At 45.3% G+C, this 72,089-nt stretch overlaps 1 protein-coding gene and 1 long non-coding RNA gene across 5 annotated transcripts in view; one reads left to right on the forward strand and one right to left on the reverse strand.

Moving 5' to 3' along the window:
• The first annotated feature begins 3,005 nt into the window (after window positions 1-3,005).
• LOC146198001 (uncharacterized) lies at window positions 3,006-11,839 on the forward strand. Its single transcript, XR_014704934.1, has 3 exons — window positions 3,006-3,158; window positions 3,896-4,003; window positions 11,635-11,839. It is a non-coding gene; the product is annotated as an uncharacterized LOC146198001 (long non-coding RNA).
• Window positions 11,840-47,357: 35,518 nt separating this feature from the next.
• LOC146198002 (uncharacterized) overlaps window positions 47,358-72,089 on the reverse strand; it is a 37,279-nt gene continuing 12,547 nt past the window's right edge. For 2 of the 4 annotated variants that reach the window (XM_084593312.1, XM_084593311.1), the window contains exons 5-14: window positions 71,459-71,593; window positions 70,287-70,413; window positions 70,109-70,180; window positions 68,232-68,370; window positions 61,904-62,059; window positions 58,287-58,652; window positions 56,284-56,479; window positions 55,488-55,579; window positions 50,560-50,727; window positions 47,358-48,046 (exon numbers count right to left, since the gene is read on the reverse strand). In XM_084593312.1, coding sequence (XP_084449438.1) covers window positions 47,681-48,046; window positions 50,560-50,727; window positions 55,488-55,579; window positions 56,284-56,479; window positions 58,287-58,652; window positions 61,904-62,059; window positions 68,232-68,370; window positions 70,109-70,180; window positions 70,287-70,413; window positions 71,459-71,593 — 1,817 coding nt within the window. In that variant the 3' untranslated portion in view covers window positions 47,358-47,680. The other 2 variants (XM_084593314.1, XM_084593313.1) reach the window with 2 other exon arrangements.

The raw sequence follows: 72,089 nt of genomic DNA on the forward strand, positions 1-72,089 counted from the left end.
CGAGTTCCATATTTATTTATTTATTTGCAAGTACTGTTAGCCCTTCCGGGCTGTTACAGGGTGGGTAATGTACATTTAGGCGGCCCAACAAAATTCCAACTCTTTATCAAAAGTTTTAAAGAACAAGTTTTTTCAAATACGCTTCGGTCAAGGTTGTTTCATTCAATGATTGTTTTAGGCAGAAACGAAAATTTAAATACATCAACTCTTGGCACATACGACATCACTTTGATACTGGTAATACTGCGGAATGCATAGCATCCCTTGACTGTAGTTGCAGCCTAGTGGTTTGAGCATTTGGGGACCAATCCTCAGTGGTGTTGGGTACTCTTTGGTAAAACAGTGGGTGCTTGCTTTGCTGGTGCTGGGGTTATCTTGGGCCAAACACTTGGAGAATGGGTTTTTGACCCTATCTTGTGTTCCCTTGCTTTGTATAACTAATTTCTCTTCTTTGGTCTCCAAGGCCGTGCCACCTTTCAGATATGGCGATGAGCTGTACAAGTACAATACTGTAATTACTTGAATGTGTGACAGCCTTTCATTTTTTAGGCTGTGTATTGTAGAGTGTGGAGTGCTGTAAATAAATTTTGTATTGTTTTGTATATTGTAATTTTCATTTTTCTTATAAGCAAGGCTTGATGTCAGGTGCATGTAAAAAAAATGCCAAAAAGTACCGAAAGCAAATAATACACCAATTGTTAGTCAATGGCGAGCTGTTTAAAGCTACAGGGAATGTGTTGCGTGAGTAGCAGGCCTCTTAAAGTGTGCATGTTTTGCCAAAATAAAGGACAGAAGCTATACTGCAACCTGTTGGAAAAACCATGCATACAAGACACACTAGCTGCAAATCATACGCTCATTTAAACAAGCCATCACGTTTAGTTTTCCAATGATATGCAATCAGAATATCGAAAAAGTAAATTCCATGCTTTATTCCCATATTTATGCCCGTATTCAGGTGAGGTTCATTTGAGCATGTTTTTGAGTCAGAGTGTAGAGAGTGGATGTTAGTTGCACGTTGGACATTATGCATTGCTGGAAGAGCACACAGGGGATGGCAAAGCCAATACAAATCATACAGTATTATCACCTGGCAATAATGACCCTTTGCCAAAAAATCCAGAACACCACCCGATTGCGTTGCTGTCTCTCCTAAAAATAATGTACTGCAGGCCACATCAGCCTTGCAATTCATGTTTCTTTTTGTCTAATATTGTCCCTGTGCATACTTCTGTTTTCCTTTTTTGTTGCTGTTACTTTTTACTTACGGTGTCCTTAAAGTCACGCTTGTTTTCCCCTTTGGCTCCCATGCTTCACTCAGAGACAGGTTCGGGCTTTGTGTAGCATGTGCACTGGTTAATGTGTGCATGAATGCTACATTCAATGACAATTGCTTCAAGAAAATGGTTTCCATACTGCATCTAGCTCATTGTAATTAGGCATCATATATCATATTCACTCTTCATGTCTGTTCCTTCACTTCCTGAGCGTCAAATAAAAAAAGTGAAGGCATTTCTCTAGCTGACCTCTTCACCCTTCTCTCCTCTGAAGAATCTTGCTGCACTGAAAGAAAGTGCCAGATGCTATTGCAAGTGCAAAACTGGTAAACAGTAGCAAAGGAACAGGCTGTACCTGACAAATTTTGTTTCACTTGTGACATTGTGGTGTGATGTGTACCTGCATCAGACGAGCAGTGTTGCTACTTTTATAAAATGTTTTTATGCAACATGCTCAGAAACCAAGGACAATAATACCGACAGATTTTTTATTTCATTTTAACGAGATAATTAATACATCTGCCACAACACAGTGACACTCTGCATGCGGTGAAATGTGCATACAACGTGCTATGTACGTCTAATTCAGGGCACATTAAATGCCATCAGCGTGAAAGCTAACCCGTTGCTGCCAGTGGGCATCTGCATGGTTACACTTTTTATTGCATTTTCATTGCTGCCAGAAAATCTTATCTGCTTATTTTTGCGGCTGCGTGAAAACGTCCCCGCCGCGATGGCTCAATAAAAAGTGTAACCATGCAGACGCCGGCTCTGACCCGCAGTATGTGCGTAGCCCAGTCACGACGATCGCATTTCGATGGAATTAACACGCCAGCGTGTTAATTCCATCCTAAAGGTGGTCCGATGTCAGCGCAGGCTAAGATCGCCAGGTATATGGCCTAATCGAGCTCTCCACTATGCGTGTTTTCACTACGCCGCTTCACCGGGCCGATATCCGCACGCTACGCCACTGAAGCCGACACGTAGCCGTAACAGACTTAAAATGATGGAAACGGTGGGCTGCCGCAGGCAGTTTCCAACGGCAGTGATACCTTGAGAAGGTCAGCGTTGTTGTCGAACAGGTGTGTCTCTTCTCTAGTGGCAACTGCAGCCCGAAAATCTGCTGGACGCTTCCAATTCTCAGTATTCGTAAACAACTTCTTTATACCCACTAGCTGAGGTGAATGTGCAAAGCTCGATCCTGATACTCGCCGATTTCTTTGCGTGACTAAGTCCATAAATGAAACTTACGCACAGCTAACCACATGCACGCATCTCAAGTCAGGCATCGCTCACACTTGACGACCGGCTGTTTGTGGGGTTTGCGTCGAGTACCGCCGTTCGCTCAGCCTAGCTGCTGCTGGACGTCCGACAGCGTGTGTACTATGATTCACTGTGGTCGCAACGACCGTAACTAATAGTACAGTACAGCCGCAATGTATACGTAAGTATCTCACTATCTCCTCAGCCTTACCCTGCAGCGTAAACACGGTTCGCACCGACCCTTCAGCTTCTCGGCATCGCAGCGTTGGCATTTTTGTAATCGGCGCCAAGTAGCAGACGACGGCGTTAATTTTTTGTAACTTTTTTCCCTGTTTTTTAAATTTCGTCATCAATTTCTGTGTACACGCGATTTAGCACCGCCCCAATTTACACGTCACGGGTACGTCACAACATGGCCGAAAAGGCGAATGTCGAGGATCGGGCCCCGGGTTGCAGGAGCAAAATGCTTGCTGCAACCCATGACGTCTTATCCGGTTTAAGAAAAACGTCACATCCGGCTATTGTTTTGTGGGTTTTGTGTTGCTTTTAGTAGCAAAATGGCTGGTCGTCGTCGTCCATGGTGGGAGCCGTGAGAGCTGGGTGCTCTCGTGTTGTACGGTACGTAAGCAATTTTTTCTATTCTTTAGATACTTCAGTATGCATGTATTGAGTCATTGCCCGCTGTCTGGAGTTCTACATTTAGTTTTCAACTTCCGTGCGTCCGAATGTTCTGTTGACGACCATTGAGCCTGCTTGGCCGGCAGTGGGCCCGAACGGCCCAAAGGTGTATTATAGAAAGTTTCAATCGAAAGCTCAACGTAGTTCGACACCAAGGAACATACGGTTAAATACCGTTTATTAGGCCAACCGCACGAAAGTCTCAGTCATGTAAAACACGCCTGACTACCAGTCTTGCGTGCGCCTGAAAACGGCGGGAAACTTGGGTAAGCTTTCCTCAGCGGTCTGGATGAATAATTAATGATTGTAACGTCTTTGAGCTGATGGAGGGACTTAAGGAGATACTAGGACATGACAAAACAACGCGTAGAAGCAGAAAAGGTGAGGATCACACAGGCCTGTGTGGGAAGCTTTTGTTTCGGTGCACCACGACGTACTAACCATTTGTGCGACGTGACCCTTTGTGTGACCCTCATTGCTGTGACGCGGTGTAGAATAATGATTTAATACCTCATTTTATGACTGCGCACTGTCAAGTGTATGCAGGGCCACTTTCCAATTGCGGTGAGGTAAGCGATTTCGCCTTGTGTTTAAAATGCATCAACATGTACTTGTCTTAATTTCTTTTGTGTGTGTAAACATCGCTTATAAGCTGACGTCTAATATTTGGTACGCAGGGATCATCCTGATATGTGTTTTGGAGTCTAGCATGGGCTTGCTGGTTGCTGAGGCTGAACAAATGGGACTATGAAAGGCGGAGGCAGCCTATGCTCCAACGCCACAACGTGAGCCCTGTACTTAATTTCAAAACAATTGTTGTGCCACCGGGACTGGTCATTTGTTTTAACTTTTACATGGGGAACATGGCACAGGTCACCAGTTCGCATAGAGTGCATGAATGAATCAAGCAAGCAAGCATTCCTGCAGCTGCAGTGTCCAGCTTGTAGTTTGCAGCCTTTTTTTCTCAGTTGCAATCAATGCGTTGCAAACAGTGTGCAATGTAACAGTTGATTCAGACTAAGAAAACCAGACTAGCTCCAAAAACAAACAAATGTTTGCACGAGATGGAAGATCAAACCACGCTTTATTGTCTTCTCAATTTGCTGTGAAAAACTGGCAAAGCTGCCTTCTTTAACGAATGATATTCCTGCACAGATTGGTTGTGTCGCTTTTTTGTGCGTGTAACAAAGTTGCTGCAATAACTTTATAGCTTTGGAAACCACTGTGAAAGATAAAATGAGGTCTGCAAGATTGGCATCAATGGCTTGCAAGACAAGCAGCACAGAATATACACCCTGCCAATTCTTTAACAGTATCGCTTGAGCGTCGACTGTCCGAGCAGAAGCAAAGTGGAAATCAGGAGAGGGAACAAGCAGGGAGATGTAATCATGCTGCTTCAGCGAGTGTTGTCTGCTTGGCTGTTCTGCTCCATTGGCAGCAACCCCTTGAATCAAGTTTCATATCGGAGTTCTGGGAGCGCTCTGCTATGTGCTTGTGGCTTCAATCTGTGCAAACTTGTAACGTTCCAAATATTACACTTGTCCCTGGTTGTCTCAAGGGTTTCTTTTTTTTTTTTTTTTTTTTCTTTTCTTTTTTTTTTTTTTTTTTTTTTTTTATGCAATGAAAGTACCGATACAACAATTTTTCAAAAGTATCGATGGCAAGAGTTATGGGGCATGTTGGATTTTTTATCGGAAATGTGTGTACTTTGGAGATATTCGCATGATATGCAGATACTATTGCGGCTAAAAACAAACAATGACAGCTTCTCCGGGCACCGGCATGCCTGCCAGCCAATTGTGGCAGGGTTGCTTCACATTGATCAAAGCAGCGTAGCAAACGAGGTTCACTGCAGCAGCAAGAATTGTGAGCACGCCCTCGCACTCTATTACTTTGTCATCTCCTGCATCTTCCGGCGCAGCAGTGCAGGGCAGTCGACGGTCGCGTGGTACTGTTAAAACATTGTCCAGGTGTACACTGCCTACGGTGGTGTCCATTTCGTAGCAGAGGCAATGCCTGCCTAATGTATATCCTCTTCACTTGACGAGCAAAGAAGCATTCTAGTTTCCCTTGCTGAGAATGGGGAATGCAGCCCAATGTCGAACACTTTCTTTCCGCTCATCAGAGATTATCCTTTTATGCCAGGGGCCTTGGCGCACAGCCCGCGGAGCTGCGTGCTGCAGTCCGCCAGCTCAAAATTTTCAGCTGACGTTTTGAAAGCATTGCCACCAGCCCTAATTTCCAACTAAAATAAACTCAGATTTTGTACCAGTTAGTATGCATTCATTTTTGAAAAGGCGTTGACCACTTAATCTGCGTGAACTTTCATTTGACATCACTATGCCTTCAAAAGCAAGGAGCCAGACATCCTGCCTTCTCTTTTATTTCTAAGTGTTCTTTTTGTTTTTTTGTTTTTTTTTTATTTTCTTGTTGAAGATTATAAGTGTGATATTTATTAACAGGTGTACCATTTCAGTACCTCTCTCTGAGCGATCCTGAAGCTGCTTTTGTCCGGCATTGAAGTGGAAACAGCACACATTGCTTTTCTTTTGCAATAATAGGAGCGCTTGGTCTGACAAAACGAAATTTTGCTTATTTTTGTTCATTTTATTGTTATTTACTGTACTTTGTTTCCTGTTGTTTTATTACTTTCTGGCTCCTGGGTCATGAGAGAAAAAGCTTTCTCAATGCAGCCCACGTAGCAATATGAGTTTGAGACCCCCTGCTCTATGCCCATAATGGCGTGGGGATCAATGGATAATTCATAATTAGTTTGTCTGAAAGGTAATTGTTTAGCAAAAAGCGACTATATGCCACTGGTCGGCCCAGACCCACAACCTCCGCATCATGGTGTTAGAAGTGTGTGAACGGGTCGCTCCGCACCGAACAGTAAGTGGCAATACCGATGCTCTGATTTCCGTAGGCTGCCGAGAGACTGCGTTGACTGTTGGTGGCCGCGGGTTCGCTGGGTGCCGCAAGGATTGCCAGTCAGTTCTCAACTTGCATCGGTGCACATTTTGTTTTTCTCGCTGACGCCCCCGCTCCACGCCTTTCTTCGATCACGGTATATTCTAAGTTGTAATGTAATGTAATGTGGAAAAAAAAGTGCATTGTTCACCACTGCAATACAGGCTACGTATTCTGCAATGAAAAATGTCAGCTTTCTTCGGTGCGAAAAGATGTCAAACGACTTCAGCTATGGTGGCCGGCATACCAAGAAAGGACCGAGCTATACAGCCACTGTTTGTGAGGGGCGCTTGGAGCCCAGGTTTGTGTCCAAAACATGGACGACAGAGTTAAATGGGCATGTGCTGCAAAGCGTTGCGCGTTGGTAGCAAAGGAAGCGGTCCCCACGATATTCTCTGCCTGCCTTGCCTACCTTTCAGGCATCGAAAAGTAGAAAGCGACCCACTGAAAGGCAGCCCCAGGAACCGAAAAAAATAGAAGATCGTCAAACCTTCTGTAGAAGCGTCAAGTGAAGGTAGCACGCGCTTCACACGACACTGTGTGGGCATGGACAGGCCCAAAAGCTGGGTGTGGCCCAACCCACGGCCCGTCTGGGCCGACACATGAACATTTTTGCTGGACTCTGAGTGGGCTTAAAGGTACGGGTCTGAGCCGGATTCGGGCTTGTACACATAGGGCCGATGTCCTTTATAGTCACTTTGTCAGAGTAAAATACACATTCGCAGCGTAGCTGCAGCGAAATGGATAAAATAACCATGGTACGCTCCGAGAAAGAAGTTTAGTCTTCTTGGCTTATTTATTTACTTATTACGGCACCGCGGTGGCTTGGTCATTAAAGCTCTCGAGTACTGAGCTGGGATACCCTAGTCTGATCCTAATTGGGAAACAGCATTTTGGTCGAAGCTGAAAGCATTGCAGGCATATACTTAACGATGGCAGTTTCACTGAAGAATCCCAGGTGGCCGAAGTGATCCGGAAGCCTCTGCTACGGCGTCCTCACACTTTGAGCCGATTTGGGACCATTGCTCCAGAGACATAGCCCTTTTGTTGTTTTTTTGGCGTCATGTACACTTTTTTTTTTTTTTCTCCACGTGAAAAAATTCAAAACCAAATGTGGGTATGGTTTTCATTTTAATCTGTTGATTGGAACGTCTCATAACTGAAATAGCCGCAAAGGCTTGATAGAGTTTAGAAATCTCCTTGATGATGGAATAAGATAAATCTTGAATGAGCAATTTTTAAATCGAGTCAGAGTCGTAAACAATTAGGCGTGCGCCGGCCACATTGAACGATACGAATGAATATATGAAATTACTCCCCTCGGTTACTAAGGAGCAGCAGTCAAACACCGCTCTTGCATGTTTTAAAGCGTAAAATGCCATGTGCGGGTTACGCTGGTGTGGTGCAGCGTGAAGTTCGCCTAATAAATTAGTGCCAGGTGAGGCTGTTTCAGCTATCAGCGAGCACAGACAGTCTGGTCTGCAATAAGGCACTTCTACATATGGTCAGTTTTATACAGTCGTGCCTCGCTAATATGGACACTTTGGTTTCCGACCAAAACTGTCCATAAAGCGAGTCATCCATAATAACGAGTCATGAATAAAATGAAAAGAATTTTATTGAGAAAAAAAGAATTGTAATTAATGACTTCTTTTGTAGATAACGGTGTGCACTTGACACAAAATTTGACAGAACACCGGCAATTTTGAGTGCATTATCCTTATCATTGTTGTCTTCGAAAACTGGTAGTGGAGACTGAAGCGACTCGCGTACAATGACACACGTGATGGTGGGCTTTGTGTTGGTTTAACTTTCGAGCATGAATCGGCGTCCGATTTTCTACTCACCATCACTTTCAAAATGGGCTCGGCATTGAGCAAAGTAGCCGCTAAGTAGCTGCTTGAGATTCTTCTGAGGCGAGGAAACAGTCGAGCTGTCGATACTAGTCCCTCACGGCTTAGATTGACTGAGATGGCTTTTTCTGCTTGTGTTCACAGATTGCTTGCTTCGCGCCGACGTTCAGCTCTGTTCTTTTGCGTTTAATTCCCACCATGCCAAAATCCAGACTCCAGTTGAGGGTTACAGGCTCCTGATACTTTGCACTTTCTTGCTTAGTTAACCTTTCTGCCTTTCCGTTCTTCTGATTCTTTCTTTTTTGCCTTGTACTGTTTCCGTAAGGAAGCGAGAGAGTCAAATTGGCAAGCTGCTATGCGGAGGCTATAGAACATCCCATCTTCTTGGCGCCGTTTCTATGTGTTCGTGTAAGACAAACACTGCAAGCTGAAGTACAGTTTAGAACGACGATTAGCCGACTACGAAGAGCTCAGACCTTGTCAAGGCCGCATCGTTAACTTATAGCGAAGCCGACATGCGGACCCGCCTCAGGTGCAAAATGTGGCAGTTCGGCAGCAACAGGAACGAAAACCAGGAGCCTGAGAGGGAACCGCGCCCAGGACGGGACGCCCGGTCTCGGTTGCATGCTCGTACATCGCCTTTCTTTTGTCGCCCTACTTTGTGAGTGTGTCTTAACTCTCACCGAAAAGAGTTTACGGCGTCATGGAACACATACTGTGCTTTGGGAAAGAAAACTTCAGTTCCCACCACCACTGTATGCACTTTTCTTTCTTCCTGTCATTTCTTTCTTACGCTTTTACTGGCCTCTCTGTTCACGTCCAGCAGAATTTATTGCAACCACATGTTGCTGTTTTCCCGACTGCGGCGGCACTGCCGCTGCACCCAGAAATCTCCTGGTTCTCCCCTTTCAGGGTCTTTCTTACGCCAACCCTCGGTTTGCTGTGCAAGTTCCTCTCCGCTCTTGCGCCCCACGCTCGCTTTTATTCTTTCCAACCCCACAGGACTCTTTCAGGCATCCGGTTGTATCGGCTGTTGCGTAGGTTCGCGGGCGGCGTGCCCTTATTTAACTTGCGTTCGGACTCCTCTGCTTTTTTTTCAAGCACTGTCCATATTACCGAGACAAAAATACATGGGCCCAAGTGGGCCGTGTACATTCTTCCCCTGTCCATTGTCCAGACAGCGAGTTTCCATATTAATGAGGAATAACTACACTGAAAAAGTTTCGTCCCCAGAAAAACTGTTCATAATTCGGGTCGTCCATATTAAAGGGGGAACGACTGTATACCACTGGAGGCTAGGAACTGGAAACCTTATACAAACCACTGGGAAGGGCCAACATTCGAACGCTTGATGAGGTGCAATCTTTTTCAAGGTTGGTGTTCAACACTCGTGACGCCTCAGCCACAGATACAGTCTTGCTGCCGCAGCGGCGCCATCTTCTACATGCAGAATCAGCGAAGAGCATTGCAGCCAGAACACGTGCCGGCCCTGGCGGCGGTGCTGTTGTGAGCTATGATATAACGGCACCGCTCGCACACCACAGGACGGGCACGCCACCTGAGCTTCTTGTCTTTCTTCTACCGCCGTCACCTCCAGTTCAAGATACATTAATTCGAGAAGAATATTGGCTTCCTCTTTCTTTGATGGAGGTGGTACCTACGCTTGACGAATGGCAGTTTTGGCATGGCGTGAAGGCTACATACGCACGCTATTGGCTACTTTGCGTTTCCTCCTAACCTTTCTACGACGGCGCAAGAAGTCGCAGGGCGCTGATGCTCCGGACCAGGATGGGGGGGGTGATGATGAAGTACCAGCACCTCCAACCAAATGTTACGATACGGCAAGCCGATGAAAACAGGAGAACACAGGACAGAGAGATGGTCGATGACAGTGAGATGGCGTTTAATGAAAAATGTTGCCGGGCCTAGCGCGAGCGCTCCTGTCCGCGCCACTGCCCGCTTTTTCTTCTTTGATGTCGTCCGTAACAATATCATTTGACTTTAGAAACGTGCTCTAAAACAATTTGAATGCTTCAAAACTTCCGTTTTATAGCTTCAAAGTGCTCGAGCCTGCTTCCACCTCTCCAAGTTGGTTTGTGGTTCAGGTCATTATTGACAGTTCTGCATGACTGAATTGATGTCTTCAGTTTAGAGTTTTGGGGAGGGTTGCATCCATTGGGAAGAGGGAAAAATGCTGGCTGAAGATAAGGAACGCAGCATTATGAAAATTCCGATTGCTATTGGGCAACCATCTCGTGGATGATGGCACTTGAAAGCGTTTTGACTGGAGGTACCCGCACTGCTTGGGCTAGGCCAGTGCAGCACTTCATCTTACAGGAGCATATGCACCTAATCTTGGTCTCATTTTGCTTGTTAACGACATGCAAGACATTGCTCTGTACAGATCATCACCTGATTTTTATCTTCAACAGCTAAATAATCTATTATTGATTTTTTGTCTTATCTGTTTCAGGGTGTGTATACTCCATTAACACACTGAATGTTGGTAGTGCTGCTACTGCACTTAAAGTCAAGTGTTGGTCTCTGTTTGCAATATTTTTTAGCTGCTATGAGAAGTAAGATGCTCGTGGACAGCCTCCTTAACAACATGAACTGGTGTATTTGTGATGGAGACCGTATATCAAAGACAGCCAGAGGTTTTATGATGCTGGCATTGTAGCAACTGTTGTGGTGCTGCAGTTCGATGAGGGATTTGGCCATCTTGTGGTTGTTGCCTGTTTGCTGTGGCCACCCTCAAAGTAAATAGCTGTGGTCCTGTCACATAGTTTGAGAACTTCTTGTTACTTGTATGGAAACTACTGTTTGGCACAAAATGACTTGTGGCTGCCATCATGTGCGTTATAGACATTTGGGTGGAACAGTTCCTCATTCTTTTTCACGGCCCATAGGAAGGATTTCGCAAGTTTAGAAAATGAAAAGTCCACAGCTGAATTAGTCGCGATTCTGGAATCATGCTGTGTAGTCGACAAACGCTACAATCCGAGAGCAATGCATGTCATCTAATGAACAGTGCAAGCGAAACTTCTTGGATGCAGCAGCAAATGAAAATGTGCACACATGGTTTTCAAGATGTCTCAACGTTTATTTATATGCTTCACAACCTACTAAAGCCTGCACGCTTGCGTTATACCAAAGCACAATCAGCTGTCTGTTCTGATGTCTGTGGCCAGTATTGATAACTTCATATCAGTTCTTTACTACCCATGGTGTCCATTTCTGCTGTGCATGTGCACTGCAGTGATACATTGTCACATGCATGCAGAGAGCACTAGTACTGGCCTTACTTAGGGTAACCTTTTCGCTGTTTTGGCTTTTCTCGTTCTTGAGCTATGCTACAGGGTGCACACTTTTCTTTTTGTCTGGTTCCTTTGACGAGTCATGAATTCAGCATTCGTGCTTCTTTCCTTTTTGAGGGTGTAGTGACCATATGCAAATCCACTATTAGAATATATGAGCTGCTGCATAGTCTGCAGTCCTGTTATCTTTTTATTTAAATTTGGTACGTCTCTGAGTTTCTCTGGGTGTTTTGTTATTGTTCTGAGCTTGCATTCTTTTGTTTTTTCTCCCCATGACAGCCGATCCTGCACGTGACTGATACTAGCCGAGAGATCACAACAGCTGCCCACCTTTCAAAGCACGGCATTCCCTGGCCCAAGTTGACTGCTCCGTGTGCTACTGGCTCAACAGTGTACTCACAAGTCTGCACTTCACTTATGAGCGTAATGGCAACACACACACGTTGGCCATAGCTTCTGTGTCAAAATAAAGTATTCCTACTTATGTGCCTTTTCATTCATTATTAACGCACATGATTGGAGTAATAAACACTCCAGTGCCAAAACACCATGTTGACACACTCATTTATGTTTAGACTGCCAACCTTCTGCATTACTTCCCTTTTGTAACCTACCTAGAAAGGTAAGTATTTACTGTATGTGTCATAGAACCACATGTATTTGTTATTCCTTTTGAGACTGGAAATAATCCGCAAAACCAGTGAAGTAAGAAAAGTTCACAGATATGTTTCGTAGACAATTTTTAGAGGTAAGCCCAATGAAGATGTTTCGAACTGCAGGCAGGGACTGATGATAAAATGGCAAAGTGGGCGGTGTTTGTTGAATTGCATAAGATTGGTTTAATTCAGTATTTTGCAGATGAGCAGCAACTTTCTTAATTGCAATGCTTGCTTACACCCATACTGTCACCTCATGTAATGCTCAAACATTTGGCAGTGCTAATCACTTTACTAAAATATTGAACTCTTGGCCCTTCAAAGTGAATTGTGTTCAGTAGCGAGGTGACATGCTTGTAGCAATGAGATCAGATCTAACCTTGGATACCCGCTTAATACACTATTGCTGTGCCTCTTATGCTACTGGGATGGTGAAGCAGCATACTAAAAGGGCATAAAAAATAAGCGTGTGCAGTAATTCTTTACATGTAACAATAGTTCAAGCCCTCGCCTAATTTAATTTGACTGCATTAAAAGGCCATATTTACCAAAAAAGGCAATTTGAGCGACAAGGATGAGTGGCAGATAGTATGACTGGATGGACTGGTCTGTGTGATGTGAGGGCCATGGTATGGTCCAGCTGCCTACCCAAGCAGCTCCTTTGACATGAGAAAAACTCATTGCCTTTCAGAATCCCGTCAGATGTGTGAGTTGGGAGTTCATTTACATAATGTGGTAATTAGTAATTTTACAAATTGGTATGTGTGATAAAAGTGCAAACAAAGATTGGTGAGTCAACAAGTAGCCAACTAAATGTACAGGGATGAGGATACAGGAGTCGTAAATGCTGTGGCATGTTTTCCTTAACAGCGGTGCTGAAGTGCCCCCGAAATATTAGTTGCATTTGCTCAATTTATGTGTATTTCAGTTTCTGGTATAACCTTTCCCACACCTTTAGGCACAGTAATTGTAAGTAAAATTGGCAGTTAAAAAAATAGCATTGTCAAGATGACAGCGTTCCAAAAAATGGAGAAATAATAATTAAGGTACGTATAGCAGCAAAAGTTGCTACACTGTACCATCAGCATACACGTGTGATCCCAGCCATTTTTGGAACCATAAATGCAGTATTAACATCAGTAGTTTATCAATTCAGTTTCGGACTATCCTCATGTTTGACAAGATTTTAATGATGAAACCTTCAGCTTAATGCCTCCAGTAGCCTGAGTATTCTGAAGCATAGCATTGTTGCCTTACTTAATTGCTTGGCACACTTTCCAATTTTGCGGTGAGAAATTTTCTTAAAGCCTAAAAAAGTGAAAACTTTGGTAGTACTCTGTGAGGGGCAAAGCAAGGTTTTGAAAAAGGAAAATAGAGTAGATGTTTCTGAGTGGACACCCCATGTGCACTGTGAATGAAACTAATGAGCAAAAAAAAAAAAGAAACATGCTTTCAAGAAAAGTATTGCAATGCTTAATATTACATAGAATTCCTCCTGGCACACATAGATTTCATATTTCAAGCTGCCAGTTTCCATCATGCAAGGACGACATCTGCTAGTTTCTATACAGCACCTTCGTGCTTTTGCACTGGCAAGCCATGTTTTGCGAGAGGGTACCTTTCTAAGTGGACTCAGCTAGGCTTAACCTGATTTCCATGAAATATATATGGAAGGGTGCTTAAATCAGATGCTATCAGGCTTTAAGTATACCTGCAGGTAAGGGCCCTGCCAACTACTATATTTAATAAAGAAAATTTGATATATCTAGTCGTCACTTAGTGTTTGTCATATATACTTCCTCAAGCACAATTAATAGTGGTCTAATCGAGCTGCTTAGTTGATACTAAAAATGAAAACACAGCACTGACACCAAACATGGACGGGCTACTGCTCAATTAAAACGCCTGGAGAGAGTGCAACGTAAGTCAACTTAATCGCTTTCACTTCTTTCTTGTCGACTGCGACATAAAGTATCGGCAGCACTTGTGCAGTGGTCACCTTTACAAACCAAGCATGCTATGCGTCTGGTCATCGACTGGCAGCTGTCGGCCGGCGCATCGTCGCCGTCAATTCTCCTAGCGACGCCACGCCCTCCGCGGCACGGATTCAACCCTCTTTCCAGTTTGGTTGCTAATGGCCATCAATTTTCGCTGATTATTGCACTATAAGCAGGTAAGCCATCTCTACTAATTGAGCACATAAATAAAATATTTTATCGAATTTAGTTTACAGCGCAGCCCTATGGCAGTCGCGTAACCGGCGAAGCGAATAAAGAGCACATCAGAGGATGAAAGTTCGGCGATTCACTCTGATGCATGTCTTACGCACTGGATTTGTTAGAGACCAACATGGAATAATTTGAACAAATTGTTCGATATAAACGGCCATTTGGCTGCTGGATATACCATTGCTTGTAAATCCGGCCGCGCAAAATATATAGTAAAAAATAATTTACTTCTTTTTCTATATTTTATGTTCACAACAAACATATGCATAACCACGCACTGAGATCAAGTGCCACATGAAAATTCGCGCTTCCACTTCAGTTCGAATAATCAAATGTTCGAATGAGTCGCGTTACATATGCTGTGTATGCGAGGTGGGTACGTGGGGGACGAATTAAACTGCACTGCAAAAGATGGCTTGGTTTGGTTTATGAGGTCCCGAAGCAACTCGATCAGGCTATGAGATACGCCGTATATAGTGGAAGGCTCCGAGAATTTCGACCATCTAGCTGGGTTTTTACCGTACCGCGCAGTACACGCGGGCGCCTTGTTAGTATTCGCTCCCATTGAAAAGCAGTCACCCCAGTCAGGATTGAATCCCACACCCTTGGACACAGAAGTCGAGTACGCCAACTGCACCAGCACAGCGGGGGAGGGGGAGGGGGGGGGGGGGGGGCTGCAGAAGACACTGTTGTGTTGTTGGGTGCTTGGTTTTGCCCGCGGCTGCTACGTTTTTGTGACATGGCCATGCAGTTCCGTTCCACCTAGCTTCCACTGGGCCATCGCAATTCAATCTCGACTTCCTATAAAATCGCAACCATGCAATTCCTGGCACGAAGTCGCCTCCTGGTCGAATTAGCGTGGCTTACCCTGCTCGAGTCGCCAGACAGTTCGTTTATACACGCTGGCCAACAAAGACGTACGGGATCTGTTGGCTCTTAAATGATCACAACGGTGCACTGCAATGCCGATCGACGCCACGTACACGCTTACGGGCGGCATGCAATTCGTTGCAGCCTCCGCTGCTGCGGGTGCGGGCCGTGAAAAAAGAAACTATGCCGGGACTGCGGGCATTGCAGAATTAACATGTAGTTTCACGGGTTGGTTCGGCTGGAGGCTTTTAATTGTGCCCGTGTATGTGGTGCGATAACAATTAATTAAGCAGGCGCTGGTATATAACTGATAATACTTTTTAACTAGTCATGCGCACTAGCGCCTCATTTACTAACAGCTATAGGTTTGCTGAGGTCGCAATTATAATATCTATATCAGTTTTTTTAAATTTTGGAAACACCATTATCGTCCTCGCTTTTAGCACATGAATTTAGGCCGCGCATGGCAGAAAACGAAACCTCTCGGTCGAGGATAATTTCGTGCGCGCGGCATATATATGTACGGTGTACGTTGTACGATCGCTTCGCTAGCCATTCCTTCCGGGCGCTCCCGAACATTTTGAAAGGAGTGACACCCGCGGCGGTGCGTGGCGCGTATTCAGCATGCATGACTAGCGTGGCGATTTTCGCTCACCCGCTGTATAGTTTCGGTTTCGCCTGTGTACGGCCGAAACTACCCGAGCAGGTAGCGTAGATGGCAGCGTACTGCTCCAAAGTTGTCACTTGCTCCTTCGTAGCGCACAGGAGGGACGGCAAGCTTCGAGAGCAAGGTATACCCGCACATATGAAACGGGCTCATAAGAGAGCCAGGTCATAGCCTCCTCTATTTTTTCGAAAAAATAGAGGAGGTTATGGCCAGGTACACGCTCGATCATCACAGTGGTTTCAATTTAGCCCGCGCATAAAAATTTCTTGCGCTAAATACGCCAACAGAATTATGTTTTGGGAAAGTTTACACTGATATAGGTAGAGATACTGACATGGGCGTCGGCATGACCTCCTGCATGGTGCCAACAGATTCTTATTCACTGAAACTGCATTGTCAGAACACTTAGTGACATAATTTGTTCATTCTAGAAGGACAAACTCGTGGAAGTTTAAATTTTGGGGCTTGTGTTATTAAATTAAGGAAAAAAGTATGGGAGATGGAATAAACCCTACCCTTTACAACCCCCTTTACTGATACATTATCAGAAGGTTTGATTTGGTTGTTTAATCTGATGCAAAAATTCATAAGAATAGCAATAAATGGACAGCAGAAGACAATTAAGTAGTTCAGTTTGGTAGTTAAAATCTTATGGTTCACTGTATCAAATGCTTTTTGAAGATTAAGAAAAGGCAGCTAATTTTATTTGAGTTGAACATGCCCATGCTTCTCATTTAGTGAATCAGTATATACAAAGCATTCCTCATCACCTGATGGGCCAGCTCATCAAGACACTTACAGTAATTGCTTAACTGTGGCTGCTTCCTCTTTGCATGAAATAAAAAACTAACTTGAATTTGAGGCAAAAATTTCTAAGAAAGGAAAAGGCGCAAGTACTGAGTCATCAAAAGTGCCTTAAAATTGAGATACTCGCTTAAAATCAAGAGAATTAGCTGCAGTATATGCAGCCAGAGAAGAAACAGAAAAAGGCTTTTGAAATGTCAAAACAAGTGATTTTAATAGCACCCCCAAAATTCAGCAAGAGTACTGGGCAAAGCAGAATTCATTTTACCAAAATTTAATACTCAACTTGGCTGTTCTGCCAATGCCAAATTTTTCTAAAAAATTGCAACACTTAGAAGCACAAAAAAAGCCTAGCCCTGACGGCTTTTGCTTTCTTTTCTAGAATGCATTCATACCTTCAGTTAGAAATTTTAAGGTATAGAAGCACGATCAAAAGAGACCATTCAGAGCTTCATTGGAACTATCCAAAATATAAGTTATAAACTGCAAAATAAAACGACCCACGTTTAAGGTCTTATTGTGTTTTTTAAGTTTCGCTCTCAGCTATGCTGGTCCCTGTAGACCTTTCCTCAACTCTTAAAACTGTACTTCAAGACCTAGTAGAAGTAGTAGTAATAAACTTTATTTGGCTACAAAAATGAGTGCCAAAGAGGCTTGCAACTTGTAGAACCAGGGCCATCTGTCACTTCGACATGGAGGACTCCAGCCAGGTACACCAATTAAAAGGAGGAGAGTCAAGATAAATGGGGGACTGAATGGCAGTGGTGCAAAGGAAAAGCAATGTTCCAGGTTAATGCAAATGGGAGATATAGTTGGTACAAGATGCTTTAGGTGGAAACGGTACAGAAAAAAATGCACTGGGAGAAGGAGGAAGAAACTTAAATGACACGGAGTATTAGGCACCGAGAATGTCCTGAGTACGGGTCACCAAAGCCAACCAGTCTGTCAGCTGGTGCAAGACTAGCCAAACCCACCAAGTCGGGGAAGAAAAGTGCGGAAAATGAAATGTGCCGGGATGGAGAGAAAATTTGTACCCATTTTACGTTTGACATGAGATTCATGTGACAGAGGAAAGGAAGAGGTATCAAAAGAAGAATGAGATAATCTCGAAAATTCCTGGAAAGCAGCTTCATTCATCAAACTGACAGGTTGAAAGAAGCTGGCTATCCGGAACATGGTGTCATCTCAGTTGCTGAAGGAACCTATAAAAAAATGAAAACAAACAGCAAGGAAGCTATGCCTAACACAGCGTACAGAATACAACAACAAAATCTGGTTGCAATAACCTATCTGCACAGCATATCACATGATTTGAAACAAATAGGCAAAAAAGTAAATATCGAAGTAGTTTTTACAGCTTCGGAAAAGTTATCGAAGCTTTGTAGGATCACTCAAACTTGTGGTGTGCAGCGACGCGCATGTAGCATAAAACACCAGACTTTATTTGTACCCTGCAGCACAGGTGTGGTGTATGAGATCCCATTAAGCTGTGGGAAACGTTACATTGGACAAACGGGTAGATGCCTCAATGAACGGTTCTGAGAACACAATTATACCTATGAAAAACTTGCAAAAAGGAAACATCTGCGAAGGAAACGTTGCTTTGCACTGCAGCAGGTGCACAGGTTGTATGCCCTGGCTTCTACTGGGCTTAAAGCCTGGGGGTGTGTTAGAGACCCCCCACCCCCCCCGTAATATTTAAGAGGGGTCCGAGATCCCCACAAGCTTGAATTCAAGCATGAGGACTGTAAGAATACAAACCAGGTAACCATTGTTTTGTTCTTGTCAGTGGTGTAATTGGAAGATTTCTTCTCTATCGTTTTAGCAGTTTAACAGTTTCACATTGAGTATTAATAAAAACCAGAGATGGAGAAAAATAATGATTTCTCCCCTTTGTATAAAATTATTTGCAAAACAAGCAACCAGCCACTTTCTTTATTTCCCTTTCCACCAATGCTCGAACACTACAGACCCCCTCCGATTGAGCCAGACTTTAAGCACTGGGCTTCACAAAACAAGGATTATTGGTAGAAGCAACAAGCAGATTACAACAGAGATTCTGGAGGCAAGAGTCATCAAACAGAAAAAGGGCTTGTGCGTCTGTGCACCTTCGATAATGCTCAGTGAAAAAGAACTTGAGATCCTGTAAGTAGCGTAGGTTTACTCAAAATGCTTAGTATGTTATATCTTTTCTTGTATGGCAGTTTTCGGTTCTATATCTGGTGGTTTTTAAGGCTAATGACACGACTTAATCCTGCTCATTCATACTTTACATTTTGACAACAGAAGCCCATGTACAGCTCAACCTGGCTTTTTCATTTGTCTTCATCGAATGTTTAGCGGTGAGGCATGTGCTTGCTCATGGTGTATACTACTTCACTTGCGTTTTGGATTTTTGTGATTTCTTGTTTACTGTTACTTTTTTTTTTTGTCAATGCTTTGTTAGGAGAGAAAACTGGTACACGTGTATATGACATTTTGACTTCGGCTGAGTCACATGTTATGAAAATGTGCATAAATTCCTCCGTTTTCCAATAAACCTCAGTTGACAGTCAGTGCTGTGTTCATCTCCCTACCTCTGACCACATCTATCTCAATCTCAAAGACCTCATTCCAATATAGTAACATGCACAAGTATTGATACAGTCATAAATTTATTACAATGAATAAGACTTTGCTGTCAACCATGATGAACTTGACTTTCTGCAACATCTAACGTCGAAGTGAAAGTGATCGCTCCTTCTGCTTATATGCTTCGCTTATTATTAAGGAGATTATTAAGTTGGTTAAGACCTCAAGGCAGAATATTAGTTTAAATAGTTTAGTCACACAAACAAAAAAACACGGGAAAGAAATTATAACCGAGTTTTTTCTTGGTTGAAGTGCCGTACAGGGGAAGAAAGTAATCATATTTACACAGGTGGAAACAGGCTCAAGCATTTTAGAGCAGCTCAGGGAGCAGTAATAAAGTAACTTCGGAGCAGCTTTGAAGCAATAAAGCGAGAGTTTTGGAGCAATCACATTATGTCTTGGAGCAAGATTCTTTACTCGCTTTTAATAATAGAATTCTAGCTTCCTCACTTAACTCTTTGACTGTCGAATATTCCGAAAAAAAAAAAAAAAAAATCACCTCCAGTGTCGAGCTATTTCAAACACCATGCGTTTAGCGCAATACCTGTACTGCAGATGCTGCGGGACGGCATGCGGCCGCAGCACTTGTACAGCAAAACCAGTCAAAGGGTTAAATAGCAGCAAATGGAATGCTGTCTTCTACACTTCATTGAAGATCGTTTAACTAAGAGATTTATACTGTTTTGTAAGATTCAAAGGTGGACTTCACCACTTTGATGCACTCAAGTATTGCCAATAAGTTTGAAGTCACATCAATGAACAGTACATTTCTGCTTTCTATCTTGTGCATATTCTTTTTGATCCTGCGCCTGTGCAGATAAATTTCTGGGTACTGGCCAGTAAGGCCTCCAGGGAAGATAGGTGGCACTTTAAGTATAGCCTTTTTCCCCTTCAAATTCATTACTTTATGGCCCTCTGTGGCTGCTGAAATTATTGCTTGAGCTATCTTAGTTTCAACACACTGGCAATAGGCCCTGTATATGACTTTCCAACACTTTTGAAAACACATTTAGTGACTGGCACCTAAGTGGCATCACCTCCATAAGAGTTCCAAGTGTGCTTTTGTCTGTTGTAGGCATGACAGGCTAGATGGTGAAGCACCTGCTTGTATTCACAGCAGAATCGCTAGAAACAAACCGTGTAGTTCATTGCAGCTGGACAAGTTTCCAATGGCTCGTAGTCATCATCATTGGCCAGGCTATATCAACTGCAAGGTGAAGGCCTCTCCCATACTCCTCTACCTGTGCTAGCTGCATCCACTTTACTCCTGCCAACTTTTTAACCTCATCCGCTCACCTAACTTTCTGCTGTCCCCTGCGACGATTTGCTTCCCTTGGAATCGTTTATTACCCTAAGCGAACATCAGTTGTCCTCTCTACGCATTACATGCCCTGCCCATGCCCATTTCATCTCCTTGATTTCCACTAGAATGTAATTAACTCATTATTTCTCTAACTCACTCTATGTGCTTCCTATTTTTTAACGTTACACCTACCATTTTTCATTCCATAGTCATCTGCGTTGTCTTCAACTTAAATAGAACCCTTTTCATTAGCCTCCATGATTCAGCTCCATAGGTGAGTAAGTGTAAGATGCAACTGCTGTATACTTTCCTCTTGAGCAATACCGGTAAGATACTAGAATACTTACCAAATCCACTCCATCCCAATCTTATTCTTCTAGTTATTTCCCTTTCATGATCTAGATCTGCGGTTACTACCTGTCCTAAGTAAACATATTCGTCTACCACTTACAGTGCTTCGCTACCTCGTAGTAGTTTGGTGCGCCTGCTTCACTTGCTGATCTCATTTCCCTCACCACAGGCGATTCAAAAGGCCGGGAGTAGGTGCTATATCAAGTGCACAGAACATTTTCCGTAACGAATTCCTCAAATTTGCTTATAAGCAAACATTATGCTGCATACTAAAAGTAATATTAAAATTTTATATGTATTAGGCTCCGGTGACATGCATTACACCTCTGCTACCGGTGTGCTGCCATCGTTTTGACTACACCAGCCACATACCCTGTATACAGAACTCATAACAGACCATTGCCCAGCTGCGCTTCTCATAGTCGCTTAACTTAATTGTCTCGGATTGCGATTCTTGCTGTCAATACCAGTAATGGCCCACTGTGCGGCAAAACCGTGCTCCACTAAATTTAATGTCAGAACATTGATGCAGTCAAGTTGGAGCAATTTTGGAGCAGGGAAAGCAGGCTGGAGCAGAATGAAGCAGCACTTCCACCCCTGCATTGAGGATGAATGCAAATAAAGGAATACTGCAATCAAATTCTAAATTCTAAGTTCATTCTAAGTTCAAAAGACAAGCCACCATGCCAGTGTTATCACTCAGTATCCTAATTTCTAAGTTCAATATCACAGGAAAGACAGCTTAACACCGTTCAACATGATCCAGTTACATATATATATATTCCTGCCGAACATAATCACAGTTCCCATATTGTAAGGAATCTTTATCAACCATGCTTTTATTTATGTGTTTATTGATACCTCAGAGGTCCTAATGCAAGACTTTACAGAAGGAATGGGCTTGTGCACAGTGATAAATGGCGACAGGCTAGTGGTATACATGGCTATGATTAGACAGGTTCTTCGATGGCAGTATTGAAGCTTACAGGATCACTGATGAGGGATGATTCCAGTTGTGAACAGTGCTTGCGAAGAATGACTCATGAAATGTAGTTGGGCGGGCATGCGGTGAAACGCCACTTTTACGATGACCTGTGCGAGGTGTTCTATACACAGGTTAGCCGAGACGACTGCCATGAGGTCTTGTATGAAAAGCTTGTGATAAAGGCAGGGGCATGAAGTACAGTGATGAGAACAGAGACTGTAACAGAGATTTCATGGCAGAGATGCTGAAGGAGTATTTGAGGGAATGAAGCTGGTGGCATGGTTTTGAACAGGCTCATAAGGTTCAGTAAAATTACAGTAGTGTGGATCAACTATATCATTGGCATATTAAAGTTGTGATCACACAAGGATTTTGTAATCTAGTAATTTTACACAAGAAGGTGCCAGCCATGGGTAGGTTACGATAGAGGTATCCAACAGTTTTATTAGAGTAATTAGTTACATGGCTTACAAGGTAAGACAATGTTAAGCCATTAGTGAGGTGAACACCAAAGTACTTAAACGAATTCTTTGAAAAAGTAATACTAGTGTTAATTTTGTAAGTAGGATGTGTTGTTTTGGCAGTGGTGAGAAGAAATCAACAGTTTAAAGATTCTCAGGGACGGAGGCCACATAGCACATCACTATTGTATGCAAATTAGATATAGATATAAGGCAGAGGCGTCGGATGAGTTGGTTACAGAGCAGCGAAGTACACAGTCATCAACTAAAATGTGGATGGTAGAAGTTACTGAAGGGAGATTGTTGAGTAAGGGACAGTGCTTTGTGGAACACATAGCTGAAAGAAAACTTTGAAAAAAAGGACTGAGTATTAGCAGTATAAAAACCGCGAGCGGTCGGTCAGAAAGCCTTGGATCAAACTAGTGGATAGAGGTTTGTTCAATTCAGGCAGCTTCAGCAGAATGCGGGCAACGTGAAAAATGCGTGCAGACAGGCGACGCAACTTGAGAAAAGCGGTAAAAGAAAATCCAGTACCGAACCTGCTGGATATTTTTTTCGAAGTTAATATTGGGATATATTGAGGGCGAAAGGCACCATTTCGGCTCCATCTTAGTGCCTATACCCTGTGTGATTCAGGGAACGTAGGAACGGGTGAATGCTAAATATTTTTTACACACTCTTGTACACTACGCGAACGCGCACACCTCGTGAATAACGCGAAATAGAAGTGTCCTTTCGCTAAGGCAGTTTTGGGAAAACTGCTCGCAGCTTCGAAAAGACCCGTTTTATCTGGAGTGCCCGGCATTGCAAAAGAAAGAGCACATAAACACCCTTCCAGAATCAGCCAAGCGATCACATACGGTGATTACATAAAAATCGCAACCTTCAAAACGAAAGCCAAGACCACCTACACGTTGAGAATATTTTTCTTCTATGGCAGCACAAACCAAATCACGATCCCCATACACAGGCGTTTTACATACGCTCTTGGTTTCTAGTATGCCACACTGTGCACCACTCATGCTTCAAAAATAAATCCAAGATGCCCTGTTCGTTAAGCAACACGCAAATATGATTTGTTGCAGAATGAACGGAGAGACCGACGGGGTCCGCAGGTCGGAGCACTCTTTCAACTTCCGTGGATGCACGAAGCCTCTACTCTCTACTGCGTCTATTGCCTCTGTCGTTACTAACGTAATCCATGAAGAAACTGCAAGATGAGCACTGAGGCACGAAATGTGCACGGCGCAAAAATCGCGATTCACACGACCACACATTCCAAACGTCGTTTACAAACACACGACACGTGATCTGCCTTTGGCTTTCCTGCAAAAACCCCAATCCGAAAATAATAAACAAAGCCAAGCCAATCCATGGGTTGCAATAACGATTTGCTTATTTTCACCCGGTTGCACCAAGCAACGCCGGCCGTTCCGTAATCCGCCTTTTGCGCGAGTTTTCTGCGCATGCGCGAAGCCCCAGCGGCGACTGATGAAAACACATTGAGAGGCGTCGACGGCGCTTCTCGTCGCCGCACTCATAGCCAACGCACGGGGGCTGGAGGCGCGTTACGTTCACAGCCTCGGTAAAACGATGCCAACCACCTGTGCCGCTTACGGCTGCCACTCTCGAGGCGTGCCGGGATGCAAGACGCGTTTTGTTAGGTTTCCTTCGGCGAGTCGCGACCTGCAACGGCGTGAAGCTTGGATTAGGGCAACCAAGCGTCAAGACGTGAATGGGCGACCTTGGCAGCCGACTGCGTGCTCTCGACTGTGCGAAAAACACTTCGTTACAGGTATGTATGCATCTAAAGGAAATGTGCATGATGAAAAGTATCTACCGGAGTTTGCACCAAGCCTGTAACCCACCAGTGATAGCCGCAATGAGCACTTGTTCGGCGCGTCTGATTGCGATGTATTTTGTCGTTTGTTTTATTTATGTGCGAAGGGGCCGGGTAGCGCAGATATCACAGGTGGCTGTGTGCGCTAGACCGTAATATTTAGCATGTTTTATCGCGACTGCCGCCTGACTAAAAAGAAGAAAAAAAGGGTGTTTGTTGTGATGCACCGCCGTTAGCGAGCCGAGTGGTTGAGCTGGTCATGAGGCTCGCGAACGGCAGTGCATTAAAACGCCGTATTTTTTTTTTTTTTTCTTGTTAGTGAGGTGGCAGTCACGATAAAACATGCTAAATATTACGGCGTAGCGCACACAGCCGCCTGTGATATCTAAGCTACCTATAGCCCTTTCCCACATAAAGATAAGAAGGGACAAAATACATCGCCTTCAGGCCCCGGTGCAACTGAAGCAATCACGCACCGAAGATATCCTCATTGCACCTATCACTGGTGCGCTACAGCCTGGGTGAAAACTCCAGTAGGTACTTTTCATCATGCCTATTTCGCTTAGATGCATACATACCTGTAGTATCTGTTTTTGCCGCTCGGAGCATATGACGCACTTGCACGACGCACAGTATTTTTTTTTTCTAATAAAAGGCTCGCCTTCGTGCACGCCAAAGCATCCGGACTTTGTTCCTTTAATGTACGCAATCAGATGCACTTCGTTAGGGAGCTTGATAATCGTCGTCTTCGTCCAACCGTTTGCAACGGCAAGGAAACCGCCCGGCACAATAAATGAGTCTCCTGGAGGGTTCATGCTCGTTCACTTGCAGAGTGGATCGTTCCTGACCGAGATGCGCATCCGATATGTAGGAGATTCACATGTGTCACCAAGTTGATTCCGCAGAAATCGCGGCGGAGGCAGAAATGAACGTTGGAGATCCTTTCACAACAGAATGACCATTCTGTGCGCACCGAGAACCTTTTCACCACTGCGACCACATCCGTTCTGACTCCTGAGGCCAGAAACCGGCTACAGCTCTGAATCATCCATTGCCAGAAAAATGCAGCGAGTTTCCTGCAGGTGTGCATTCGGGCCGGGACAATGCCCTTTTCACGGGGTGTGTATATGTGACTCTCTGCCGATCTTCGTGGATGAAATCCTATAGCTGCACGGTTGTAGATGACGCGAGGAGGAAGCGACGCCCATTGCACCATGCCGGCGCCGCGGTGACCGCATTGTGCTCGGTAACTCAAGACACCCCGCGCATATGCGCCGCTCAAAGTCACAGGAGACGATTCCACCTAGCTCTGCAGCATCAACAAACCCCTGGCTGCTTTGCCCTTTGAGATCCCCCTCTCTCTCTCTCTCTGCCCCCACGCTCTCCTGTCTGCCGAAAACCTGCACGCTGAGAGCGTCTCATTCTGTCACGTCGAACACGGCCCGCGCTACACGCTCTTACAATACGAAGATTGTATATGCGTACGTGCGTTATTAGTGGATTGTGAAAACGCTCTACCTTCCCCCATACTGCGTGAACATGATATGCTGCAATCACTGTCACTACTTTCCGCTCCGAGGCCAAAAAAGGGGGGAAGCTTTCGCTTTCTACCAGCGTTGGCGTGGCCATTTCGTATGGTGCGCTCTCGCGTCGTCTGCTACACTGCCGCTCAATGTGTTTCCCGCCCGCTCCCGCATGATGGCGCCACATCCTGCCGCAAAAGGCGGATTAATTTAAAAACACAAAATTATAGTTTTTCTTGACATTACTGAAGGTATTAGTATGCATACATCACTAAACCCTAACTATAACTGCATAATAGTTTTGTCTCCTGCTTCAGTTTCGATTTCAAAAGCCGAACCAGCCGAACTAGTACACTCTAGCGTTCTTCTACCATGCTCTAGCTTTCTAGTCGAACCAGTCGAACCAAATGAGTCGAACTAGGCCGAAAAGCGGTTATGACCACGGTGTAAAAATAAAAAGGTGTATCAACGGCACCGCTTAACCTTGTTTGCACCATAAGCCTCGCCGTTCCGGGTGCTCCCGCCGTTTGCGTCGTTGTCGTCTGCTTGTAGTGAACATTGTTCGGCACGGTCTTCTACTTCGGTCTGTATCGTTGTTTTTTCTCTGAAATATTACTGTATTTTGATTGTGGGTGTGTATGATGCTGTCACCGGTGCTTCGACGATGGGACGAAATTGCTGTGCTCCGCGATGCACCCCAGGCTACAATTAAGTCGGGCAAAGAAAAGCTGTCTCTGTTGTCTGCTCCAAACAACCAAGAACGTTTAAAGGTTTGAAAAAATGTAATCCCACATAAGGAAAGTTTGCTCTAACCTTCAGACTTTTTATGTGAGAAGCATTTAGAACCTCATCTCGCGTCAAAATCACGGGAAGCTATCGCGAGGGCCATCTATAGTACTCGTAAGTGCTGCGCGGCGACCGTGTCTTGGAAAATATGCAGCGTTATCAAATTTGTTTCCTCACTTCTCTGCACATCTGTCGAAAGTCAGAAAGGAAATAAAAAGGTCTGCATAGAGGCACGACATTCCAGTGCCAAAGAAACGCCATAGACTTCACGAGCCGCTCGACGGTCAAGAGGATGCGCTGAATCAAGACCCGGCCGTGCGTATACGGAGGAGAGCATGCAGAGAAAATCCTCCTCGGACACCACATCGCATAGTTCAGCTACATGCCTGGAGTGCCGCCGAACATTGCTTTCGAGGTCTTGGCGCCAGGCGTTCAGCTAGAACGTCAGATGCGGTCTGTGCCTTCGAGGTCTAATATTTACGTGCTGTTTTGTCTTTTAAGCTTGCATGAAGCGAAGCATGCTGGGTAATCCGCCATGATGTTGTCGCTGGCAGCGACGGCAGGCAGTGCAGCCAGACTGAATTGAAAGTGCCTTGTCGTTTTCGACGATCCACTGAGCAAACACGCGGCTTTTCGTGCGCTGCAGCCCTTCTCTGTGCCCGAAAACTCGGGCGCGATATGGAGAAATGCAAATTAACAGCACGTCGCGGACCTGTTCATGTTACGCTTCTTCAAGAGCGAGCGAATGACTGCACTATGCGTCTGGACCTGGCCGCCCGTCGACATTGCAGACATTCATTTGAGATCTGGCGAGTAGTTTGATACTTGCCCGGATTGGCGTCGATCTCGCGTGTGTTGGCCCGTGCGAGCCATTGCGTCGGCGTCGCTAGAGGAATCATCTACTCTTCTCGCCCTCGTGCAGACGTATTTTTTGGAATCGTGAAGAACCCGCAGTCGGCCTGGTTCGATCGCGCCAGAATCGTCTGCGCGCACTGCGCGACCATGCAGACGAGTCTGTGTGGCAGTGCCGTGCTGCTGCGTCGTCTGCGGTCAACGACATCATCATGGCGGATTACCCAGCATGCATCGCTTCATGCAAGCTCCCTATAGGCTCTTTTTCGCTCCCCAGTGACACCTATTTTAGAGTTTCTTACTATTTGACAATGAAGCTAGTCATATATTTGTGCCCAAACAATTGCATTAGGTTCACTATGAGTGCAATAATATGCAGTTTCAGTATAGCAATGTGTAGACCGATTCACAAAACAGGCCTTCGCGCGCTTTTTTGTCTTGCTTGAGACAGTTGCATACTTTAAGAGGTATTTGAAATTTAATTTGTTTATTGTTTGTAATGACGACTATAGTAGCTATCAGATTCTCTTCAGGTCAGCCCACCATAACGAAAGAATTACGATCGCTCACCGCCGTCCACACCACTGCTCAGACAAGCTCCACGTCGGAGACTAAATTCCTTGAATGTATTTCGGTTCGACGGGTTGTTTAAAAAAAAAAAAGAAAAAAAAAAACGAATGACCGATAGCTTGTAAGAGACGAATCTTTTTGGTGCGATTTCATTGTGAACAGAGAGCTCGTTCTTGGCGCCAAAACATTAATAATAATAATAATAATAATAATAATAATAATAATAATAATAATAATAATAATAATAATAATAATAATAATAATAATAATAATAATAATAATAATAATAGTTATAACTGGTCCATAGGAAGGGAAAGGCGCAGTATCTGTCACACTTGTTTCCGTGGACATCTGAACCGCGCCGTAGGGGAAGGGAGGAAGGTGGAAGTTAAAGTGGAAAGAGAGAAAGAGGAGCCGTAGTGGAGGGCTACGGAGTAATTTCGACCACCTGGGGATCTTTTAACGTACGCTGACATCGCACAGCACACGGACACCTCTCCGTTTCGCCTACATCGAAACGCAACCGCCGAGGTATGGTGGCTACCATAGCCGAGGTCGGGTTCGAGCCCGGGTACTCCGGCACAGTAGTCGGGCGTCTTACCACTGCACCACCCCGGCGGGGCATCAATATCAAATTTCATTTTACTGGTCGTCATCTGTTTTTCGAAATATATTATACCTAGTTACAACTCAAGAATTCAGCGGCCAAAGAGGATTTCCAGCCAGTGGCATCAGATCTCAACGCTGGTCTACCTCCAAAGGTAGGGACCCCAGCCTTTGTCGATGTTTCACTAGGATGGGCAGTTTCTTTCCTTTCTTGTGGGATGCAAAGCTGAAAGCCAATGTTCAAGTTCCGTTATGAGAGAGGGTATATCTTTTGCGGCTGCTATTGATTGGAGGCGTTTATTTGATTCATTCTTAACTTGTAATAAAGCATAGAAACACATCATCTTGAATATGTATGTCGGATGGAACCCTCAAAGCTGAGCTCCTAACCAAATAAGAAAAAAATCTAGTATAGGGGGTATTCACTGGCGAGCTGTGCGCGGTGCATTGTGGGTAACTGAGGCGCAGTCAGCCATTTTTGTGTCCACCGAACGAACAGGGCGAACGTAGGTATCAAGTACTGCCGTGCGGTTCCACGAGTGGTGGCATCCGCAGCTATGGTTTATTGAGCTATCGTAAACAGTAGTAGCCGTGCACAGTGCAAACAATTCGGAAGCTGAAGAGCTGCGCGAACGACCTCGGCATTTTAAGGTTCCGAAAGTACAGATGAATGTCTCCGCCCGAACGAAAGAACTCATCGAGATGCGACGTCACGTATGGCTGGCACGGCTCAACCGTTCAAGTAGTATCACGAAAAATACGAAATAAATGTTGAAAGTCGGCTGGTCTGGAACCTTTCGGATGTTCCCTGGCAGCGAGCTGTTGCAACGATCCGGGCATGGCTGCTCTTCCCGCACTCGCAAGCCATATTCCAGGTAAAAGAGCACCCCACCAACATGACAACATGCATCACTGTGTCCAGCCAGGCGCATGTAGTGCGCCGCCAACACCTCCTCTTCGTGTTTTGCGACAATCCAAGCATACAGAGGGCTCGACAAACTCTGTGTTTGGCGTATCCGACTCATTTGAGACATGAGACGAGCCAAATGAACACTGAGGAAAATATTCTATCGTTTGTAGTAGTCTCACAGGTTGCAAGCATATTTCTAGATTTGAGTTATATCGGACGGTCGCACATCGTCTGTGTCGTCTGCGAAGCAATATTCGCTGAAGGAACCTAGGCGGGCAGAGTTGTATTGCAGAAGGTTTAAAGAGCGTTATAAAATTATTTAGAAATAATAACAAGCAAAACTTAGTTTGCAAAAAACAGCACGGTATTTGAAGAGTTTTGCTCCAAACAATCATTTCGAGTCTGCAGCGCAACGAGCTCGGTGGCGCCCCCGAGGCCATCGTTGAGGCAGCGGTTTCGTTTGCTTCGTTACCGCCACAGACGATGCAAACATCCGACTTCTTCTGATCGAATGAGACAAGTACACCAAACAAGTTCCGTAAAAAAAAATACTGACTACAAAATGTTATTTCAGTGCAAAATTCGAGCTAGAAGAACTCAACGGTTTAACTGGGATAAGCATTGTAGGGCAGCGCGAGTTCGTCTGCTTAAACCGCGGCTCTTTAACCAACCGCTTGTAACGTAGTTGTGTTTTTCGAGTGGTGTGTAGCTTTTCAGTTGGTTTCTTGTGACGAAGCTTGTTCGTATAGTGCAAGGAATTCATGAATGTCAAGCATATTTATGCGCGGCCGCCGGTCGACGCTTACCGTGGAGTTGCGCACATCGACTGCAAACGGGTCAATGCCGTTTTTTTTTTGTTTTTTTTTTTTTGTACAGGTTTCTGTCAGACTACTGATAATTCGAACTGTCACTCATGATGCCGAGTTAGTTTTGATTACAGTGGTGCAGGCATAAGGTAGAGCGGCGCAGTAAACGGATGCGCAGATAACCTAAGCCGTCGACCATACTAGTGAGAACAGCTAGGACGCAAAGATGGCTTTGGCTGCATACTGACGTCAGCTGTGACGTCACGTGAATAGACAGTCGGATTCGATCTAGTCTATTACAGTCGGTAACTTAGCATGAAAGCAAACATGAACTTAAATGACAAGAGCATAAGGATCGCAGAAGAAATGTTAGATCGAATTTTTTTTCACGGCATAAGTCCGTAAAAAGTATATCCAGGCAGCAAAAGATGCATCGAAGTGATCAACTGTACCACGAGTTGAATGTCAAGGAACTGTATTGTATGACGCGACGTTTTTTGTTCATACTGCCCGAGGTCGGAACAGTTTGCCATCTAGAACTTTGTATAAACCATCAAGTGGTAATGTTTACTACGCATTGACGTAATTTGTCGCGTGAAGTTGTAATTAACGCATGAAGTATACCGTCATGTAACTTCAAATCATCATGCCCATAATGCTCGGTATGCAAAACCTTCCTCATAATAGCCCAACTCTTAATAAGAAAATAAAACACGTACGAGATCATTAGAAGAAATATCATTTGTATTTTTCATGTAGACAGATTTTGTATGCAATGCTATCGTAACACACGGCATGCACGTAAACTGTCCATTTAAGAAACCGTCAGTTACACTGAGCGGTCGCACATTACACATATCAATTGCGACATTCGCCAAGAGCTTTCTTTTGCTCAGCGATGAGTTATTAATCAAGCAGAGCGGTATAGCTAGTTCCAGCCGTATATACTAGAAGACAGCGCAACGAGACGACTCCAAGGTGCGTTAGGTACGGCAGGTGAGCGGTGCACAGGTTTTGCATATGGTACAATCCCCAATGTAAATTTACAGTACGATAATTAGTCATTCGACAGGATTGCTTCTCAGTTGTCGTCATAAGATGTCCCTGTGAGGCCCAGGGCAGTGTACTTAAAGTCTCTTTTAAACCGAAAGAGCTGATTCAAATCGAAGTATAACATTGTGAGCACGACCGCCACCGTAAACACGGATACAACTGCTAGCACGCAAGTCAACGAGAGTGCCTTGAAACGCAGTTGTTCGTACTTTGACACAAGCGGGCGTGGGCCCGAAGCGTAAGCGAAGGGGGCGGCCACCTTACCAGGCGCGTTGAGCAGTGGTTCGCTGTTCAGTCGAGAGTTGTTGACCAACACCTCGAGTACGTCGTCACCACCACGCTCATCCGCCGCCGAGCTGCTCTCATTGGCGCCGCGTTTGGCCACGGTTCTAACGGGTATCTCCCTCGCCTGAGGATCGAGGACGCGTACACTGTGACGCAGCGGCATGCCATCAGCTCTCGACTCATCCGTCCTTCGAATGGGTGCCACTCTACCGACGGTTCCTCTTTGTGCGCCTTCGTCGTTATCCAGCCGTCTATTGATTGTGATCCTGATGCTACCACTATTCGCTCCGATGACGCGCGACCGCTGCACTTCGCCTTTGCGAGAAGGCACGTCCACCCTCTCGGGAGACGCGTAGCGGAGGGACCGCATGGAGCGAACATTGTCCCTTCTGCTTCTTCGCTTGGCCTGCGGCGGTTGGCGGTAATTACGGATGCGCTGTAGACTCTCATTCACCTGCTTCACTCTCTTCTCGAACTCTGCCACATAGTCCTGGTTACTGAAGTACGGTTCCTGGTCATCGCTCTTACGCACTTCGACATAGTTCAACACCTCCCCAGGGTAGGGATCACGATCCACGTCCCTCACTTTGACAACTTTGGAATTATTTGTCACATAGAAATGGTCGTCGCTCTTCACCACGAGAACATCGTGTCCTGTTTTGTTAATGAAACTGTGGTTCGCGTAAAACGTCTCGTTAACGTCGGCCTGCGGGTTTGACGGTTTGTGAACTATGTGGATGCGCAAGTGATCGGCCCGCGAGAGCAGATTGTAAGGCTTCGCGCCATTCCCCTTGGTAACCCGGTTTGTCTTCATGGTTGCACTCTGCACATCTTGAGCCGGCACATCTTGATCACCTGCTTCGCCCTCACTGCCCGCCGCCATCTCGTACTCGTGGGTACCGTCCTCGTTCGGCGGCTGAGTATCGACCTGCGAAGCGGACTCCTCACCGTCGCTTTGAAATGCAGTTTCTTCGCTTGCGTCTTTTCCAGACGACTCTTCGTTGTGATATTCACTATCCTGGACCTCCACATTGTCCTGAGACACTTTCACGTCGTCGTTGTTTTGCTCACAAATTTTGAGTGGGACACCAGTTGACCTTGCCGTAGAAGTCTTCTTGTTAGTAGGGACCTGGGTCGTTTTGGCCATCTTAGCCTTCTGCGGTGAACCAACTTGAGCTGTAGTAGATTTACGACGGCGGGCGACGAAGGTGATACGTCGGACTGCGGCTGAAGCCAAAAGCGCAGTTGGACACGGCGTAGTTTTCGAATGCAATCTTCGAGCGTTGTTACCTTCGCGTCCGTGGTGGAGTATCTTGATGCGAATAACGCGGAGGGACTCGTCATCTCTCTTGTGCACTAATTCCTCTGTGCCGGCCGAAAAGTATGCGGGAGTCTCGAAGGCCCTGTCGTCGTCATTGCGGTAAGCACTAGCTCCACCGTCGCCAAGACCACGGCCATGCCGTCTGCGACTTCGGCGGCGCCTTCTTGTCTCCGGTGCCGCGGAACCGCTTTCAGCGGCGAAGCCTGATGAATTTACGTTTCTCGTTGCTGAGTTTAGCACTTCCTGGCCCTTCTTTTCAAAATTTCGAAGCGATGAGGCGAATTTTGCGAGTGAATCATGAAAGTCCCTCATTGCGTTCCTCTTTTTGATGAGGCCGCCATGGTCGCTATCGCTCACCGCGCTGTGACCAACCGCGAAGGTTAAGCACAAAGCGAGTAATGCGGTCGCACGGATCTTCATGCCGGCCGAAGCGCAGGCGCTGTCGCGGCCGACCTCCTTTCAGGCCATGGAGAGGCGACGCTGTGCGCTCCGCAGCAGGGGCCGTGGTCGCGGCCTCTTCTTTGTTACTTGAGAATGCCACGTGCCATTGGCGCGCTGTTGGTCCCTCTGGCGACTCTTCGCGTCCTCGCGCACACATATTCCATAAAAGGTGCGATTAAGCTTGGACGCGAAGCTTCTGTTTTATACAGAGGTTTTAGTTTGGTTATGGCGTTTAACGTCCTAAAGCGACTGAGGCTATGAGGGACGCCGTAGCGGACGAGTCCGGAAATTTCGACCACCTTGGGTTCTCAAATGCGCACTGGTGTCGCACATACAGGGGCGCTTTGCTGTTAACATCCATCGAAAAGCCGCTAGAAATTTTCTTCGAATACTCAGGTAATTGTTTTTACAGAGGCGCAGAATAACATGCAATACAATAAAGCATGGATCATTTTTAATGGCGCCATGAAATTCATAAGACAGGAGGAAGAAGAATAAACATCGACAGCTTTCGCGATCCGGTGCCTAGCAATTCATGATAGCGCTGTGCCCAAGAATATGCATACTTAATTATTACAAGGGCAGGAGGGAAGAGCTGAACACATTTATAATGCAATAAAGCTCATCCCCAAAAACAAAGAGCGATAAGGCGAAAGCCTTTGGGGCTGATTCTACTGTTGTGCTTATTCGCCAGAACCCCACCAATCATAGCGTTTCTTCCACGCCGGATACGTAGGCAACCTACATGTCGAGCGCTGCGGCACATGTAGGCTCCATACTTTACGCATGTTCCTGCTCGTCCATCACCGTTGCCCCAGAAAACCGATTCTGACTTGCGTCGCCGGCGTGCTCCGCTGTTGCCGCGACCGACGTGCGGGAGTCCGCCAGCAACCGAGTGGCAGCGATGGACGCACACTGCTCGCCCCTTGTATTTTTCTTTGTCCTGTTATTTTGCCGCTTCTAAGAATGAACTATTGTAGTGCCACATTTTGAAAGCGAAATCAACGGGAACTGCTGTGTCTGCCACGTAAATATGCGGCGTCGACGCAGAAACACGGTGCGTTGCATCAAATGTGGTCGCTCGTCGCTATAGCAGACGCTCCTTACACTTCAGTTAGTGTCTTACCGTCCTGAAACTTGCAATGTTCTGTCAAATTTTCAGTAATTTTGCACTAGCTAACATATAGTCAAAGCCGCGAAATCGTTATATGAAGGTCAACCGCCGCGACATGTTCGTTACATGAAGTTTCCAAATACACGCACTTAAAGGGGGGTACCCGTCGGGCCCTTCTGGCCCGAGAAATTTCGTCTATTTTTTTTTTTTTTTCAGATTAAGGTGCAGTTTAACCTCTACGCAACGCGCTACAACCAGGTAGTTTCTGCGCTTCCTCCTGGTGTTGCCAGCGAGCTCTCGGACCCGAATCCACAGGAGAGACACCTCAACAGCAAGGTGCTAGAGAGAACCATGCCTTCGTACCGCACCCGCCTCCAGCAGTTCTTGCGGGGAGGACCTTGGCGGCTCTCAACTTCTGCGCTGGATGCGGCAGATTCTCGGAGAACGGGACTTCTCCACACACGCCGTGTTGCTTTCGGGAGCTTTTCCTTCAACGCCTGCCCCAGCCTATTCGCCTTGTTCTCGCGGCGGCCGGTGACATCAAACTCAATAGCTTGGCGGAGCTCGCCGATCAGGTTCATGAAGTGGCTCTCCATCAGTCACTGCTGTCTTCCCATCACTTGACCTGGCGATTTCGCACTTCGAGGCCCGCACTGATGAGCTCATCGCCTGTCACAGCATTCCGGCGTCCGCCCAAGGAGCTCTGTTTCCCACCTAGTCCCAAGCATCGCTCTCCTTCGCGCTCACGTCAGTCTAGAAGCTCCGCAGAAATCGCGAAGAGCATCCGCAGAAATCGCTGACGACGGCGTGTGATCGCCCTCGTCGTCCCAGCCGCCTCCTTAATGTAATCGACAAGCTATCTAGCGTCAAATTCCTCATACATGGGCGCGGATGTAGGTATGGTTCCCACGACTGACTGACCGTTCCAAATCAACAGGCCAGTCGTTCTGTGCCGCCCACGCCTCATCTATAGCGACGTACAAGCTTCGCTCTCCCACCCTCGACTTAGGGCTTTGCCGCGCTTTTATATGGGTCTTCGGTATCGCTGACATTGTATACCCGATAATCGGCTCGAATTTTCTATCCTACTTCGACTTGGACGTCAGCGTGCAGCGTCTTCGCCGGACAGATGGTTCGACTCGCCTCTCCGTTTCTAGAGTACTGCCAGAATTTGCTCCTATCAGCATTCGCTCTCTGATACCTGCTCTTTGTTCTAAAAGATATCGGGACAAGTTCTCGAGTTAACCACACCGTCAAGCAGCTGTCTAAGCGTATACAGTCACATCGCATCGATCGTTACCCGTAGTCCACCAGCAGCCGCTCGACTCCGTGTTGTTGTGCTTATTGTCGTTCTAGATGTTAGCGCGGTGAACCACTATGAAGGACCCAAACCTTCTCTCCATTCCTCGATACATAAACTAATAACCGCTTATCAAGCCACTCCCAAAAAATCATCCAGCTACCATGACCAGTGCCGCAGAGCCCGTGCAAAGGCACTCCACCGATATTATGGCGGTGAGTTGGACGCTGTATGGGTGGGCGCTGCATGCACGGGTGATGAAGCGACCGCAGCCGTGCAGGATTCCTCCTCAGACCCCTCCCCAGAATCTGCCGAGGAAGCCGCCATTGAAATAGCAATAACCCGCACGGAAACCCAGTATATTTTAACAGATTCAGAAACGATTCTAAATTTCGCGCAAGGCCGAAACCGTGTCCCTGCTTTCAGCACACTGGGCTCGCCCGATGCACCCCAGCCATGTGGAGCTGATATGGGTATTTGCGCACTCCGGGAATCCCGGAAACGACGCTGCCAACCGTTTAGCTCGGGGTACTTTAAACCACGGGCTCAGATGGCCTCTAATACCGGTTCACGAAGGAGCGTATATGCACTCGTTCAGCGAGCTGATGCGGGCTTACAGAGCCTCACGTCAGCTCTACCCACACCCCCTCTAGACAATAAACACGAAACATTATGGTGCAGACTGCACGCGTTTTTCCTTCACCCTTTACCCTATCCCAACACCATCCCTCCTTCCCCACTCCTGCTTGTACCCTTTGCCCAGGATCCTTTGTCTCTTCCCACCACATCCTCTCCCACATCCCCCCCGCGGGCCCTAGAGCACTTGAAGACCTGGGAGGATTGGGAGGCTCTCCTGCGCTCGGGGGACCCGGCAGTGCAGACCATTATCCTGAGAGACACAAACACTTGATTTTCAGTGAGGTCGTGCGGGGACTCAGGGGCTTACGCACAATAAAGTTTTCTGTCTGTCTGTCAGCGAACTTAACAAGTTCACAGGAAAGGCAGGGCTCGGTATCTGTCACACTTGTTCTCTGGACGCCTGAACCGCGCCATGAGGGAAAAGAGGAAGGTGGGAGCGAAGCCGAAAGAGAGAGAGGTGCCGTAGTGGAGAGCTACGGAATAATTTCGAACACGTTGATATGCGAGATTGCGAAGTTCGCGATGAAGACATGGCCTGCGCGGGGATGATCTCGGAGGCCATGACCTGGGGATCTTTATGGTTGACTCACATATATTTCCGAATTCACTACCGACATCCGCTACGTGAAAGGTGCCGACAACAGTGCCGCTGACACCCTTTCTCGTATAGCTGCGGTTGACTCTCCATTTCCAACCGTTGACTGGGCCGCATTCTGGGCCGCATTCTCGTCCGCACAGCAGGATGACAGCGAGCTCAAAGCTCTCCGGGAGAACTCCCGTTCTCTCCGAATGTAGCCTGTGCCCCATCCGTGCACGCCTGAACCATGATGGTGCGATCCCTCCTTCCCCGCCCTTTTGTTCCGGTTTCATCACGTCGCACCATTTTCCACTCACTATACACGTCACCCAGGCGTTCGGGCTACCCAGCGCTATGTCTGTCCCGGAACTAACGGTGATGTCCGAGTGTGAACGCGCACATGTCTCCCCTGCCAGGCGACAAATCTCTTTAGTCCTAACAAGACGCTTCATCAGGCCTTTCTTCCACATGGTTTGCACATCAGAAAGAGTTTGCAAGAGTTGCGGGAACCCACATCCGGGTGATGAATGCGAAAAGCCTCCGTTCTGCATCTTATGTAAAACCACAGGCCACATTTCACTGAGCCTTGCATGTCCCAGCCGAAAATTCAGGAAAAAGAGACACCTCAAACTGACGAGTCTCAGTCGCCACCGCCCGCTTTAACTGCTTTAACTAGCTCTACTGTACGAAGTTCTACTGTACTCAAAGGAGTGTGTTGGTCTGCTCTGCTAACCGGCCCTGCCGCCACACCGCCATCGATTCCAGACACTGAAACGATTCAGCGACGTTATAACAGCACTAAAGGAAGAATTTGCTTTACTTCGCAGACAAACACCCAAGCGTGAGTGGTCGCCTACACAGTTAGTCGTATCCTCTACGCGACCCATTATCTTAGACTTACCCCAGGCAAAACTCAGCAGCTAGACGCCATGATTCGGCAAGCAACAAGAAAGGCTCTGAATCTACCCGGTGTAATGGGGCGTTTATTGACGCTCAGATGGAGAGCTGTAAGGAGAGGACCTCGCAACGGCGAGCCCAGCGTACTTCTTCTTTGTCTTCGTCGCACAACGCACTGGTGCATGTCGATGGCTGAAGTGCTGACTATCGCAGTACATATTTCCCCCGGGTAAAAAAAGGAGCCATCCTGGCGACTTAGGGGCGCGGAAAGCACAGCGGGGTCATAGAACGGCTTCAATCGGCTCACGTGAACTGTTTCACGACCACGGCGACGCAAGTCCGCAGAGGGCGTGACGGGCTCAACTACGTAGTTGACTGCAGATGTTTGCTGGAGGACCCTATATGGCCCGTGGTAGCGAGCAAGAAATTTCTTTGAAAGGCCAGGGGTTGTGGAGGGCATCCAGAGCCACACCAGAGAGTTCGGGAGATATGACGAAGCTTCGCCGGTATCACGGAGGTATTTTTGTTGCCACTGATTTTCTGTTGTGAGAGAGCGGGCGAGCTGACGGCATTCTTCTGCGTACGTGACGGCATCGGATAGCGGGGAAGATTCGGAAACGCCAGGGCGGTAGGGAAAAAGTGTGTCCATAGTACAGGGTGGCTCGCGCCCGTAAAGGAGAAAGAATGGAGAGAATCCAGTAGTGGTCTGTGCCGCGGTGTTATATGCGTAAGTAACAAACGGTAGAACTTGGTCCGAATTGGAATGGTCGGTGTTCACGTACATAGCCAGCATGTCACCGAGAGTGCGGTTAAAACGTTCTGTCAGTCCATTCGTCTGAGGGTGGTACGAGGTAGCGGTGCGGTGTATGGTGCGGCATTCTTTCAGGAGAGCCTCAAGAGCGTCTGATAAGAAAACGCGTCCGCGGTCACTGAGCAGTTCACGAGGGGCACCATGGCGAAGAACCAGGTTTTTCAGAATAAAAGCAGCCACGTCGCGTGCGGAAGCAGAGGGCAATGATGATGTCTCAGTGTAGCGGGTCAGATGATCCACTGCCACGATAATCCAGCGGTTGCCAGCCGAAGTTGTAGGAAGGGGACCGTATAGATCTATGCCGACACGATCAAACGGACGGGCAGGACAGGGCAACGGCTGCAACGAAGCAGGAGACTTGAGAGGAGTTTTTCGGCGTTGGCAAGACTGGCAAGAACGGACAAAATGGCGGACAAAGCGGTACATTCCACGCCAGAAGAAGCGTAGACGCAAGCGCGTGTAGGTTTTCAACACTCCGCCGTAGGCGCACTGGGGATCAGTATGGAAAGCAGCACAAATTTCGGGGCGGAGATGACGGGGGATGACTAAAAGCCACTTCCTTCCGTCGTGAAGATAATTGCGGCGATAGAGCAGCCCGTCACGAATTGAAAAATGGTGAGCTTGGCGGGCAAGCGCCCTAGATAAACGACCTGGAGAGTGACTTGAAAGAAAGTCCAGAAGTGTAGATATCCACTGGTCGCGCCGCTGTTCCGTGGCCATGTCGATAGTGGCAAGCGAAGACAAATCGTGGGCGCAGATCTCATCAGACAACGAAGAGGGAGGCAGCAGTGAGCGCGAAAGAGCGTCCGCGTCAGTATGCTTGAGGCCTGAGCGATATATGACACGAATGTCATACTCTTGGAGGCGAAGAGCCCAGCGAGCAAGGCGGCCGGACGGGTCTTTGAGGGACGCCAGCCAGCACAGAGCGTGATGATCAGTGACCACATAAAATGGCCGGCCATAGACATACGGTCGGAATTTGCCGATGGCCCAAATAATGGCCAAGCATTCCCTTTCCGTAACAGAATAATTGGACTCTGCCTTGGTCAAGGTGCGGCTTGCGTACGCCACCACATAGTCTCGGATACCAGGTTTGCGTTGGGTGAGAACGGCGCCTATCCCAATACCACTAGCGTCAGTGTGAATCTCAGTTGGCGCATTCGGGTCGAAGTGGCGGAGGATGGGAGGCGAAACCAAGAGACGGCGTAAAGTGTTGAAGGCGTCATCACAAGCAAGTGTCCATGCGGAGAGGTCGGAGCTGCCGGAGAGGAGCTGGATGAGAGGAGCAATAATAGATGCGAAATTTAAGATGAAGCGGCGAAAGTAGGAGCACAGGCCGATGAAACTTCGTAGCTGCTTCAGTGATTTTGGGCGTGGGAATTCGGCAACTGCACGAAGTTTGGTGGGATCGGGAAGAATGCCATCCTTAGAAACGACATGACCTAGAATAGTTAGTCGGCGAGCAGCAAAGCGGCACTTCTTCAGATTCAGTTGGAGGCCGGCAGTGGCGAGACAAGTGAGAACGTCCTTCAGTTGGAGCAGGTGGGATTGAAAATCGGTAGAAAAGACTACGATATCATCGAGATAGCAAAGACAGGTTCGCCACTTGAATCCACGAAGCAGTGTCCATGAGGCGTTCAAATGTGGCCGGGGCGTTGCAAAGCCCAAAGGGCATGACGTTGAATTCATATAATCCATCTGGTGTGATGAAGGCAGTTTTAGAGCGGTCAGCGTTATCCATTGACACCTGCCAGTAGCCAGATCGTAAATCCAACGAGGAGAAAAACTCGACGCCCTGCAAGCAGTCCAGTGCGTCATCGATGCGTGGCAGAGGATAGACGTCCTTGCGCGTGATCTTGTTGAGCCGGCGGTAGTCGACACAAAACCGGAAAGAGCCATCTTTTTTAGGTACCAACACAACTGGAGACGCCCAGGGACTGTGGGATGGCCGAATGACACCACGACGGAGCATGTCGACCACATGATCAGCAATTACTTGGCGCTCCGAAGCCGACACGCGATAGGGGCGCTGGCGCAAAGGTGCGGTTTTACCGGTGTCAATGGTGTGCTCTACGACAGACGTGCGGCCCAAGTCAGTTTGAGGAAGGTCGAATGAAGAAGCGAAGTTCTGCAAGAGGGCGACAAGTTGATCACGTTGCGCAAGTGGAAGATCAGCATCAATAGCATGTTGGAAAACGTCGGAGGGCGTCGAAGCCGTCGCAACATCGTAAGAGCACAGACTAACGTCGAAGGAGGGGGTTGAGTCAGCAAGAGTGGTGATATGACCGGGATCAAGCCCTTCAAGACGTCCAATGCATTCGCCACGGAGCAGGACTGCTGGGCAAGAAAATGGTTCGAGGCGTAAAGTGCACTCTTGCCGTCTTGAATTTCGAGAACTGCGAACGGAAAAAGGAGGTAGGGATGACGGGAGGCGGCTTCGGAAGGTGTAAAAATTGCAGTCAAAGGAGTTACCCACTCAACAGTGGTACGAGGGCAGCAGAGAACGGAGGAATGTCGGTGTCATGGGCGACGAGGAGTTTTGCAGTGTGGGGAGGGGTATCACAGAAGGGGGCATCACTGAGGGGGGCGAAGGCAATTTGCGCACGAGCACAGTCAATAACGGCTTGATGAGTCGATAGAAAATCGTATCCGAGGATGATATCATGCGAGCAGTTCGGCAGAACAATAAACTCGATGGGGTACAAGACGTCTTGAATGAGCACACGGGCTGTGCAAGATGCGGAGGGGTGAATGTGCTGTGATGAGGCGGTGCGGAGCGAAAAGTCGGAAATCGGAGTGGTCACTTTGCGAATTCGATGGCAGAGCGCTTCACTGATGACGGAGCTAGACGGCTGCACCGATATCGACGAGAGCGAGAACTGTGGCGCCTTCTACAGAAACTTTGATAACATTAGCGGGACGACACGGAGGACTTGAGGAATCCGAAACAAGCGCAGTTCTTGCCCCCAGAACTGCGACTGTTAGTTTCCCTCAACGGTGTTGTTAGAACGTCGCAGCATTGGAGAAAGCGATCGGCGCCGAGGAGAATGTGATCGACGAGTGGCATAGGTTTGGCGATCTTGTGAGACAAATTGAGAACCGGGCGGAATCATTTGCGAGCGTGAGTCGGTATCGTACGGGTAAAGTCGAATGTCAGGCTGTGAAGGTTGGAGGCGCTGGCGACAAAGGCGTGCAACATGGCCCGGCCGACCGCAGGCATAGCAAATCGGAAGGTTGTCCGTAGTACGCCAAGGTTTCATAGGATGTGGGCGGAACCTTGAGGATGGGGCTTGGAACGAAGGCTCAGCATGCGGCGGTGAACGGTAGGCAGGGACCTGCACATAGGAGTCAGACGTGAGCGAAGGTGGTGGCCTAGCCGTTATTTGGGAATACGTGAGGTGCCGTCACAGACGGCAGCACGGGGTTGGACGGCAAGACATCAGCGACGTGTTCTTGCACGACACGGCGTATAGTAGGGGCCAAAGATGGAGCCAGTTCAGGAACGAGGCGGCCCGAGTCTTGAAAATGGGGAAGGAGTGAGATTTGACGTGCGACCTCTTCACGAATAAAATCTTTGATCTGTTGATTCAGCGGGCTCCCTTCAGAAGTTGGCGAACCACCCAGGGCTAATGCGGCTACGCCTTCGTCGCACACACCGGAGCGGCGCCTAGAAGCGCGCCGCCTGCGGAGCTCGTCGTAGCTCTGGCAAAGCTTCACGAGTTCACTAACGCTGGTGGGATCTTTCGCTACCAGCATCTGGAAGGCGTCCTCAGAAATGCCCTCGAGGATGTAGCGGATTTTGTTCGCTTCCGGCATGGCCGGGTCGACTCGTTTGCAGAGATCAACGATGTCTTCTATGTAGCTGGTAAAGGTCTCATCAGCGCGCTGAACACGATCGTGTAAACGTTGTTTGGCACGAAGCTTACGCACTGCCGGGCGGCCGAACACTTCCGCGAAATTCTTTTTAAATGTCGACCAAGATGACAGGTCAGCCTCATGGTTGCGAAACCAGAGGTTCGCCACGTCCGTCAGATAGAATATGACATTACTGAGCTTATATGAGTCATCCCACTTGTTGTAGCTGCTTACTCTTTCATACGATGACAGCCAGTCGTCGACATCTTGGTCGGCCGTGCCACTGAAGAGGCAAGGGTCACGCTGGCGCACGACGCCAGAACACATGATCGTGGGTGGAACGGCCGGCAGCGTCGAAGTGGACTGGTCTTGCATGGCGGTCGTAGAGGGTAGTGTACGGCTTCGCAGTTCCAGTTTGAATGGGATCGTACCCAGCACCTCCTCCAATTTTAATGGGGCGTTTATTGACGCTCAGATGGAGAGCTGTAAGGAGAGGACCTTGCAACGGCGAGCCCAGCGTACTTCTTCTTTGTCTTCGTCGCACAACGCACTGGTGCATGTCGATGGCTGAAGTGCTGACTATCACAGTACACCGGAAACACAAGAAACGAGAAATAGCTTGCCCTGGGGCTGCACAATACAGTACGCGAATTGAAGCACACCTTCAAGCTCAATACATACGCCTTGCTGCTACACCCACAGGTAGACAAATATTGCACAAACCTAACATCCGGATCCCTGCCAACGACCCAAAACTAAGCACGCTTCCACCCCACATCAGGGAATCTCTCTACATCAAACCGCTGCCTCGAAACATGCACCCTTTGCGGGATCAAGACCACAGGACTGCACGGGCGAAAGCACTGCACAAGTGGTACGGGGACGCCCCGGATGCAGGCTGGGTAGATGCAGCTTAGACGACCGGGGAGCTACGGCCAAAGTATACCAACAAAACACCGACCCCCTCAGTTTAGAACTGCCACCAGGCACCACAGCAGAAGAGGCTGAAGAGACCACCATCGCCATGGCCCTGACAGATACTAGTGCCAACTACACCATCAGCGAGTCCAAAACCGCAATATTAAATTATGCAAGAGGCAGGGTACACCTCTCTGCCAAATGTCTGCTCGCCACACTAATCCCGACGCGTTGAGCTCATCTGGGTACATGCGCACTCGGGGAAATACCGGCAACGAGGCCGCCGACTCCTTAGCCCGAGGATCAAGAAACCAGGCACAGGCGGAACTCGGGAGGGAATTCTCGAAAGAGCGCATGCATGCCTTCGCTGAGCTCACTGCACACTTCCGCTCCAAACGGCAACAATTACCACCACCACACTCCTCCCTTACCACCACGGAACAGCATCTCTGGCGATGATTGCAAATGAGGACCCTCCCCACTCCCTCCCTATTATCTTACTACCAATCAATCCCGCCAACCTGCACCCTCTGCCAAGTCCCTAAAGCGACACTGACCCATATCCTACTAACCTGCCTGGCGTCTCCTCCCCCTGCGAGGATCGGTGCCACTCCGGACTTGGGAAGACTGGGAGACTGTGGTGAAGTAGTTAGCAGCTTTAATAGCTGCTATATCTGAGTAAATGGTTGCCACAAGTAAAACAGTAAGCTTACACTTCGCTCATCAATGTGACACGCGCTGCGTTTATATCAGCGTGTAAGCAGCATTATTCGATGTGGCGTAGACGTAGAGACACACTAGGCACAAAGGTCTACCAGCAACTTCAGGACGTTCCTTGTTAATCCGAATGCAGATTTCGATGTTCCATTATTCACACAAATACAAGTCGATAAGAAATGGATGCGATGCGCTTTATGCGTGTTCACACAGGCGCAGAAGTTGGATTTACCCCCCAACGATTATTTTGATGATTTTACTCTATGACATGGGTTCTCAAACTTTTTTGCATCCCGGAAAAGAATAGCCATCCATATGTGCCAATGAACAACTCGCTTTCAGGAAGCATTTTGGTGAAATGCCGAGGTCTGTGCTGTGGACGGTGCTGAAGTTGACGGTGCGAAACCGAGGAGTCAGCTAGGATAAAAAAATCTAATGCTTTAAATTTGGTTGCAACAAACCAGGCACTGTTCCTGGCCCACACAAAGCAAAAGTCGTGTGAGAGCCTCCAGTCAGAAATACCGAAGCCCACTAAAGCCGCCCACCGTAGCCGTGCGCTGTCGAGGCCACGGCAAAGGAAGCCAATGCAGCTGTTCACCTGATAATTCCAGCAGTATAGTCGGCTTCAAAAGTGATGAACTACTCTCCTAAAAGTTAGATGCTGGTGACACTAAAATGGAAATTGGCCATCTAACTCAACTGAACGGAGTTCGATGAGCATTAGCTATGTTTTGCTTGGCTTTTGCGTTGTTGAGCTTTTGATTTTGGATTCGGTTTGTCGAGCAATATAGATCCAACGTTGTAGTATAATGTTCTATTTTAATCATAATTAGTAACCATCAGAAGTTAGGCCCTTAGTGTACTGCAATGACATTAGTTCAGTACAACCATACTTTATATAAGCTACGCTACAATATGACTTGGAAGTATAGCATACATTTCAGTTTTTAACTACATCCAACTAATTAGCAGTAATTAATTATGATGTGCAGTTTGTCCAGTGCAATTATGCTTGGCAAAATCTATCCAACAATATATGACTTGCAGCTAAACATGAATTTTAATCTTTATTCCCAATTAGCTAATTGGCATAATTGATTAGGCCCTAGAATTGTTCCTGTGCAATTATACACAACATCAGGTATCTAATGATATGTGACTCAATGTCACATGCTTAACAGCAGTTAATTCACTGTTTAATTAAGACTTGTAATTAATCCAGTGCATTACACTCTACATAAGCTACGCAACTATGTAATACCAGCATTGCTATGGCTTGACGCAAAGGTTTGACATCGAGGCAGAGCAGCGACTTTTGCACTGAGTAGAGCTAAAAAACGCCCCAGTACTCGGATATCACAGAGATTGTTAAAAATCCAGATGGTTCAAATAGACTCGGAAACGTCCAGTATGGCTCATCTGATCGCCCACAGTACTGCACCACAACATAAAGGTCCTTAAACACTTGAAACCCACTGGCAACGCCGGCGAACAGCGCTCCCTAGAGCTTGGCAGGCCACTTCCTGTCCCCCTCAAGATGGCTGCCGCCGGCTTCACCCCAGCTCATTGGCCAGTATAGGCGACTTCCACTCCAGCAGTTTTTATAGCCCCCTCGGGTGGCACTTGTGTAAGGTAGAAGCTGGCGGCACTTGTTGATGGTTGAAGTGCGTGGGTGGGCAGAACCCTAGCTACGGTAGTGCAGTGGGAAGGTGCTTCGTAGGTAGCGCTTCTGTAAGGCCCAAGCTTCTTTCTCCAATGTTACAGGCTGACACAGGCACTAGTACTGCTTTAACAGTAAGAAAATGCTTACACTAGCTTTCACTGATTTTCGTAAGTTATGCAACAAGAGTGAAAAAAAGAGAGAGAAAATGTTAATTAGAGCAGACGAGATGTTTTTGCACCAGGTGGGCACCTTGATTCTCAGTCCAGAAAGTTATAGGCTAGATCCTTCTTCCCAGTTACGTCGACCAGACTACAGTAAAATTCCAAGCAAGAACCCCTACCTGTGCAAGTGCCTCCCTTAACTCCACTGCTAATTTTACATTTCCGCGCTGTTCTGGAAAATCGCCCCCTCTATACCGTGCCGCACCTGCCGGCTCCCTACCGTTGAAATGAATCTCATCCAGACAGCAGCAGCTGGCTGCTCTCTAGGTGGAAGCTGGTGATGAAATGAAAAAAGGCAGTTGCTAACATGCTTAAATAACACGCTGAGAGAAAACTGCCGATCAGGTTGCATCGGCAGCGGTGGCGCAGTGAAAGCACATTGCATAGCAGCTCGTCAACATTCTGACACACAACACACTTCTCAGCCCGATTGCCCCAATTAGAGATAAATAAAATTTTAAATCCATGAACACTGAGTTCATTTTTTTAGCGGGAAATTTTGTTTATGATTTTAAATTTCGGTCCAGTCCGGGAAAGTGCCCTCCTTCACATTTTCAGTAATTTCAACTTGCTCGGAATTTTACGGTACGCTGGTCATCCAGCTGATATGTGGACAGAAAGTGGCAACAAAAATATATAATGTGATCTTGTATCGCATTCACACTTTGTGTAGCGGCCAGGCTGGTGTCACATGATTTCGCTTCCCATTTAGCATTCATACGCTTGTCAAGTAAGTTATTTGGTGATAGGGATTCGAACAGACAACATATGTATCTCCAACTGTACGCCATTACTTGTAAGTGCAGGAGTCCACCAAGATGCATGCCCGCAGTTGGCTGCTACAGTGAACTAGAAAGATATAATGGCTGAAGACATGCAGCTGGCGAGTATGTGGTGGTGACTTCCCCCTCCCCCTCCCCTCATGATGTGTGCAGCATGTGCAATGATATGTTTATGGCTGGTGGTCTTCCGCCATAGCGCGGCAGCGATGGTGGTAGACACTTACATAAAAGTAGTTTTCTTCTTGCGCATTCATGCTCGCATCACAGAGGCACTGGAACTACAACAATCAGCCACAACAAAATCACTCTGCGAACAAGCTTGGAGGGCGTTGGCGTAGGGCATGTGTGCTGGAAGCCACTGATGCCATGGCGGCATGTGCCGTTACGACAATGCACATGCTGAAAAAATGACATGAAGTAAAGCACTGCTACACACCCAACATTCGCGATGTACCACACGGAGAAACGCTTTGAAACTGCAACGTAACTGTGCGACCGGCTAAGAACAATGCATAGGAGCCAAGAAAACATAGTATATAAAATCAGTAAGATGCAGCTGTTCTCTGAATGATGACATTTATTAACAGCGAGGTATGAAAAATGAAGGATGTGGCTATTTACATAAAACAATAAAATGTGCATTAACTTTCTACAGCATTTCCTTTAAAGTTTTGCAAGACTTCGGTTTTCGCCAGCCACAGTTAGAACTTGACCACTTAACTATCCTTTTACAATACTGTAAAAAATAGCAGGACATGTTTCAGAGGTGATGCAAACCAAAAGAAATAAGCACATACTGTGCTTTCTTGTAAACATGCTAGCATTTTGCCCTTGGCCTCTTTTCTTGGCCTAATGCTGACTAACAGGCTTAATTAGGCCACCTCAGAACCCATCCATCATAATTTTCTTTTTTTTTAAAGGTATCTTCCACTCTTTTGGCCTATTTGGTTGTTCCACTGTGGAAGACATTTGTGTCAAATATGCCAGATCATTTTCGTCATCACTGACGAACAGTGGCTGACTTGGATCAAAATATTCAACAGTGGAAGCCTGTGAAGTCAACAAAGCATCCTTTAAAGGACCCACATCCACAGGTGTTGAGCCAGAAGCTAAGTTTTCATTAAAAGACATGTTTTGCCAGGTATCAGGCTCAGTCTCCTGCTCCTCTTTCGCCCAGCTCTGTGAAATATTCAAAGAGGACATTTGTGCATCTTCGGGCCCTTCGGTGATGTTTTCTGGACACTGCGTCTAAAAACAGAAGAAAATGGTACTTTCAGTCGTTAAACTTCCTGTGACAACATAACCATACACAAGCTGCACATTTGACAATAGGCATTTATCTATGATCCGCTAAAATCATTGCACGAGCAAAACGTTAAATCTGGAGTGCATGGTGCTCCTTGATGTACAGGCTCAGGAGGCATTTTCTGAACATAATGTTTTCATTAGCGGTTCTTAATGAATGCAACATCTCTGTGCTCTGTTGTGAAAGCTGCTCATCCCCTTCTGCCATGAAACGGCACCACCCAACCAGAGTTGCCATTTTAGTGGATTTCCCACTAAATTTAGCGTTTTTTTTTTTTGGTGTCCTGGCAGGAAAAATTTGCATTTAGCGGCTAGCTTTTTTTCAGCGGATTACGAATACTTATTTGGCGGGTCCCGTTGTTTTGGAGGATTTCAGGTTTTTCAGTGGATATTTAGTGAACGTTAAGCTCTGTCATTCGTCTCTGCTTAAAAGATGCCTGTAGGTTATGTGCAAAGAACTGTGGGATTTATCTCAGACAGTGACAGCCGCCTGGTCGTCCATGATGCGGTTCATTCCGTTGGCGTTGGCGTGGACAGTTATATGATACACTTTGAGGTAGTGACCACAATATTCTCCGCAGCTGGTGCCGTTCTGCACTTGGCTGCTCTAGGGTGTCAAATAATCCCATCCATTGACCCGTCTGTCCAACCTGCGAGGCACGCGGCAATAGGCGACTCAAAGTGGAAGTTAAAAGATCATTTAGCCAGCTGAACTTGCTGCAGTTACCTAGCAGTGTGATTGGTATCCTTGTAATTGCTATTTCTAAATGCTTAAAATAAATCTGTAATATATATTGCATATTGCCATTTTAAACAATATATTGCACACTACGCTTCATGGATCACTGCCTTGTCGTGGCGGAGGGGCTTGCGAAACTCGATGAAGTCGTGAGCTCTGCTGTGTAGGGCCACCCAAGATAGACAGGTCACGGCAGAGAGTTCTGACAAAATGTGATTCACTGGAGAAGGTAATGGCAACCCACTCCAGTATTTCCTGCAAAGAAAACCCTAACCTTAGATATGCGGATGATACCACTTTAATGGCAGAAAGTGAAGTGGAACTCAAGAGACTTCTGATGCGCGTACAAGAAGAGAGTGAGAAGTTTGGGCTTAAACTGAACATTACAAAGACGAAGATCATGGCGTCTTGCCCTATCAAGTCCTGGAGCATCAATGGACAAGAAGTGGAAGCTGTGACAGATTTTCTGTTCTTGGGAGCCAAGATTACCTCGGAAGGAGACTGCAGCCATGAAATTAGGAGACGCCTGCTTCTGGGAAAGAGAGCAATGGTTAGCCTTGACCGCCTAGTAAAGAGCAGAGACATTAGTCTGCCAACCAAGATCCGTATAACCCGTGCTATGGTCTTTCCAGTTGTGATGCATGGATGCGAGAGTTGGACTGTGAAAAAGGCTGACCGCCGAAGAATTGACGCGTTTGAATTGTGGTGCTGGCGAAGGCTCTTAAGAGTTCCTTGGACTGCCAGAAGATCAAATCAGTCGATATTGTCGACCATAAACCCTGACTGCTCATTGGAGGGTCAAATTCTAAAGTTAAAGCTCAGCTACTTTGGTTATCTGATGAGAAGAGAGGAGTCGCTGGAGAAAGATTTGATGTTGGGAAAGGTTGAGGGTCGCCGGAGAAGGGGTAGGCAGCGAACGCGATGGTTAGATGGCATTCTCGAGGCATTGCAGATGAAGCTATGTGATGTTAAGAAGATAGTGAGAGACCGGAAAGCGTGGCGTGACATGGTCCATAGGGTCACGAAGAGTCGGACACGACTGAACGCCTGAACTGAACTGAACGCTTAATAACAGTAGAATTGCCTCACGGCCTATTTATGTCACTTTTTTTTACATGAGAATCAATTACAGGGAAGAACACTCGTTCAAAGGTACGAACAGTACTGTGTAGTGCGAACTGCCCCGAATGCTGGCAGTAAACAATGTGCTAAAATAGTGCGAATGAACACTCAAAGAAATCGTTCTCTTCTATCAGCCACATATATATGGGATACAATTTGACCGCTTTTCTTCTCGAGACTGCTTATGAAGACTTACGCATGAGCTTACGAAGCACGCTAGCTACTTACAACGGCGGTCGAAATTCTTGTTTGTTTGTTTTTTGCTTCACCTGTTCTGCTGAAGGCTGTGACATCGAATAATAAATTTCCTTTCATTTTTAAGCCATACAGAGGTTTCACTGCACATATTTTCACATCCAGCACCGCAGTACATATTAGCGATAATTTTGGCGGTTTTTTTTAAATATTTCGCGGATGTTTAGTGGATTTTGAGACTATTTTGGCGGAATGCTGAACAACAGAGGTGGCAACACTGCACAACAAACACCTGCTCCAGAGTGACACGAATGAAGTTCAGTAGAGATACAAGCTGGGTGCAAAGCTACCCTAAAACACTGAACCAACCCTGCTTGGTGGTAATCAAACATGACTCAACTGTTTCTGTCCACTGCTCGAGGTAACGCCTTGCAGTTCGGTCCCAAGTTCCCAAGTGTACGGCCTCCAATGTGCTCATTAGGCGAACAATGTTGCTGTCTTCTTCAGGCTGGCCCGTGCCAATTTCCCTTAAGGTCTGTTTCCACTCCTTTGAATGCAGAACCCTATTCTGTAGAGAGAGGACCAGTGCAATATATATTAGCATAGCACGAAGCTAATGGACAGTTTCTGCCACATAAGAAAGAGATGAAATGCTCACCGCCGAAGGTTTGTTCTTAATAAAATGTTGTTGTGTTTGTTTTTAAGAGACATATGCAGCTGAAGCTAATCATTCACAAAGCATGAAGATAAGTTATTTTTGCTGTATTTATTAGACTATAATTTATCAAATCTTCAAAAAATTTTTTTCTTTGAAAAATAAAAATACAGGACAAGCGAACAAAGACACATTCATCTAAAATCAGCTTTGGAAAATGTCTTTTTCCAAAGTTGAAAGTTTGCTACTATATCAGTAGAAGACACATTTTAGAGTAAACTGGTCTCCTCATGTATCACAAAGAAATTTGATTTGCTTCGTCAAAACGAACTTACTTGCAAAGTGTGTCCACTTCCTATGCAAAGACGGTATAGTATCACTTCTTTAAAATATCCCGAGTGTGTGTGTGACTTCGAATCAAATTTTTACACAGTCTTTACCATGTGTAGTTTGTTATTCTAAGCAGACTGCCGCCCCGCCATGGTAGCACAGTGGTTAAGATGCCTGACTACTGTGGAGGAGTAACCGGCTTCCGATCCCACCGCCGGCGGCAGCGTTTAGATGAAGGCATAACGAAGAGGCATCCGTGTACTGTGCAACGTCAGTGCACGTAAAAGAACACCAGGTGGTTGAAATTCCCGGGGCCCTCCACTACAGCATTTTTTATAGCCTCAGTTACTTTAGGATGTTAACCAAACCAACCAGACTGCCATTTATCTCTAAGTTTATGCACTAACCTCATACAATTTTTAAACACATCTTCTTTAATGATTCAGTTATCACAAGCATGAGCATGTCTGCTTTCCTACTGCCTATAATTCTGATGTTACTCTGGACCCAGCAGAGCTCCATTTTATGTATTTGAACAGTGCCTGCAGTTACACTGTACTATATGATGTTCCCAAGTATGTAGTGGTGTGACTGTGCTGCTAGAGTGAAGTGCTGTGGGTGTGCTTGGGAGTCAGTGTGAATAATGCTGTTTGTAATATTACCATTTACTATTGTCTACAATAAAAGAGGCTGCGCAAAGAATTGAGGGCACACAACCTCTGCGCCTAAGGGTATCATGCAGCAGCATTAATGGGCTCCTACTGGCCAGATCCCCTTGAGGGTCCTCTTTGGTGTTGTGGGCTTTGGCCCGAAAATGTTGTCAAAATTACCACCATAACTTCGAAAGCTCCTGATGGATGCAAAAAAGACACATCTAGTGTGCTTCCATTCAGCGGCTATGCTCCAATCACAAGCAAAAATATTTCTTAGCCCAAGTGACATGCACGGTCTCAAATATTCACACATGCAAGCTGGTTTCCAAGGCAGCATTGCTTGGTGCAGCACAGGTATACTGCCTTTACCTACACCCCTGTGTCACTGCAGATTACAACCCCATCTTTGCTTACAAGCATGACACATGCCCACACAACTCCTTTTTCTCGAACTCGAAGACTGGTGCGTATGTCTGCCTATATTGAGCAGGCAGGCACTATTGTAAAGAATAAAATCTGAAGCACTGCCTTTAGTGTCGCTTTTCCAAAAAGAAGAAAAAATCACCGACTACCAGATATTGCTCTGGTAGCTGCTACAACAGTGCTTTTGAGTTGTGAAGTGTGAACGTGAGGTTCAAGGCATGCAGAACACATTGTTATTGCATTAAAATGAAGTACAGTGGCTGCAAAAGTTTATAACCAGTTTTTACCGTGATTTCTTGTGTTGCAACACTGCTTAGCAGCGACACTACCAGGGAGCATACTTGCTTACTCTAGGTGACAATGAGACTTTCTATTTCTTTACTATGTTCGCGTGTTTTGCTCCTAAAAGTAATGCGACGGAGAAAATGCAGTACAAAAGATTTGCTACACAAGTGCTGTTTTTAATATAAAGCCATGACGATTCCAACATTTGAGGAGCGCCATGTTTAATGAGACAGGGTTATAATTAAACACCTCGGTTTCCAGTTTTTAGGGGCTACCTGTTTGAATTTTCTCTTTTTTTTTTTTTTTTTTTCACTCAAGAGAGCTACGCTACCGCTGCAGCAAAACCAATGTCCACCATCGGTTTAGAGGTGGTCGGGTGTCCACAGAGAAACGGCAGGTGTGCGGCTTTCCAGCTTTGTCAGACAAGAGGAAGCCTAAGCTGTGGGGCCGGCGGGCCCTGCTTCTTAGCTGACAGGGCAGCTTTTGCTGTCCCTGTCTGAGGCTTTGCCTGGGCAGAAACCAGATCTTGCTAGGGTGTGCCGCCTCCATGCACAACAATGGTGAAGTCTGTTGTTGCCGTGAACAAGAATGTGCTTTGAGCGACTGTATATCACTTTCGTGCCTCTTTGGCCCACATTTAGGTGGTGATGACAGCTCTGAGCTCTGAAAGCCACAGACGAATTTTCAGCACTTGAAGTGCTGTCAAAGGTTTGGAATGAATGGCCAAATATTTATATTTGTATAATGTCCTTTGATAGAGTCAGAAAGTATGCTTGAGGTACAGGTCGGAACCAGGTGTTCAGCTGGCATCTTTTTTTGTAATTTCAAACTGCTATTTAAATACTACATGGATGACTTTCTGTTCATTAACACTTTCCAACATTTCATCTTCTATATAAGGGTCAAAAAAGTAATTCTTGAAGATTACTTCTTAAACCGCATTCAACGATCTAGTACAGAATTTTCATGACCCTCAGTGAAACCGGTTTGATTGGGCTGTGGGCAGGTTTGGGAGAGATAATTCTTAGCCTTTTCTGTGCTACGAGCACAGCCCAGTATTCAATACGGCAGTGCCCACGACCACTTTTTGAAATGGTCTATAGGCTGTGAGTGTGATGATTTCAAACAACAGAAATTTTGGAAGGCTGGAGTACTGATCTTTGTTGTAAATTCGAAGCGGAGATCCCCAGTACCTACTTTAGTAGCTTTGTATTCTGAACCTAAGGCAACTGTAAGAGGTTTGGAAGCACTAGAGGCGATGTTATTCAGGCTGGTTTTTCAGGTTTTTGCAGTGAGGATCACATCGAACTTAGGACTTAGTGAAGGCTCTTTTATATATAATTAGAAGAGTTAGAAGAGTTCTGCTGTAGCTTCAGTACCCATTCTTTATTAAGGCAGTCATTTCAAGAAAAAGGGGGAGGTAAAAATATTCTACTGTTTGGCCACAGTACAAATTTACAGCTATCAGCTATCAGCCACAGCCGAACGAGGAGACAAGGCAAGAAAATGCAAGCAAATCCTGGCTGAATAGGAGAGAAGACAGGAAACCTATGAGAAAGAGGATAGGAAAGTGAAAGAAGGAGGGCAGGATGGAGAAGGGTAACTGCCGAATTCTGCTGGATGGGTCAGCTTGTGAGTGCCCACCTACAAACATCGGGGACCAAAGTGAGGTGTTGCCTCTGCTGCGGTTAAAAGTCCGAACACATGATGTCTGCTCAAACAACAGGATCCCCCTTCTGCCAGAAACTGGGATGTCATGCAGGGCTGAGCGTGGCTGCTCAGAGTATGTGGTGGCATACTGCTCACCAACATCTACTTTAATAGATACGCTTGCAGGGTTCTGAATAAATTCACTGTCCTAAGTATGCAGACAAAATGCATTACTAGCATGTGACAGATTATAGCTAGTGTGTTGCTTAATTGTTCATGCAGCTGAGTAAAACCCAGTAAAAAAAAAAAGCAATATTAAGAATGGAGAATTAGAAAATGCTCATAGTGTAAGGTATTGAAACGTGTGCCAAGGGATTAAAACAACACAAATTAGCTGACATGCGACAGGCTTATTTCTGCTAGACTAGCAATGTCTTCACCATGTGTTCACTATGCACATGCCTGGTAACAGTGGCACTTCTGACAACTTTTTGCATACACTAAACAGTTGCATAACTTGCAGCCGACCTGCACTGCAAGAAGATGTAAAACTGCAAGAATACAGATTTCTTGTGTCAAGCAAGGCTGCTGGGAAAGCACATTGGCCTCGAATAAAAGAGGCTGCCTATTAGTGCATATTGCCATACATAAGTACCTTTTTTTTTTCACAAACAAAACAAAACAAATTAAATGAGTGGAAGATTGATCTATACCGAAGCAGACCTATGCGAGATCCAAGGCAGCTTCAAACCAGCCATAAGTAGCATGCGCCCCGTGCCAGTGCCTGGTCCTGGCAAAATGCACAAAACTTCATGTCCAAAACACGCATCTAATTCAAATGCAAATCAGTTCCACAAGAAAAAGTCATGCATGCTGTTTCCCCTAGTTCACTTGCACGAGCAGTCACTCTCACGAGTGAAACGTAGACCTAGCAACCAATGTGCACAGCGTGAGAGAAAACATTCGTTAGCTGCTGGAATGTGAACCTCACTGGAATCTGAAGCTACACGACCACTAGCAGTTCGGTTACCCTGGCAGTCAACCTGGCTGCACGTGAGTACGGAAGGCACGATGGGGCAGAATTTTATCGTCTTTGATCCCCATTTGCCTTTAACTGCTGGTTTTTCAATTGCATCGTTATGTATGAATCTGTATTTACTTCTCTGAGCTGCATGCACACAATGCTATCCTGTGGGGAACTACAAAACAGAGAGCAGTGATGGGACGGACATGCATCAATGTACATAGGGAACTAACTTTTCTTTTTTTCAGTGGTGGGGATTGACTTGTATTTGGAGTGATTGTAGCCACCAAATATGATAATGCTCTTACCTCTTTCATGGCTTGAAGGATCATGTGCTGCAAGTCGTTAAGCTTCGCCTTTCTATCCTCTGTCACTTCACAACTGTCATCTGACCTAATGCCTGCACATGTCGAAGAAATGTTCCAAAGATTTGGTGAGAAAAAGAGAAATGAAAGCAAATAAAGCACAGCAAAAAGAAATCAAGGTAAGCACTTCAGAAATTAGACAAACCACAAAATAGAAAAAATGATGAAGTAATAAGTACTTAAAGAGCGCGAACTTACCGAGATTTCTACTGATACAAAGGAAATACCTTAAGCGTTTTCACTTTGTCTACAAGAGGTACAGTGAGTGCTTGAGTTAACTGTGGATGCCTGAGCACTTTTCCAGAAAACATTTCCAGAGGTTTTAGTGTCTTGCAACTTTTTCTCGGTGACAACAGAAAATCAATATACTTATTAGTGCTGCCCTGCAGAAGTGCTTTTGATGAACGCAGTGAGTAGCATGGCATTAGTGCTGGAATGCACAGTAATGAGAAAAGTGGAGAGATTGTGCGAACTGACAGAACTGCATGCCAGTGTTTTCTCCGATGGGGCAGAGGCTGTTTCCAAGGTATGCATGCAACAAGCAATTGAACAGTGCGCACTCCCAATGTATGTATGATGTGGTGCATAACAGAATATACTTTCAGAGAGTTACACTTAGTACACTGGCACTTTGTTCCATCACTGTATGGTTGCACAGATGTCCAGCATGCTCAGCAGTCGTCTCCTTTTAGGTGCCACTACAAGACTATAAAACAGGTAAAAGGGCAACGTCACTCACCTTGATACCGAATAGAGTGACTGACAAGAAGTGGGAACTTTTCTGGCCCTTCCTCATTCTCTGGATCGCATGCAGTGACACGATCTATCCACCACTTCACTCTCTTCACGATTTCATCAGCCGGTAACAACTCGCAGCCAGCACTAAAATTCCAGATGCCTCTGCTCAGAGATTCAGCACTGTCCGATATGAAGTCCTGCAATATAAAGGACACAGTGGAGTGCATGCTGCCCATGATGATGAATCCAGAGAACAGGACAACATCAATCAGCCTCATCACCAGCAAGTGCATCAGCATTACCAGGCACTATCCAACACCACTTAAGGTTGTTACCTTTATCACCATCAATACTTGTCAATGAGAAATTAAAAAGTGAACAAGATGCATACGTGCAGATCCAGCCTTACTTTATGGAGGTAGTGAGGACAGCACTAGTAAGCTTTGCTCCTGCTTAATCATCACACTCATTACAGTTTATAGTAGAGCTGCATGAATAGCAATATTTTTGGTGCGAAGTAAATTTGCAGATTATAAGTTGAGGGAGATTAAATGGAATAATTTCTGAATATTTTCTTAATGCTTCCAGGTTAATTTATAGATGAAATTTTCTGCAAACCACGGCCAGAAAAAAAAAAAGAAAAAAAAAGCAAATTAATTAGAGGCAAGTGAATAACAAATTTTGGGGCACAAAATAAATACGAATAAAAAGATTGAATATTTCTGAGCAATTCTGAAAATCAGAACAGATAGCTGAAAATAAAAAGAAATATATTCCCATAAAGCACAGTTGTGAAAAGAAACAGAGGTACTTCAAAAGAAAGACTGTTTCATCTATCGTCAGCATAATTTGCTATTCCTGTAAGGCATATCAAGCATTAAAAAGAAAGCAGGAATCATGTAGTACAGAAGACTCCCGTTAAGATGAACTCTGTTAAAATGCTTGAAAAAGATGAACAATGTGAGCCCATTTGGTTGGTTTCTCATAGGACTCAACGCAGAAATATCCACTTCAGATGAAACGGTTCGCGTGCCTTTCAGTTAAAATGAATATTTGCGAACCCCAGCCCCCTCGTGCTATGGCTCTCCTCAGTCATGGGGCATCCATGCTGAAGTGTCAAGTAAAAAAAAAAAAATGCAACACGCTGCTGCACAAGAAAGTGCACTTTGATAAGATGGCTTCCGTGCACCATCAAGGGAATTGCAAAATAGGTCACTTCTTGGCAGGAAGCATTCTTGCCTGTCCAGAAAAGACAGGATACAATAGCGCCTGCGCTGGTGGAGATCTGATTCGGTGGGATTTCAGCATCACGGGTGTATCACGTGCTATGTGCTGCCTCCCACAGAGTAAAAGATGCGTGCAAGCAAACTGGGCCCGCTTGTTGGCTTGAGGCATAAAAATCCGGGTCTGCATTTTCTACTGACAGAGCATTGCATTGCACACTATCGCGGTGCAGAGGTGATGAGATGCACATTGCCTACAGTGTATAGAGAGAAGCATGATGTGTCTGCTAGGCTACAGATGGAGTGAGATAAAAGCAGCCATAGCTTTTGATTAGCATTAATGTTTACCAAACAGGCTTTTGCCACGTGCTGGCAGTCGCTTCTACGAGGAAAAGGCAAACTAGTCATGGGCCTAGTCTCGAAATTCTTGAAATTTTTTGCTCTAAGTTTAGATGAACTAGAAATTTGTAATTTATGAATAGTTCAAATAGTGAAAGTGCAGTGGCAATTTAACTGAATAGCTAATATACTAGAAGGCGCCCATGTGCTCTACAGTGTCAGTGCAAGATAACAATCTCGAGGTGGTCAAAATCATCCACTAAGGCGCCCCTCACAGTTTGAGTAACTTTGGGAAGTTAAACCTCACATTCCATTTCATGTCATGCCATATCATACCTTCTTATATAAGCTCACTGCCAAAGCTCAAAAGACGTGTTGTTTATATAAAGTCGTCGTCAAGGCAAGGCAGTGGAAGGCATCTTGAATAAATTAGACTGCTCACCTGGTGGAAGATATCACCATATGAGGTTAGCTGGAGTGCCGAAAAAGTGCCACTCATGCATTCCAGCATACAGCCACCTATCAACGGAGCATTCACACGCTTCAACACTCTGCTATCGACAACACGTCCTTGGTGCTCAAGATGCTTTGCGAAGTCACTTGGACGTGATAAGTGCCATGGAGGAACCAGTGACAGAGGCTGGACAGTAGGCGAGTCCTGGCGGACATAAAAGACTGCAACTTCTCGTGACCTTTGTGACCCCAGTGTAATGTAGAGATCAGAATGGCTTCTCTCTTCACAACTTTGAAAAGGGGTAAACTCAAGGAATGATGGGGCATGTCGCAGACAGTGACTCCAAGTCAGCATCTAGAAGAAATTTAACAAAACTTGTACATGGGTGACATGGTGCATAGATTTTAAAAAGAAATAATAGTGCAATAAAAGACAAGCACTGAAGGCTAAGAAAGACACAGAACATGCATTCAAATCTGGAAGAAAGGATGGAGAAATGAGTTTTTTGTTTGCTCAATCTTCTTTATCACAATTTGAAACTGTGCAGCAGTAGAACATAAAGGCAACCAAATAAGGCTGGTCCTCTAATGTTGAGCTTATTGCATTAAGTCTAAAGCAAAAATAACAGGAGTGACCAGAATTCTTGCTTTCAGCAAAATATAAGTGCAAATCAATGGTAACGTAAAGATTCCAGAAACTGACCTTTTCATGAGCTCAGCCAATGTGCCATGTCAAGTACTAGCTGCTTTGAATAAAAGTTAAAAAGCGACAATTAACTAAATTACACCCTATTCAAGTTGTGCCTAAGGTAATCAAAGAAAACTTTCAATGTAAGTCATGTGGCCTGCATTCAGAACATAGAGTTAAAAGGGATGTATTCCAAGTGTGAAACCTGATTCATTCTGCACAACTATAGAGGGATGCATTTCAGCAGGCAAAAACACACACTGTTCTAAACCCTAAAGCAATGCATTTTTCTACAAGCTGTGCCTAGAGTTCGTTATTAGGTATCTGTCACAAAGTTGATAATGATTGGAGACTGGCAAGCACTGTGCGTGTTTTAAAGGGGACTGGCCAGAATAAAGCCAGTCCTGCATTGCTTTTACGTGCGAACAGCACAATGCACTTGCTCCCTCGCTAAACAACACTTCTGCAACACTTTTCAGTGCCAGTAGTAAGACAGCAATGACAGAAAAGAAAAAAGGATGATATTCAGTAACCAGAGTCAAGTACTGCTGATATCAGAAACTGCACCTGAACTCGTGAAATATTTCTGCATACACAAAGACAATGCTCAGTAAGCTCTGTGGTGCCTCTCAGTCCTTCAAAGTCATTTGCAAACAGTGTCCTTCCAGAAGCATGCAAACACTCCCACAATGAGTTTCCCAGAGTAAATAAAGGTCATATTTCATGCATGTTATAAGCTCTCCTTTTCTTTTAACTTTGGAACATTCCAAAAATTATGTACCGATCAGGTCAAATCAACAGAAGATGACTGTTAAAGTAATCTTACTGGTATGTAAACCCTTTACAGCCTACCTGTAACAAGTGTAGTGTATATATGTATATGGTAGTATAGTGCTTCCAAGACAATTATTCAAATAAACACGGCACTGTTAAAACAGCATTTCATATGCTTTATTGCATTCATTTTTGAACACTATGTCTTGTCTATTGCTCTCAGTGCATAGCCTCATTGCGGTTTTTTTCCTTGTGCAGGAGAAGTTATTTGCACGGTGCACGATTTTTTGATGATAGTGGATTTTGCATAACAATTTGCAATCAGGTGAGAAGGAAACTCGCGTTTGAATTGTGGTGCTGGCGAAGACTTGAGAGTTCCTTGGACTGCCAGAAAATCAAATCAGTCCATATTGTCGACCATAAACCCTGACTGCTCATTAGAGGGTCAAATTCTAAAGTTAAAGCTCAGCTACTTTGGTCATCTGATGAAAAGAGAGGAGTCCCTGGAGAAAGATTTGATGTTGGGAAAGGTTGAGGGTCGCCGGAGAATGGGTAGGCAGCGAACGCGATGGTTAGATGGCATACTCGAGGCACTGCAGATGAAGTTATGTGATGTTAGGAAGATAGTGAGAGACCAGAAAGCGTGGCGTGACATGGTCCATAAGGTCACGAAGAGTCGCACACGACTGAACGACTGAACTGAACTGAGAAGGAAACTGCACAGGACTTACCACGAAGACATGCAACTACTGCCCTAAATTTCCTGAGTCATGCTTAAATGGAGATGCACTGAAACAACTGAGCAACTCATGCTTACAACTGCCAAAGCTGTTGCTGTTATTACAGCAAAGTCTCGTTACAAGATACATGGTTACAAGAGACACTCGAAAATGGTTTCGTTGGTTTTCCTATGTTTGCCATGTTTACAACATTGCATACAAGAGGCATGGTGACAAGAGACAGAGACACTCTGTTACTAAGGGCAACTTTTCCAGGTCCCTAAAGTAATTTTTTTACTATTTACAAGAGACACAATTAACCCATGTACACTCATGCAATGCAGCTGACTCGTACCAGCTCGTATGTGCGACAGTTTAGATTCCCTTAATTAAATTCTGTTCCATATCAGTGTCCAGCTTTGTTGCAATATGTCAGGAACCAAGAAGTGCCTCCTCTTTACTGAGGAGTCAAGATGTCCCTGTTGTTAAGAGTGGCTGAAACAATAAGGCATTTTGACTTCCCAGTCAAAAGGAGGCACTCCTTCTTGGTTCCTGACATATTGCAACAAAACAAGACACTGATACGGAACAGAATTTAGATAAGGGAATCTTGGTTACAAGAGACACCTTTTTGGGTTCCCTTAAGTGTCTCTTGTAACGAGGTTTAACCATCAAGTTGTCTTCTATTTTTTGCTGTCTTATGTCTACCCATAAAGAGCTAATTTACTTCCACACCAGCCTTACTGTCTATTCTACATGAAGACAACACTGTCTATCGTTGGCACTATGTTATGACATCTGAGAGTTGAAATAGTGAACAAGACCACTTCCACATGATTTCTATAGTATCAATATCTGAAAGTAACATTCTTGCAAATACTAACATCACAGCTAAGTCCAGAGGAGAGGGACAGAGTAGAATGCATTGCAAACTGTTATATGGGCCATTCCATTAGGATATCCATCCCTCGTGTGGGGAGTTGCAGCCCACAAAAGCTTTTTCCAATTTAACTCACTACTGTGTTTCAGTGATTTCCTGCAAATGTGTTGTCACTGAACGGCATTAGCATAGAGAACCCACATTATTACATACATTTCTGTAATAAGGGAGTAATTACTCATTGACATCCACCCAAGCGCAGCCATACGGCTACAAAGGAAAGCTATACAGGTTTCTCAAAAACTTCGCAGTTAAAGAAAAATTCGTACTGCTCGGGGAATCGAACCTGGCACCACCGCCTTTCCGGGGCAGTCGCTCTACCAAGTGAGCTAACCAGGACGGCTAGCAGATCAGGTGGTAGGGCGAGATCGAATTGATCTGTAACTCGAAATAGGAAGGTGTTGGTCAAATGTGCTGGCACCATAAGGTTTAACCTATTATTACTTTTGTTAGAAATGCTGAAACATAGAAGATACAAAACTTACTGGCTGTCGAGAGTGACGTTCATCCCAAACTGACAACAGTTTTGAGCTTGCCAGGTATATTTGATGGCAGTTTAGAGGGTTAGGCTTAAACAAGAAGAATTCGTCTTTTAGAAAGGCTTCATGCCGGTTACTGCAGAATACATGTTTACGAGATCCCTGAAAAAAAAAAAAAATATTGAAAAAGTCAGCTATCAGAAGAGTGTTGAAGGATATAGAAGGTAAATGATTGCTCCAAGAAGGAAAATGTCAATAGCATACACCATGGTAATATGTGCATTTCAATGTTACACAGGTTTCTCTGGGGCATGGTAAAACCTGCTGATATTAAACAAAGCATTGATGTAAACCACATCACATAACAGTTACAGCATCATAAAACGCATCAGCATATGAGCCTCAACGAGTACAGTGCAAGGTTTAAACACAACATGCATTAGTGCTGAAGCAATCTTGCCAACCTAGGTTCACAGAAAAATAATATGACAGTGCTGAACGTGTGACATCATACCCCTCACAGCGAATCAGATTTCACCTTGTCAGAGGTCGCCATGCGATGGTTTGCGGGATCAGATGTCACACTAGAAGTTGAAGGGGCATGTGAGGAATTCAATAATTTTAAAAATAAGAGAAATTGGTTAAAGAGCAGAAAACCAAGGTCGAATATCGAGTTCCCTGTGTGACGAAGCAAGCATGCTACATTCACTACATGATGGCACATGCGTTGAACAATAAAAGGAGACAATGGAGCTGGCAAAGCACCAGATGTCATATGAAAAACGAATGCGTACAGGCTTCTTTGTACCAGGTCAGTTGCAAAGGAGGGGATAAGGATGAATGATGCGAAAAATTTACAACAAAAGCAACTCGTGATGAAGGTGTTTCACGCAAGGATTTCACATAGAGAGGTCCTTGCACACAATCACGTTCGCATCTCATCGGAATTAACCAATGCGCTCTCAAAAACTGTCATGAAAAAACAGTACGTGCAATATGCATAACACACCGAAGTTTCCAAGAAATACCCTAGCATTATATTCATGAAATGTAAGAATGAAACAAAATTTTCTTCTGCGACGATAAATGTGCAGAAAATATTGAACTTTCACGCAGAAAAACGAACAAGCTGCACAAGGTACAAAATAGCTTCGTACACCTCAGGTATAACTCCTAAACCCCGATAAGCTGATTTCCCTGGTACTGGGGAACACCTACACTGTCGCATTTTTTTCTTGTTTACTCAAATAAACTTATAGTGATTATGTGCTCGTCCTGTTCATTACGCGTTTAGTCTTTCTCTTTTTTAGCGCCGCAGTGCATTATTCCAATCGTGTCTCTGTACCAACTCGGCCAACTTTCTACCATACTACCTGTATGAAAAGGCTACTATTAAGAGGGAGCGATTCTTGTATTGACAGGATGGCAATCTTCATGGTGCTAGCAATAACATTTTTCTGACTGCAGGTGTAAGGCTCTTTACGCTCTCTCGAAAAGTACTTGTGATATTGGCATTGTTTGCCGCATTAGGCAGGTTTCATTCTTCCACTGTAGCCAGGCCCAGCTGCCAGACTGGCAGCTGAGATAAAAAGTTGGCTGTGGTCCCTAGTTGAATTGCGAAAGTAACGGTGGAAGCTTCTTTTGCCTGCTAAATTATTCCCCTATTACGCCCTATCAGTGTAAGGTGCTACATTATTGGGGACACCTAAGCTCATCCTTTAAGGGTATGATGCGAGAGCGTAAGCTACCAGCCCACATATAAAGTCACGCTTCAGCCAAGTCGTATGGACGTACCTGTGTGTCGTAGGGGTAACAAGAATGCAAACAGTTCTGGTAGGCTGATTCTGATATCATCCTTCCTTATGAAAGGAGCGACCAGAGTTGGCAGCTCGTGCCCGTGGCATAGGAGTAACATGAATTCAAATATCATGGCAGGCTGATGGGGACTAATGTCACCCTCTCACATGAAAGGTGAGGCCAGAGTGAGCGCTCTTGCTGAGTACATGCTCGCCCGAAATACACCGCTGACTAGCATATCATCATCACTACTATTATCCTCACGCTAGAGAAGGAGAATTAAGATGCACATTGCACATTGTTTTTGCAATGCACATTGCACATTGCTTTACTGCACATTGTTGCATATATGCAACATGTCCATAAATAACTCTAAAAACAAAAGGCGGTCAGAGTTGGATCTCCTTGTGGTTGCATTTCTGCAACACTGGTTTGAAATACGCGCCATCGTGTGCTGCCATCTGTGATGCTTGCGAGGAATCACTAACAAAACAAACGTGGTGGATGCTTCGCAAGCTCACGTGCAGTAACAAAGGTAAGTTCTTGCCATTTTATATGCGTTTCTGAACTGGATACTGTGTAATGAAATTACTTAGGCTTTACTAGGTATAATTATTAATCTGTACAAGGCAAAAAACATTCGTATATTGGAATATTTTGTTTCTAACGCAATAAAGTTAGTATGTTGCATATATGCAACAATGTGCAACTTGGTTGTTTTTGGTGCCAGAACAAGCGATGGATCCTAAAACCTTCTATGGCCGAGCAGTTCCTTCAGAAAGCGAAGACAGTGACCTTTTTGGAAGCGATGACGACTCTGAATGTAAGTTCTTTTCTTGGAGAACATTTTTGTTCGTAGAATACAATTTTTTTTATTCATTGAAGTTTTCATGCAAATTTCATTACAAAAGACTGTCAATTTTTTCATGCTTCAGATATTCAACCACATGGAAGCTTGATTGACAGTGGCAGTGATTCAAGTGCGCACTCTGATGAGGAGGCAAATTTGACGCACAACTCTACGACACAAAAGCGTCTAGTGGAGCTAATGATAGAGTCATTTGGAGGAAAGCGAACTTGATGAGAGACCCACAGCAAGTCAAATTCGCTGGAATAAGTGAACTTCCAGAAGAACTTGCTGATCTTTCAACACCATTGCAGTACTTCAAGTTACTATTCCCAAGTTCATTGATGTCCCTAATAGCAGACCAAAGTAATTTGTTCGCACTTCAGAAAGACGTGAACCAGCCACTTTGCACAAATACAGAAGAAATTGAAATGTTTATTGGAACCACCATGTCGATGTCAATAATTCAGATGAAAAACACAAGATGGTACTGGAGTGCAGCGACCAGGGTCAGTCAGGTAGCTGATACCTTTCCTCTAGATCGATTTGAAAAACTGAAGCATCATATCCACTTTGCCGACAATGCTACACTGGGCCCAAAAGGTGACCCAGGACGAGATCGGCTAGCAAAAGTTCACCCGCTGGTTGGTGCTATCAACAAACAGCTGTTATTGATACCCCTTGAAGAACATTTGTCGATCGACGAACAAATCGTACCTTTCAAAGGCCGAAGCTCCCTCAAGCAGTACTGCCCAAAGAAGCCTAAAAAATGGGGCTACAAAATATTTGTACTTTCAGGTGTGAGTGGCTTTTCATACAAATTGGAAGTCTACACTGGGAAGGAAAACGCTGCACCAAGGATTCCAGGAGATCCTGACTGTGGGGCTAGTGGAAATGTTGTTGTGCGATTGTGCCGCATGATTCCAAAAGGCATTCATCACAAGGTTTACATTGACAACTATTTCAACTGCCCAAGCTTGCAGGTATATCTGGAACAAGAGGGAATACACTGTATTGGCACTGTGCGAGTCAACAGTGTCCCCGGAGTCAGCATGCCTTCGGAACAGGAGATGAAGAAAAAAGGTAGAGGCCACATTGAGGAGCGGGTTGCGGACGTTCGAGGTGCTGAACTGTCATGTGTCAGATGGCAAGACAAAAGAGCAGTGACCTTGCTTTCCTCTTTTGTTGGAGCGCAGCCTGTTTCAAAGGCATCAAGATATGACCGACAGAGAAAGGAGCGCACTGACATTCCATGCCCCTCAGTGATAGCGGTGTATAACAAGCACATGGGAGGGGTTAGTCTTTTGGACTCCCTTATTTCGCTCTACCGTCCCTCTTTGAGGTCGAAAAGATATTATTTCCACATCTTCCTCCACATTCTCGATTTGACTATTGTGAATGCTTGGCTACTGTACAGGAGGAATGCCATAAATAACCCTTCTGAGTCCGTAACAAGGATTCTTCCCTTGGCAGAATTCAAAATGGATCTGGCTACTTCACTCTGAAAAGGGAAAAAACAGCTGAAGAAAAGGGGAAGACCGAGCAATGAATCCATTGAACAAGCCATTGAGGAGAAAAGAAGAGGGGCCCAACGACACCCACTCCTACACAGGATGTTCGGTTAGATGAGGTAAAATTTCTAAACAATCATGCATTGTTTCAATGGTAAAAATTACTTGTATTCTTTCAGGTTGATCACTGGGTTCTTTGGAGCCAAAAGAGGCAGCGCTGCAAATTTCCGAAGTGCACCGGTATCTGTATGAGCTATTGTTCAAAGTGTGGCACCCACCTCTGCTCTACAAACAAGAGCAATTGCTTCCTCTTGTACCACACGACAAAATGACGATTTTATTGTGTTTGATTCAGTGGTCGTTATTTGTATTTCATTGTCATCAAGAACGATGTTCAACTTTGTAAGGTGCTGTCACTGTGCACACTGTTGCAAATATGCAACATACCATTTTTGTGCCAATAAAAAATGTACATAACCAGTGAACCAAATTTCAATGTGCATATAGTGATTTTCATGGCGCCCTGCATGTCCTGAATTAATATTATTATAAAATAAAAAATCGTGCAGTAAAGGGCCATTAAGGTGCGCTATTCACAGTCCCAGCCGTGGCTCAGTTGGTTAAACCGCTCGGCTGGGGATTCGAGGGATGGAGGTTTGAATCTCGGTGGATAGAAAGTTTTTTTTTATATGAGGAAACTGTAGCTATGCCTCTTCACGTGCACGGCATACCTGCGGCCACCCGAGGCCTCGCTTTGGCTGTCAGAGTGCTGCTTTCGCAACAAAACAATGCAAAACATCTGGTGGAAGCGAGCGGCAGCGGCGCCCTCTGGCAGAGCTCGGCTGAAACGGTTGCTAAGCAACGGTTGTTTAAGGCCATTCGTGCCCACCGGCCACCGGCTACACGATGAGGTGAAACCTGGCGTAATGTTGCTTTCACAACAAAATGAGGATATGTTGCAACTAGCCATTGCAAGGCATGAGCAGACAAGCATAGCTCCCATTGCCCGTGCCTTGGTGTTTACATAAGTAACCTACTGCAGATTCTGCAGAAAGTATGCAGTCTTCTTTCTATCATCTCTGGTGGTAGGCCTTGCAGCATGCATCCCATTTTTTCAGCCTCCATTATCAATAGGTTGGCCTGAGAGATACCTGCAGGATTCAAGACAAGTGCTGCCTATGAGTTTCTCCTGCAAGTTGCTGCCTCTCTTGCACTTGAATGCGTGTAATCCTGGATGTGCTCCTACATTCTTCCTGCCACTGCACCTAATCGTCTAGGTGACACTTGGCTGACTGTTTGCACAGGGCAGCCATGTCCAACAAAAAATCACATTATCAGCTTTCTTCAACCAACCAGGTGCTTTGGTGCACCTCTCACAAAAACAAATTCATTACTCGTCTACTCTGCCTGAAGGAAGGAGGAAGGTCGTAGGGTCCAGTCCCTATTTCTAGTGGGTTTCAGCTTGGAGTACTCATTGCAACAAAAAATATCCATCTTTCCATTGCATCAATTTGAAGCATGCTCCAGCATGTGTACGCTGGGGATGGCACGGCTGTCTGCAAAGGAGTTCTTGATCTTGCAATGGCATGAGAGCAATACCCCACACCTGGCTTTGTTGAGAGTATCAGAGCCAGCAAATGTTCAAGAAGGCAGAGAAAATTTTAGATCTTGCATGCAAGATTGAACTTAACACAGGGTGCAGTGCAAAGGATTCCACCGGCACTCGGGACACCAGAGAAGTAGCACAATCAAGAACAGAAGGTGGAGGGGGTCAGGTCAAGAAACCCACCTGGCTTCCGCTGCTAGACAGAGTGAAGAGTGCCCATTTTCTTCATTCTTTCATGCTCAAAACACAAAGCTAGTGTGAAGGAGGACTCCCCCTCCCCCTGTATCAGGAGACACCATCCCTGTGACTAGCTTCACCCCCAATCCCCTTCTCTGTTGAGTTGAGCAGAAAGTGTCTCCTCCGTTTTGTTGGAGGCAAATAGCTGGCGTATGCTGTGTCACATCTTGGAGAAAGTCCCTGACGAAGCTAAGCAGTATTTATACAACAAAGGCTCAGTTGTGTAAGACAAATAACTGTGCTCACCCTTCGGCCAGCGAGGTACAGATAATCCAAGCTCACTCAAATCATTTCACCCAGCTCAATGCGTAAACACGGTAAAGACAAAGGGCTTACCGGTCTTCTTATATCAAGGCTGTACAATCCGGAGCGATCCATGTAACAGACGTGACGAGGGTGGCTGCCAAAATCGACGCACCACCACTGGTTTGTAGATGGTTTCTCGTGGGACACGGATGCTCTCCAGGAAGGATCACTGCAGTAAAAGCATGCCAATTTTCACGCCAAGAAATATACACTCTTAACATCTAGCCACCAAGGCTAAACATTGAGCATTATAGTACTAACCCTTTAAAATGTCACTTTGTGTTTCCCTCCTAAATTATTTTATTCAGGCACTAAGAAAGAAAATTTGTTAGTTTTAAAGTACAAATTAACAGTGGTTAGTTTTTCTTAAAAGGACATGCAAAATTTCGTACAAAGTGTCCTAATTGATGAAAAGTAACATAGAAATGTCGCACCTTATCATAAACACCTCGAAGATCACTAAAATTATTTATATTTAAAAAGGTGTACTTATACTCAAAACTGAAAAAAAAAAAAAAAAGGGCTACTATTAGTAGAAAAATATGCTATATAGGTGTCAATATTGCAGGGCTCATGGATGTGGAGGCCATGCGGGCCCATTCATTAAGGTGCGATTAAAGCAGGGTTTTGTATCTATGCCGGGTGGTCTCCTACGACCGGTAGCGGAATAACATTGTAGCTTAGAGCTGCATGCCAATAAGAATGCTTGAGAGGCACAAGTCAAGGAATTGGTAATTAAGCGAGCAAATGCTACATGTACGCATAAAAGAAACAGAAAGAGGAGCCACAGATGGGAGCCTTTATCATGCCGCTATCATGATGCACCTTTAAAGATGGAGCTTAATTAAGTGTCCCTCATAATATTTCGTTCGCCTCACATGATCTCAACTGTACTTTTGACGTGATAGCATCATTTGTGAGCTGAACCAAAACTATGTAGAAAAAGCAATTCAATTAATACATTACTTCCCAGATATAAGCACACAACATATGGTTACCTATGTTTACAAATGACATGTGCATTATTAAAAAAAAAAAAAAAAACACCGAATACAAATGTAAATGACATGTGCATTATTCAAAAAAAAAAAAAAAAACACCGAATACAAATGTAAATGACATGTGCATTATTCAAAAAAAAAAAAAAAAAAAACCCACCGAATACAAATGTAATGTTTCCACCCCTTCAAGAAAGTTTGTTTCGGAAACAGATGCCTAAAATGCTACCTTGGTCATTAAAAACCAAAATATGGTTCCAGATCGAAACATAGCTCGAGAAACATGGTATGCTGAAGCAATTAGGTCTTGTCTTCCCTGTTTGCACAGTTTCTTAAACATATACATATGTACTGTGACTCCAGTTCAGAGGTTTTGCATTCACGTGTCATTTATATGGAGCCATCTACCTAGAATAATTCCATGAACCAATCAAATCATTGTTTTTTTTAACGCCCACTGGCATGCGGCCTTGTCGCTTTGATAGTGGCACACAAACTGAGTTTGTGCTCTTTGTTTGCTTATGTTCGATATTGCAAAATGCCCCTTTACCACTTTCACTGTAGCGTGAGATGCCCTGAGATTAATCTGGAATAATTGCTGGCAAGCACATCTGTTTCTGTATTATTCCGGAGTTTTCCAGTATCCCTTGGCTGGTTTATCTAGATGTTTCAGCGCCGACTTTAAAATGAGCACTGCCGAATGCAGCGGGAAATTGTAGTCCAACGACCGCCGAGCAAGACTGCTGCTATTGATGCCACCGTGTTTCTTAGTTCTTTAGCAGGCACAAGTCAGCCCAATAAAAAGTTGATTCCAGCCCTGAACCTGTCTCTTCGTTTGTCGTCTACAGCACTGTCCCCAACATGTGACAATATATTCCACAAGGAACAAGAATTACTTAATGAACTCACGTTCGGTCACACTGCTGCAGCAATATATGCCCTGTTTCTGTCACCGTAAGAAGTTCTCCAAAGATGTAGTTGCTGAAAGCAAAAACCATTGCCATAATAATCACATGTTATCTGATACGAGCACACAGCAACATCTCCCATGCAAATCATCAGTCAGTCACCAATGCTGAAGTATTACCTTGGCATGGCATAGCAAAGAATGTCGTCGTATACAAACTCTGAGAGTACCTCGGGATCCTTATCCAGTCTATCGAATAAGTGGATGTACTGACAATGGTTTTTTGATCGTACACAACATGAAATCTCTGCAAAAAAAAAAAAAGTATTAGAATGAACATGAAATGCACCAGGAGAACATTTTGCATTAACACATGCTGAATGTGGCTAGCAACCATCACTAACAGATGGAACGAGAAAAATAAAGTGAGCAACAGAGAGTACCAGCTTCCAAGCAAACATGGTGATATTCAATATACCTGTCGACAAACCACAATGATGATGCACATAAGAATCTGGAACACAGGGCATACCAACCAGCCTTTACACTTCAGTTCAGCAAGCCACAGCACAAAATTCAAACCTCTCTGTATAAAACAATGAGAAGGATGCTACAACAACTATTTTGAACTACTCACAAAAACACAAAAGCTTGGTATACCTAGCAGGAAAACATGAATTAACTGCTGAGAAAGCTGCATTTAAACAGTGTCCCGCCCTACATTTAAGGTCAGAGTACCCAAGCCAAAAGGGATAGTGCGATCCCTGTTAAAAGTGAATAGCAGCAAAATCGACACCGAAAGGCTTTGTTGATGCAAGCAGTCTTCTTGCAAAACCAATCGATGGCAAAACCTTAACAAATTTTTTGCTCTTTTCTGGCCTTTTCTGGTGCAAGTATGGACCTTAGAAACAGCAACACGTGGATACAGGCCATCTGCCTGTCCTCAGTGTACCTTACAATGCAGCCCTTTGTACATGTGTCCTTGTCGAAGAGTTTGTCTGTGCCTCAAAGAGAATTAAAGTTCCTACTGCATGAGGGCCACAACTGAAAAAACACAAAATTACAAAAATGCCCACATTCAGCAACTTGCCTGTGTTGAGCACAGCAGAAGATCAGCATAGCATCTCTATGACAGTGTAATGTGGAGATCATGTGAATGCGCTTCCTTTGGACTGTTTCTATCCATGCTGCTGAATATTTCGACCAATTCAGATGGCCAAGAGAGCAGCATGCAGAGGTTGCAGAGAACAGAATGCAAGCCTATGTTTTAAAATCAACTCTTAGCCCTTGCTGCAACAGGACACCCAAATCAGGGCATAGTGCACTTAGAAAAATTATTGTTTCCAGATTACCTCTCTGAACATTTCGCAGGCTCACTTGGAAGAGGGTACCTTGGGCACTATCCGTTGGCTTCAATACCAGGCTGGATTTCTTTTGCAAAAATGCTTCTGTTAAGCCTGCAGGAACTGATGTGTATTCTGCAACCGCTGAAAGTAATAATGAAGCATAAAGAAAATCTCATCTTCAAGGTAACCCATTCATTACAACTACACAAAAAAAAATTAGCCCTGCTGATGATAGGAAAGAATAAAATTGCAATATGCCTAGTTTATCTCATGCCAGCATGCATCAAAGCACTTGAAGAGCAAAACATCTTTACCCCTCCCTCTGTGGCATTTATATTCAGGCAGTTACGAAGCTTGTTCATACTGTGTGTATGTAACCAGAGTACTCGTGTAGCCTTGCCACTTGTATCTAGGAGCTGGACTTGAGCAAACAAACAAAAAGATTAAAATGTGAGAAACTTGTTTTTCAAATTTGGTTTTAACCAGGAGAAGGTTGGTGTTCTTAGCATGCAAAGCGAAGATAACTGTCTATTAAGTACAAGTTACACACAGCCAAAATTGAAGATTAACTAAGAAGTAGAAACCCGCTATAGTAAACTCAAATTTAGTAAAAACTCGGATGCAGGAAAGTGAAACT

Source organism: Amblyomma maculatum, chromosome 2 (assembly GCF_055883805.1).
Source record: "Amblyomma maculatum isolate TAMU_Amacu chromosome 2, ASM5588380v1, whole genome shotgun sequence".
Lineage (NCBI taxonomy): Eukaryota > Metazoa > Arthropoda > Arachnida > Ixodida > Ixodidae > Amblyomma > Amblyomma maculatum.